The sequence below is a fragment of the Nelumbo lutea genome, chromosome 4 (genome assembly GCF_056320005.1).
Source record: "Nelumbo lutea isolate HS-2025 chromosome 4, American lotus-T2T, whole genome shotgun sequence".
Taxonomy (NCBI): Eukaryota; Viridiplantae; Streptophyta; class Magnoliopsida; order Proteales; family Nelumbonaceae; genus Nelumbo; species Nelumbo lutea.
Window position 1 is genome coordinate 90266695 of NC_142687.1, and position 72089 is coordinate 90338783.

Below are 72089 nucleotides of genomic sequence, written 5' to 3' on the forward strand. Positions count from 1 at the left end.
CCACTTAGCAAAATCAATAGACGAGATAAGTTATGCATAAGTATTAGGTTCTATAGCATCAATAGTATCTACAACTGGCAATGCATAAGCAACTAGATCGGCATAACCATATCTCTTAGGTGGTCTAACCTCTATCATTGTTTTGTCTCAAGCAATAGAATATTTCTCCTCCTCCTATTCCTCTTGTACATGTTTTTCCATCTTAGTAGAAATGGGCACCTAGACTACTATAAACTAAGGTGAGGAAGAACTTCTAACTCCACATTATCTCCTAAAACTTGTGTTTTATCTATATTATAAGAAATAGAAGATTCCTTTTTCGGGTAAAGCATAATAGGCACATCAAAAGTAGCATCTCTATTGACTATGAGTTTTGGTGGTTTAGGATTAGGACACCACAATCAATATCCCTTCACATTTGAAACATAACCAAGAAATATACACTTCTTGGCCCTAGGCTCAAATTTGCATTCATTAACATGTGCATGTGTTAGACAACCAAATATTTTCATATTTGAATAATCAGGAGGGTTGCCAGACTATACTTCTCATGGAATCTTACATTCAGTGGCAATAGATGGAGATTGATTACCAAGTGACAAGCCATATTAATTGCTTTTGCCCAAAAATCCTTGGAGAGACCAACATTTGACAACATGCACATTGTTCTCTCTAGTAGAGTTCTGTTCATACGTTCTACAATTCCATTCTGCTATGGTGTTTTGACAACAATACGATGCCTTACAATGCATTTATTTTTGTAAAACTCATTAAATTCATTTTCACAAAACTCTAAACCATTATCTATTCTCAATTGTTTGACCTACTTTCCTGTTTACTTTTCAAACAATGTTTTCCATTATTTAAAAGTCATAAATACATCATTTTTATACTTCAGAAAATAAACCCATACCTTCGGAGTAGTCACCAATGCTTGTTCTTTTTCCTATGAATGACTATACTCAAACATGTTCTATTCTACTTCTCAAAAACACAATGTTCATAGAAGTCAAGCTTTCTTATACTTTTGCCACAAAGAAAACCTCTCATGCTTAATATAGTTATTGCCTTTCACTCATATGTCTTAGCCTCATGTTCCATAACTTGGTAATGTCAAACTCAGATAGGGATGATGTAGAAATTGCATCTGAACCTGTGATAGTAATACCCTGTAGTACATATAGACTTCCTATCCTCATGCCTTTCATCACAATAAGAGCACCTTTATTGACTTTCAAAACTCCACCTTTAGTTGAATACTTACACCCATTAGCATCTAGAGTGCCAAGAAAAATGAGATTTTTCTTTAAGTCTGGTACATGTCATGCATTTGTCAATGTTCTCACAACACCATCATGCATTCAGATTCAAATTATTCATTTGCCCTTAGGCCTCATTTTTATAGGAAGCATTATTACCCATCAATACAACTCCACCATTAATAGATTCGTAGGTGGAGAACCAGTCCCTATTGAGATATATGTGGTAGGAATAGCCCAAATCTAAAATCCATGCATCCTTAGATCTAGTTCTATCATCTATTACTAAGAGAACATCAACAGTCTCATCCTTAGCCACATTAGCCTCCATAGAGTTATTCTTTTTCTTTTCTTCTTTTTTGTTTTTGTTTTCGACTTATAACATTTTGACTTAATGTGTGCTTTCTTGTGACAATAGTTACATGTCAAGTTCTTATGACTAGATTTTGATCTAGACTTCAATTTACTATTTGAGCCCTTATCCTTAGACCTCCCTCTTGCAAGCAACCCAGAGTCTTAACTATCACCCCTATTTATAGTTAAGTCCTTATCAATCACCTATTTAAAAAGTAATGCTTTTTTAACATCCTTTGTACTAATGGTGTCTCTTCCATAGATGAGAGACTCTCTAAAAGACTTATATGAGGGTGGTAAGGAACATAGTAGCAAAAGGGCTTGGTCTTCATCTTCAACCTTAACATCAATATTTTGTAGATCCATGATAATAGAATTAAATTCATCAATATGAGATTTGATATGTGTACCTTCAGCCATACGAAATAGGAATAGTTGTTGCTTTGATTAGAGCTTACTAGCAAGAGACTTTGACATGTATAGAGACTCCAACTTTAGCAACAAATCCACATTATCTTCTCATGAACAACTTCCCGTAGAACTTCATTTGATAAAAACAATTGAATCGTGATTAGGGCTTTAAAACCTAACCCTCCCATTCTTCATCACTCATAGTTATAAGTTTATTCTCCTTCTCGTATAGAGCTTTGTGTAGTCTGTCTTGTCCCAAAATGGCACGCATCTTGACTTGCCAAATACTAAAACTAATGCTACCACCAAACTTCTTAATATTAAATCTCATTGATGACATTGCAAGTGTCAAATGAAAAGTAGGGCTATGATACCAGTTTGTTGCGAAAAAACCCAAGAAAATCATATTTGAATGGAAAACAAAGGTAAAGAGAAACAAGCACAAAAAGCACAGATTTGCGTGGTTCAGCTTATAGCCTACGTCTGTGGGCGAAGGAGGAGTAGAAATCCACTATGTAGTCAACAATGGAGAAGAAATACAGATTTGTGCAATCACAACACCATTTGAAGGAAACCCCAAACCCCAAATACATCTAATGTCTCACTCTTCTCTCACAAGACAAAGACTAAGTATACAAGAGAGTAAACCCCAAAATACATAACTCTTTGTATTCGGTTTGGACCTATAAGCTGAATAAGGATTAGGTCCATGCTGCCACGCCCACACTCCCAATTGTGATTTGTGGTGGACTATGGGCTATGGAGTAGAATCATGAAGCAGATCGCCACAAAGAATTCAAGGCACAAACATAACACATTTGTATTCTTGGATCATGGTAAAGTAATTTGTTTTCCAGATTCTAACTCAGTCTTGGAGACAATGTAACTTCGATTGAATTTTTCTTGGACAGACTGCCATATTGAGGGGGTATACATGGATAGGATTTCAAGTGGCTCAAGGAATGAATTTCCTTTTTGTGCATCAATCTTTTGGTTAATCAGTGTCAGCACTCAATTTTTGCTCGGTTCTTTCACCCTACCTCTTTATACACTCTTTTCAAACCCAAAAAAAACATAGAATCACACCAAATCAAATTGAGACTCTACAAAGCCAAAAAGCCCTCTTTTGACACAATCCACAGGACAAAATGAAAACCTCAAGATCAACATCAACGTCTAATCGAATATGACCTACAAACTTAGGAAACTATAAATTAGTCATACACACTCACAAGTCAACACACCAACTTCCTTTCTCATGGCCCTGATCCAATATATCCATTGCCCTAAGATCACTAAGATACAATCAACAAGAGAATCTCATCGCAAGTTTACAATGATCAACTTTGAAAATGCCAAAATTCCATTCCAACGACCCTGATTCAGAAAACCAAGATTAACTATTTCTCTTTTAGACCAGAACCATCCACTTGACTCCTCACCTTAATCTATACCTAACCGCCAAATTTCATTCTAAAACACCTTCATTTGACCCACCATCAAGTGCAACTTAGATCATATTTCAATAATTCTCATCAATTAGAGCTTATCATTCTCCATCCCAACTTCATTTGATTGATCATACCTCACCACTATGTTTAGAGACCCAATAAACCCCAGTACATCAAATTTCATGACCAAATTCCTTTATTTGACCGTTAAAAAGTGAGATTCCATTTCAAGCATTCTCGTTAATTGATAAACCATTGGATAAAACCTAGACCCAAACCAAATCTATAAATCTATACTTCAGATCAAAGATCCACCACCTCTATTAGGTTTAGGATGTTCAAAAATGCCTATCCACCAAATTTCATCCCAAAACTCCCTCTTTAGATCCTTCATCAAGCAAAGATTCTATTTCAGCAAATCCCGTTGATCCGAATTTGTTAGCCATAGATCTTCATCATCCCGACTCTATTAAGCCAATCAGATCTCACCATTGTGCTCATAGACTAGGGGTGGCAATGAGTCGAGCTCTTCATGAGCTACTCAAGCTTGGCTCAGCTCAGTTTCAACTTAGCTTCGAATCGAGCTTAAACCCTTCACAGGCTCGATTAAGAAACAAGTCAAGCTCAAGCCTAATAGAGCTCAGCTCATGAACAAGCTCAAGCCTAATAATTTTTTATTTTTATAAAACATTTTTTTCTCAAAATCGAGCTCAAGCTTACGAGTATTTGACTCGAGTTGAGCTAACCGAGCTCGAGCTTATGAGTTTTTTACTCGAGCCAAGCTAGTCGAGCCTAAGTTCAAGGTTCTAGCTCGAACCGAGCTCGAGCTTGAGCTTGAGCCTTGTACTATTCGACTTAGCTTGGCTCGAATCCACCCCTATCAGAGAACAAAAAACCCTAGCACATCAAATTTCACGTCCTAATTCACCCGTTTTATCGTTAAACTAGGAATATGCCATTTCAATGCACCAGATTGAATTGTCACCTCATTTGTCCCAACTTGAAACCTCAAAAGGGAGATGACTGATTTCAGACCCATTATTGACCAGTTCAAACACTTGGACTAATGAAACTGAGCCTAATAAACCCAAAAAGTCCAAAAGCCCAAAGATACCCCTACTTAAAACTGAGAAAAAACAAAACCACATTTAAAAGTTCATTAAATTTACATTTTTTGCCATTGATAGCTCAAATACGAGATTGCCATGACAGGTACGCCCCAAGCTCCCATTGGACACACAAAACCCATGAAAACCACCCCCAAATCGAAGACAATCTTTCACCAAAGAGGAAAAGTTGACTGATCACCATTTTCTTTGAAAAATCCTTGCTTATTCTCTTGTAAAAGCTTTCTTGAAGCTCAAGCCTTGTGATTGGATGAATTTCAGAACTCTCATCTTCTTTTCTCTATAAATATTGATCCAAACTTGAGCTCAAGGGGGAGGGGAGAAAACTAGAAAGAGAGAGATCTAAAAGAGAAGAAGATGAGAAAAAGAGCATTTCCCCAACCTCTATAATGTATCCATTTTACCTGAAACCCCAAAGTCTTTGAAGGTCAAACTTCAAATCCACCCATCTATTTTCAATTGCAAGATTTGAAACCAAAATGCATACCGTCCATCCTAAGGTCTCATTCCAGCTTCTTTGAACTTGTTCCCAATATTGAAAAACTCCTGTCAAGGTTATACACGAGAGGTAAGTTTCTCATTCCATCGCTTTTTTTCCAAGTTTGAATTCATAAGCCTCTAATTTCAGCTTAGTTTTAGGTTTCTTGAGGTCCAGAAACCATGGGAAATTTGCATTCCTAGTTTCATCCAAATTGAGAAAATGAGGAAGAGAGTTGAGGGTCATAGGGAAATCAGTATCTAAGACCCGATAGTATCACCTCAAATCAATTATGGGTAAGGTTGGGAGCGTTTTTACCTGATTTTTGGAGCTCTAAGCAACCCTTTTTATTGGTGTTTTGTTAAATATATAATCTAACCAACTCCCATATTGGGCTGCTCCAATAACTTAGAGAGAGGGGTGTCTAACACCTTCCCTCTTCTAATTCTTGGGATCCAAAATCTCTCGGTTAGGTACCTTTCCTAGCAAAAAACAAAGTCACTATCCAAGTATGTCAATTTCTGAATCTAAAAATGAGGTCCTATTTCTTTTAAAAAATGGGTGGCGATTCCATTTCTTTGAGCTGACCATAAGCTTCTCGGAGCTCACAATCAGGAATCAGGTATGTTGATATACTAATGTTTGGACATATAATTTGCTTTTATATTCCTAATATTGGTAACTTATGTATTTCTCTTTTACCATGATCAATACAATTCTTTGATGAACTGAGAGGTTTTACAATGGGGGGACACCATTATCTTTTTGTTTTACCTTCCTGTAATTAACATTCCTTTATATTATTCTTCTATTTAAAATTGTTTGAAGTGGTTTTACAAACTCTTTTTCCATTGTATTCACAATGGGTAACACAGTTCCGGAACCCTTACAATACAAAATTTGGCATTCTCGAGGCAGAGCATTGCTTCTCCTTGATGAGATGGTGTTAAGTCTTCATGTAATAAAAAAACATGTTTATCTATGAAGAAGCTACTTCCTAGAGCAGGATAAGTCCATTAGGAACAACCCAACCGTTGCATCAAGGCCCACATGTGATAATCATAAATTAGAGTAATTGATCATTGGTGTTCAGGCCAGGTCCAACCAGAAAAGCAAATAGAAACAGATTTTAAAAAGATGGAATTGGCTTTGGAAACCACTCAGCTGGACTTGCACATAAGGGTGCTCACAAAAAACTGAAAAACCAAACCAAAATCAAGAAATCAAACTGAAAATTCCAGTTCACCGAATTGGTTGACTCAGTATTTTTAAAAACCAAAGATACTGATTCGATTTTCAATCAACCTATAAAAGAACCAACCATTAACCAAACTGATGGGTATATTTATATTATATATTTATAATATTTATAATATAATATAAAAATTTGTTAAGTGGGTTTCAGTGAAATTTTCCTGCCAAGTTCGTGTTGGTAATTGAAGTCCAGTGAACCGGGATAAAACTGCTGCAAAAGACCAAAGTGGGAAGGTTTATCATTCTGGATTAATCTAATGGATTTCGTTTGATTACCAAACAAAAGAAAATGTAAAGAAAAAAGAAAACAGAGATCATGAACAGCAAAGGAACCAAACCAGGATGTCAAGTAAAAAAATGTTGGGATGGGAGGGATTTTCTGCAACAGCATAGATGAACAATAACAGTAGCATGGATGAGGTAAACTGTCGTGCATGGATTTTTTAGCTGAGCAAGAAAGATGAGCGTCCTATAAGAAATAAAGATGGCCAATCCAAGGAATGGAGCGGTGTGGTGAATGTAAGGCTCTGTTTGGTTTGTAGGAATAGGGTTTGGAATCAAAATCAGAATTGGCTATTCCGATTCCAACTGTTTAGTTGGGTGGAATAGGAATTTCATTCCCACCTCTGCTGGAATGGCATTTCCCCATTTGAGGGAACAGCCATTCCCTGCCCCTCTCTTGGGAATGAAATGTCATTTCCGCCGATTTCAATTCACATTCTCATTCCTGTCTGAACCAAACAGACTATGAGAATAGACCATTCTGATTCCAATTCCAAAGGGTTTTGATTCCAATTCCAACTGCAAACCAAATGGACCCTAAGATGTAAGCAGGATGAGGTCCTATAAGAAAGCCTTTTCAATTCAGTCAGGTTGATTATTAGGTGGGAAAGACCTTTATCGTGCTCTGTATCAATCCCCCTCGTGCATAAACAAAACCCCAAAAAAATTATTCTTGAATACACTAAAACAACAAAATAACACAAAATTTTGGGTTTGCTAAGGCTGCATTTGGCATTCGGAATGGTCCATTCCCATAGTCTATTTGGTTCAGATAGGAATGGAAATGGAAATTAGAATAAATAGGAATAGGATTTCATTCCCAAGGGAGGGGTAGGGAATGGCCATTCCCTGAAATGGGGAAATGTCGTTCTAGTAGGAATGGAAATGAGATTCCCATTCTGCCCAACCAAACGGTTAGAATCAAAATAGCTCATTCCTATTCCAATTCCAGACCCCTATTGCCGTAAACCAAAAGGGGCCTCAAAATGTTACATGAAGATCTAAGTGTGTTGTTATGATAGTGTGCTCAACATTGCCTATGAGAAACTTCTCAGAAATAGGACCGCAAATGAAAATGGATAGGATATACGTAGATCCAAATTTGATCTATTAACATTCAGATTTGAATCAAATATTGTCCATAGGACTCAGACTGAAGTTGGAATCAGATTTGGATATCATATTGTATGCCACTAATAGGGGGTAGATTCAAGTTGAGCCGAGCCGAATAGTACGAGGCTCGAGCTCAAGCTCGAGCTCGGCGTGAGCCAAAACCTTGAGCTCGAGCTTGGCTTGAGTCAAAAATTCATAAGCTCAAGCTCGGTTCGGCTTAAGCTCGATTTTGAGAAAAAATATTTTATAAAAATAAAAAATTATATATAAAAATATTTTTTATTTGATATTTAAAAAAATAAGAATTATAATAATTAATAATTATACTATTTTATTATATATATTATTTTTTATAATTTTATTTTATATATATATATATATATATATATTCGATCCGGCTCACGAGTCTCATGAGCCGAGCTCTAGTAGGTCGAGCTCGGTTGAAATCGAACCGAGCTTGAGCATCTCATGAAAAGCTTGGCTGGTTGCCACCACTAGCCACTAATATATTAAACTAAAATTGATGCGGACATTACATTTTCTAATCAAATGAACCATAAGTTAATATTGTCTACCATAAATAAAATGTCTAAAAATAACTTTTGTGAGATCTAAAATCCATGACTCTTTATGATACCGGAAAGAAATGGTACCAAAGAGCTTTGACCAATCAAATGAACACCACCTATTGGTCACCTCTTTTATGATACCCATCGATTGGATGTAAGTTTGTCGAGTATCATGTCTTTCTGTATCATAATCAAGCCCTTAAAAAATAAACAACTTTACTCATAAATGCACATAGACCCCATTTATGGGGAAGTGCCACCCCCAAACCAAGGTCAAAGTATTGTGTGCAATTGGAAGGTTATTAGCTTTCAAAAGCCACCATGCACTTATCCAAGTAAGTGTTTCCCAGGAAACATTTACTCAGGTTAAGTGTATTTATTCATGTTCTTTTATTTTCCAAGTGGATCCCGCAATGACTGTTTTAGCTATAAAAGTCCATTATTAAAAGGGACATTTTTATTCCATTCAAGTGTTGGCAACTTTCGTCCCACTTAGGAGATAGGTATTGCATACCCCCACATAAATCTGAAAAATGAACATGGGCTTTCTTGGTCAATGGGAATCAAAATCCCTGACCAACTTTCCCCCTCTCAAAATTGGAAAAAAGAATGCCCCCTTTTTACTAAAACAAAAACAAATCAATTATTTATACCTGTTAAATCTCTAAGAAATTAGTTCTTTTTCCAACAGAAAAGGGATCATAACATGAGATCGGAGGCTGCTATAAGGTTGTTATTTTTACATATTATGTCCCAGTGGCTCCCAAGGAGAACAATTTCCTGGATTCTCATATAAGATCTCAGGGTTGAATACAGAAGGTGATCTTAGCATCAATTGTAGTAATTACTCTAAAGAATTTCTAGTCCCATGTATGCAGATTGGACGTACTCGATATTACATGGTAAATCTTCTCGTTTGAGGAGCCTTTCGTTTCTATATACGTAGCCTTTCATTGTCTGCACTCTGCAATTCTGTTCCAGCTCTTGCATTGCTTTCAAACTACATCAAATTAACCAAAATGAGGTCAACCCCTCCAACCCAGTAATTCAATGAAACAGTATCTTAAGCAGAAATTCAGATGACAGCCGATTGGCACTGGATAGCTTCAAACTGACATTACAAAAAATAAATATAGAAGAGATACTGCGTACAACTCTGTGGGCTGGTACCATAAATCTAATTTTCACAATTAATGGCAGAGCTAGAGGCTAAGGCCCACAACGACTCAGAGAGTTGACATTGCCAAACAGATCTGTATTTATGGGTTGGGTTGGGTACTTGGGTTCAGGGAAAGATCTTCATTGGGTGATTAAAAATACAAAATGGGGCAGTTTCCAAAGAACCCTCTGTTTGATTGGTCTCCATTTCTCAATATGCAAAAAGATTAACTATCAAATTGTCAGTAAGATATCGATTTGATTCCTGAATGGACGGTGGCCCCTTTAATTAATTAATACAAACCACCTATGAGGCTATGACCATGTTCTCTTAAGATTAGAATGCGAAATATAGTAAAACTTCACCCATTCCAAATTCCGAAACATTGACCCAAACAAAATCGCTTTAAGATTTGCAGTGGTTAGACTAGATTTTAATTAATTTATTAAAGATCCCATATTTGCATCTGACAGGTACCGTAGTTGTTCTCACTGAATTTGTATCAGATGATCTCAAACTCAAATGCATTCCACAAAGTGGGGTGGCCTCATGGAATCATTAATCACATCTCTGAATGAATATACACATATAAATGACAGATTTGGTTCCGTGAATTGATTGGACTCTGAACCTATAACCTTTCAATGAGCTAAGACAGAAGATAACATGCTTGGAAAATGGACCAATTGCCAACCGACCAGTCACTTAAAATCTATCACATCTACATCCACCAGACAAGGACCTTAGATTTTGTTCTTCATCCCTTGCTAATTGTTTGTTTGCTTTTTGGTAAGCTGGAAATTGAACCCAGAATGCTTGATTATGCCCCCAAGTTCCATCCATAACCGATGACACAGTGTGAATCAGGGCAGATCAACTAACTAGACCATTTTGAACAACAGAAAATTCAGTAAAGATTTTAACTTGGAAATGATGAGAGTAGTGGGCCGTGAGCCTGAATTCTGATGGCAAAAGAGACAGAATGTCTTATTCATATTCTCTCCTTGTTCATGAGTCACGACTCATGCTTAGCAGCCCCAACCATACAACCAACAGCTTAAAACAGCTAAAAAGGAGAACTTAAGTAACTGAAGTAGCTTGCATTCTCCAACTACCAAAAACACAAAAAAAAAACGTACAAAGCTTCTCACTACCATCCACCATCCATTGGCCTTGCCAGTTGCCATTACTCATTCCATCATCGTAACTGACCCACCAGCTGCCAAGACCTGTTGCTCAAGCTACAGTAAATGAGGAAAAGTAAGACTTCTGCAGATTGAGAAAGAGAGAGAGAGAGAGGGGGAGAGAGAGAGAGAGAGAAAGTCATATCCTAACTCACCCTGAATAGAGTTTCAAGCTTGTTCTTCACAAGAGCATATTCATGTTTCACTTGTTGCAGGCATCTCACACACCTAAACCAGATTCTTCCCTTTGATCAGAAGAAAGACGAAGAGGACTTCATAGTTCTAAAATCCAAAGAGTGACTTTTGGATTGATTAACAAGAGAAAGGAGTCTGTTGTTGGGAAGCAAAGACTCACCCTTCAATATTCTGTTCCTCACAAAAGTTTCGAAAGGCAATGCACACATTTTTGACTCTCTGTGCACCTATGCTGTTATTCAGAGAAACCAACTCTTCTCATTAAAAAAAAAAAAAAACTAATTACACAGAAGCAAACAAGATCCAAACTTTAATTTTGGTGTGCTGCATCCCAGATCTGGATTAACTTTCAAAAATGTTATCAAAACAGGGTTTGAGAATTTTCTCCAAAATCACAGAAACTTAAAATGGTTATTGTTATATGAGGACGAGGGATCCATGTATTTTGATTTAAGTGGTTATCAAACACAGAAAAAAGGAGAAAAAAGAAAAGGGGAAGTAAGCAAAGCAAAGAAAATACCAGGTTCTCTTAGACCCTATACAGCCAACAAGTAAACAAGAAGAAGAAGAAGAAGAAGAAGGAAAATCTCTGAACAATGAATACCTAGAGCTGCTACCCTTCAACTGGTGAACATGGGCATCGACCCTCTTGAGATCTACACCCGGCTGTTCTCTGTGAAAAAAAAAATACAACCCAAGAGTATAAGCTAGACTGTTAACCGTAGCCCCAAAGGTGAGAACCAGGAAAAAAATTGAAGAAAAACAAAAAGAGACAAGATGAGGAAGATAAAGAAGTTGGAATACTCACAGAGCTATGGTCAAATCATTGAGAAGCTTCTCAGAATCGTCAAAGAAGAGAGAGACGACTTCGAAAACGAAATCAGGGTTGCTCTCGTCTTGCAGTTGCTGAAGCTGGGTGAATTGATCATCAAGAAATCCCTTCTCACCAACAACAACCCATCATCAAAACCTCTCAACAAGCAAAAGTGAAACAAAAATTTAAACCCAAACAGACAAACCCATCTGCAAATCCGTTTCTTTTCTCGTTATTATTTATTATTTATTACACTCACCTCACGAAATAAGGACGCTGTGTAGTCAACCAACCTTCTCTGCAACTGACCCACATCCATTTTTGTTTGCTCTCTCTCTCTCTCTCTCTCTCTCTCTCTGGTCTTGCTTCTCTTATTTAACTTGAGCAGCAGATCTTAATTCTTACACACCACCCCTTTCACGCTTCCCCTTCAATTCAAGATATAAAAACTCAAAGCTGGAAAGGGATTCGATGAATTTAATGTTGTAACAGAAAACAGTAAACCAAGAACTTGCTGCTTTCTACCTACGAAACATCTCTATTTCTCTCTGGGTTCGAGCTCTATTCCCTCACAGATTCTCACCTCTTCTACCCCTCCCACTCCCACCTCGTCTTTCAGACATGAAATGCGTTATATATGAGATTTTGACACTATACAAGGACCCCCACACATATTGGTGCCAGTTGCCATATATCCTACTACTTCCGTCTTTTTGTTTTCGTCCATTATCTGCCATACACCCGTCGCCACCTCATCGCTTCACTTTTTTTTTCAATTCCAATCCTTTAATTCCTCTTTTGGTTTTACTTCTGTTTTTCTCTTTCGATTTTCCTACTCTGTTACTGATTTATGAAATATATCTGACTCTAGTCTTTGTTCGAGTGCTTGGTTCTTTTTATATAATTTTTCTTCTTTCGAAAATCCAAAGTGCCGTAACATCTGGGCTGGGGGGTATATCATCTTTCCTTCCAATATATTTCTTTTGAAGAATATATTCATCTCCTCTTAATCAAATCTCTCCTTTTCTTCCTTACCTTTTTCACATTTCATGTCTATGATTTATCCTTTGTGGCTTTATAATTTGGCAAAGAGAAACCATCTCTCCCTTCTTTTAATCTTTGTAAGAATCTTATCAAATCACGCGCCTACATACCTTATTTTTCTGTTTGGTTCGTTGCTCCTCTCTGGCATGAAGGCACAATTCAACGTATGAGCTAAGATGGGTCCTCTCACCCTCTCTCTCTCTCTATATATATATATCATTTGAGAAACAAGTACTGAACTACTTACTAATGTAATCTTCCTTCTTTCTTTGCCTTTAAGCTGGATGGAACTTTCATTTCTTTTTTCTCTTTTCCTCCTTATTGGATGATGGTATTGTATCCGCGACATAGTATGTATTTGATTTTGTTTATTTCATTCAACATTTATATTTTATTTGTTTATAAAATTAAAAAATAATAATAATTATAATCGTTTATGACAATTACAACATAACAATCAAAAAACGCCTAACCAAACACCCTCCTAAACACGTTACAATGTATCATTATCAATGGAATGCAGAGAGAGGTACAAAAGGTGGAAATTCGATATCTTGATCATGGGTAATTCTTTCACACCATACCCTGCACTGCTGGCTGCTGCAGAGGTGCAGCAAAAATTTGACACTACAGTGATTCTCATCACCCAAAAGCACGAGTGAGTGCTGAAATGACCTCCATCCAATCCGGGAGTGTAGATGCATTGGAACCTGTAACCTTATGGGGTTTTCACTTTTCAGTGGCTTAGACTAGACGTTATGGCCTGGCCCCAAATGATGGCCTCGAAGATGTGCTTAGCACCTTTTCATCAATGGAATGAAACCATTAGATCGAGATGCATTCCCATGTACTTTGGGGCTATAAAATTCTAATATTGGCTGATTGGTTATTTTCCCTATGTTTTATCTAATGGCTGGCTTCTTGTTGGTTTTACATCATTTTTAGACTCTCAATTTTGGTAGAATAGACCTTATTTGAAACCCCATCTCTTAGCTGCACTGTTAAACTCGACAAATTTATTCTTGTATCCTTTCCTTGGTGGGTCTGATGTCGATGCAAAACCCCAGGTGAGATTTGCTGTCTTCATTGGCCATTAGAGAGAGAGAAGAAAGATAGTTAGCAGAGCTCCACTGTCTAGGGTGGGTTGAATCTTGTTACCAAGCCCACCTTGGTATCGGAGTCTCACTAATTTTAATGATGGGGATTATAAAGTTTCATATGCTATATACAGGAGTTCATATTAAGGATGGGGGTTATTATTCTGCTAATTATCATAAACAGGAGTTCATCCATAAGAGTAAGCAAATTTGTGAGAGGACATTTTTTCTATCCCGCATGTTTTGAGTTGATCAATGCAATGTTTGGTACCATTAATGTTGCTTTTTCATGAAACATTAAATTTGTCGTTTCTACCATAAATGCCTATTGATCGATGGATTTATTCATATATATATTTTTTTGAAAAGTAAGACAGATTCAATGCAGATTTCTAAATTCCACTGCAGAATTATAAACATTTAAAATGTCAAAAACTCATCATTTTATACATCAATATTCACCCTTCAATTGACATCAATTCTGAGATGGCACCCACCCCAACTGTACTTTGGGCCTAAAAATTTTGACCTGGGCTGAACCGTCATTCTCTCTATTTTTATTAGTAGTGGAAGTGACTTTCTTATGTGATGTAAGAAGACAATTTCTCAAAAATTTGCATTAATAAACCCCAAACATACTAAACATATATAGCTATATGTGTTTGGTATTGATAGAAAACAAGAGAGAAGTAAAAAGTTGAGATAAGGTTTTCCGTCAAACCAAACATAGCTTTAAAGGTAATAAAACAATTTGCCATAAATGGATGCAAATGCCATTTAATATACTCTCTAAGGATCCACGCACACAGATTAGACATATATATATATATATATATAGCACTTCCCTAATTCTCCTCTATACAACACTATATACTTGGAGAAAGAGAGAGAGAGAGAGAGGCCTAATTTCCCCAAATATTTGACTTGATCAGAATATTCATAAACAACCATATTACATACTATACTAGCAAAACAATCACATGCATTATACATCATCATCTTCATCCTCTAAGCCTTGTTCCAACTATAAGGGGTTGGCAAAATGAATCCTGTTTTGCTATTAGATTCTGTTCAATGTCATATTCATTGTTAAATAATTTCTTATTACTTTCACCCAAGTTCTTTTCAGTGTGACCATAGCTTTTTTAGCCCTTTCAACTTATAATAGATCACTTTTTATAAGAGGTGTTGCGGATAGTCTTCTATGCACATGACCAAAATATCTAAACAATCTCAATCTGTTCTCTCATTTTATCACCTATTGGATTTATTCATAGGTTCCTTCCTATAACTTCATTTCCAACCCTGCCTTTCTTAGTTTTACCTTCATCCATTTGAGCATTTGCATTTTGTTATATTCATTCTTTGAACATGCTATTTCTTATTTGTCCTATACTCCACTCTAAATATCATAGCTATCTTTACAACTGTTTCCTAGAATTTCCTTTTCAGAAGTGGTATCCACCGATCACAATTCACATAAGTCCGGATGCACTTACTTTGCTTATAAAAAAAAAAAATGATATCCTCTTCAACATATCACATACATTATACATGAATTAAAAAACTTTTCACATGTGATATTGGCCATAAAAGTTGTCTACCATTAGAAATTATATATTAGGTTTTTGAAGGTGAATCCCCAAAATCTCCACTTGGGATGGTGCACATAAATCATAAATATATGTGTTAATTATGGGGTTGTAATGGCATTCTTCTTAAGACGCACATGTCCCATTATATATATTGAAACACATCATATCTACAAGTCAGCTTATTAGAGATTGAAAGAATCATGTTGGATTTAATATAGCAATTTTCTTAAGTTGGACCTATCAAGTAGTTTATCCTAAAGAGCTTATCTGAATTTGTAATACGTGGCAAGTTATGTGGGCCCTCTGCTTTTAACCATGAGTATTATGGGCCTGGCTCTAAACCACCTTGTAAATGTACACTTATTTAGATTTGTGGGGGAATTATGTAAGGCAGTTAGTAGACATCATGGTTTTAAATGTCGGTTGTTTTAAATACAGTCACCAACATGAAAATCTGAAAAATATCGGTTGCATTTATTTCCTCTGAAATTTTCATATTTCATGTCTGAGTTTTGGATATAACACTAAAATAATAGGAATAAATAACATTAATATAAAAATAAAATAAAATATTAATAAATTGATTAAATATATATATGTCCAAAATTCCAAAATCTCAAAAAAAAAAAAAAAAAGAAAATTCACATGATCAAGTGTCTGAACTGACAAAAAATTTAAAGATGGGCAGAAATATAAAAGAGAGATGCAAAATTTGGGCCCCCAGTCCCCCTTATTGCTGCCAAATAGCATTTTATTTATGTCAGAAGTTCACCAACTTTCCCTCACGTAGATTCAAGTCACAATAATGATGGTCAACTCCGGATTGACTGTAAGTAGTAACTGCAACTCTAGTTCATTAATATGTCTAATGAGTTTTTTTGTAAATAACTCAGGGTTCGTTTGCTTTGTAGTCCAAATTGGAATTGGAATTTGAATTGAAGTCTTCCAGAATCGAAATAGGAATAATTCATTCTTATAGTCTGTTTGATTCAGACAGGAATAGGAATGAAAATTAAAATCAGCATGAATGGGATTCTATTCCCAAGGGAGAGGTAGGGAATGGTCATTCCCTCAAATGGGGGAATGCTATTCCAACAGGATTGGGAATGGAATTTTGATTCTGCCCAACCAAACAGTTAGAACTGAAATAGCCCATTCTGATTCTGATTTCAGACCCTTATTCCTGCAAACCAAGCGGACCCTCAGTTTTGTAATCAAATGAAGGTGATTTACATCCTTATTTATATTAATTTTTCTCTTTTGATAATGGATAATTAATAAAATTATTAATTAATTAAAGGTGGTCGCTCCTTCCTAAATAAATTTTGGGGTCTTAAAAAAATAATCAAATGCTTGCGATCATAGGCTTGTCTAAGCTATAAACATCATTTTTTTGCATTACAATTCAATAAACAATGCCCGGCCAGTATGGCACTATCTGCAAAATAAAGCAAACAGACCATTTAAGTAGTGTTCATTTTGTTCCCTGCATGAAAGAATTGCATCCCTAAGGCTGTGTTAGGTTGCAATGCAAATAAATTTGCACTGATGCAAAACTGTGACAGTGCAAATAATTTGAGTGTAAATTTTAATTTATTTTTGTTTCAAATTTTAGGTTATTTTGTTTGAATGCATTATAAATGAAGTAAATTAAGACATGAAATAGAATTAAATAAAACCCAAAACAAAATTAAATAAGAATTTGTAGTTGTTTTCATTTGTACTTCTATGTATTTGTACTAATGCAAATAAAATTGCACTGCAACCAAACACAGCATAAAAAGAATAGAAAAAGATAATCAAAACATAAGAAACTCTAGTGAAATATGGTAAAATTACCATCAATGTCAAAAATAAGTTGGAATGCATAGGTTAACGGAGAGATTACTATCAAATGAGAGGGAGAGACTCAATTTAGAAAGAATATAAATACAAATATGTATAATATAAATACATACAAAATAATATAAAATACAAGGATTTTCACTCTATACTCCTTTCAAAACTGAGCTAACGGTTTTCAATTAGGGAAGCATTTACATGTAAAAATCAGATACTTTAGAAAGCGTTTACTTTCGCATTTTCTTTGAGCTGTCAGCCTCAATGGCTGGATTTATTCAATCCGTGATCCGCCAGCATTAGCGCGCATAAATTTCAAATCTGGTCTGGCTTATCTAGAATACCTAAATATTTATATCATATGGGAGTATGATATGGCTAATTTAAGCCATTATTGGACAAGGGTTTTCTCTAAGTAGTGGTAAATACAAATCGAGATCTTCATAAACCATTCCAACCTATCAATTCATGAAAAGCTCGATTTATTTTAATTTAAACAAAGCTTTGAGTCAAATTCGAGTCTAATATATAGATTCATTTGATAATCAAGTCAAGCTTGAACTCAATAAAATTGCAAGCTCCGCTGGTGAAGCTCACAAGTCTGAACTTATATTATATAACATTTTTTAATTTTTTATATGAAACTTAGCTCAGCATTGAACTTGAACCAAACTGAACTCAAACATATAATATTTTGAGTTAATTTGAATTCAAGCTTCTGTTTCTGGTTCTAATCCATCTTGAACCTCATATTTTTCTACTTAGTCAAAGCTTAAATAGCCAGATATATCAATGTAACTATGACCGAATGCATACCTATTCTTACAATTAGCCACATTTTAACTTTTTCCTAATTTGCCTCCACCTTGAGCTCCACCTTTTCGTGTCTATCAACAGTCCAAACTTACGAAATTCTAATTTAGCAAAATACCAGCTAAAGTCTAAACTGAACTTAAATCTGTACCATGAACAAAGATGGCAAGAGGAGAAAGTGGATCCCATTTGAAAGCAAACCATGTTGCCTCATGGCAGATGCTCCTCTAAACAACCTAATTAGTGAAAGATCCGTTCCCATTTCTACAAATGGCACGTGGGCATTTTTATTTTAAACAATTTCCCCATATTCTTAATCCTTTATCTTTCTTATCTCTCTCTCTCTTTAGAGACACTGAAGGAGGGAAAAACTTTGGTTGTTAGGGGCCAATAGCCTATGCTTTTGAGAGCATTTTTGGGAATGTCACGTTATCATGAGAGCGGATAAATTAGTAATTGCCCATATTTTATTTTAACAAAAAAGAAAGGCTTGGGCATAAATAGGTAGAGTTAACTTTGGCTATCGGGGACCAACAACCTTTGCTGTTGAGAGCGTTTTTAGACCAGACACGATCATCAATTCACACCCATGTCTATGTTTATGGTTAAAAAGAAATAGGGAGCAATTACTATTTTACCCCACTCTATTGTAATGTGGCATTCCCAAAAATGTTCTCAATAGTAGAGGTTATTGACCCCCAACAGCCAAAGTTTTTCCTAAATAGGTAAACGTGCCCAGCCCAAAAACACTCTCAATAGCATACACTATTGGCCCCCAACAGCCAAATTTATCCCCAGGAGGAGAGTGGTTCTTCAACTGTCAAAACTTCCCCATTTTCTCATTTACACGCAAAAAAAAAAAAAAATTGCAATCCTGGGCGTTGATGTTGCTACATTTCTGGTTTCATGGTTTTGAAAATTGGACCTGATCAGATGGTGAGACCAGTTCATCCGAGAATTAGTCATGATTCTAGATATGGTTTTGGGGCCCAAAATTGTCCGATCAGGGTTTGGATCGGATGATGGAATCGTTTGACCCAAGAACTGATGGCCAAAACGGTTTTATTTCCAAATCAATTTTTAAAACCATGGTCAGATGAGTGTATATACATTGAAAGGGTGCTAGTATATATACATCAGTGATCAGTCTATTGTGCAGCAACCAGCTGATGTTGATGTTGTATACTTACCGCCACTATGGCCTCTAATTACATATAGACCTCATATTGCAAAGGGTTTTGAAATCGTAAACATTTGGCTGTCATCGCTACAAATAAATACACAAATTATGAGTAGGGGTGTTCATGAAAAACCGAAAAACCAAAAATTCGAATTGCACTGAGAAAACCGAATCACAAAATGCGGTTAATCAAATCAGTTGGTTTGGTTTCGGTTTGGAATTTTTGAAAAATTGAAGGACCGGTTCAGTTTTTTATTAACCTATAAAAAAACCAACAGTTAACCGAACCGACCGGTATATATATTTATATGTATATTTTATAAATATTTTTAATATATGTTACATATTTTCTATGTATTTTATATAAATATATACTTATATTATATTTATAATGATTTATTTATATATTTTTAAAATATTTATAATATATTATATATCATTTGTTATTTATAATATAATATCATACATATATTTATATAATATATATTATAAATATAGAAAACCGAAGAATTGAAGAATTGAATCGGTCAAAAACCGAAACTGGTAGACTAGTTAACCGGTGGTACCGGTTCAGTTTCGGTTTGGAAAAATGAAAAAACTGGTACCACCGATTCAATTTACAAAAAAGGGCCATGGTTCGGTTAACCGAACCGTGGACACCCCTCTTTATGAGAGGTATATTATATAGCATACATGCATGGGGCCTTCACAAGGGCCAAGCTCAAGGCATTCAAGTCCCTGTTAGATCATCCCAACTCTATCTGTACTCTACTGTAGTTATCTTATAGTTATTCCTTTGGCCCCGTTTGCTTTTTGGTAAGTTATTTATCCGGGTAAATATACTTACCCTGGTAAATATTTCTCAGGAAAAACTTATCCAGATAAATGCATTTGCCCATGTTCTTTTATTTCCCATGTAAATAAGGCAATGACCATTTTATTTCCCCACTTGTGGGGAAAGTTGCCAAATGGGTATCACTTACTGGGATAAGTGATACGAAGGAAAATAAACTTTCCCTAATCCCCACAAAAATCTGAAAAAATAATATGTATTTTTTGATTAAAATCCCATTAACCAACTTTCTCCCTTTTCAAAATCCAAAAAAAAAAATGCCCCCTTTATCTCTATCCCTCTCTCATCCTCATCCACATGTATTTCACTTGCATACTTATCTCCACTGTACATATGTATAAATATTCTCAAATACAGAAATAATAAACACAGACCCTTCCATATCTTTAATCCCAGGCAAAACTTTACATTGTAGTCCAGTCATGGCATTGTCGCCATTGCCCAAGTCCAAGTAATTCAGGCGGCCCTCTGCTCCTCTCTCTCTAAGATACAACGTAACAGTTTGGTAATTGGTAGATGAGAAGAGATATAACAAAATTATTACTTCTGAATGTCCGTGAGTTAATCAGCTTGGTGCCTGGTCCATTAATTCTTACACAGCACACCTAGCTAGCTTCATCTACTGACTAGCGGTGGGATCCTCTTCATGGCAAATTGACAATATTTTTTTCTTTCCATTTAGGGATGTTAGGATGAAATGAAAACATACAAAAGACGAAACGAGAGATTATTATAATTAATACAAACAAGTTAATCGGTATACGTCCATAGCCCAACCAAACCAATAAACCCATAAATAAATAAATGGGGAGTGGAGAGAGAAAAAATAATAGTGAAAAATAAAACGATCAGTGTCAGTACTCAGTAGTGATATATACCATCTCTTCTTTCAAAGAATAAAGAACAATTGTGATGCCATTGGCCATTTGGCCCCCTTACCCCTTAGAATACGATTCAACAGTTTGAAATGCTCTCTGCTTTTTCAACACCAGAGAGCATAAAGCACCATTATAATTATAAATATATATATAATGCTGAGATCAGAGTCAGAGAGAAGAAGGAGCAATGAAATGATTGATTGACGGCAATTTGGCCAACCCCAAAGGTTTGAGACAAAACGACGAACGCTGATCAAGGGCTGTTTTTTGTTGGTTAGTGCAAATGCATGGAGGAGATTGAGATCATGATATGAGGTGATAGAGGTCTTCTACTCTTCTTAATATATAATTGAATTAGTAAAATAAACTCTTATTTCTCTTGTGCTTCAGACTCCATGGCTGCATGATATAGAATAGTGTGCCTTCATTGGCGAAAAGAGAAGCAGAGCTCATTCATTCTCAGATAATCATTCAACTTAAAAGCTTAAACTTTTAAGTGAGGTCTTTGAATATATTTTATTCTCTAACATGCCCCCTCAAAGGCGAACATTAAACCACTTGGTCAAAGTGGCTCTGATATCATCTCAGAAAACCACCATTCAACCTAAAAGCTTAAACTGTTAAGTGAAGTTCTTGAATAGGTTTTATTTTCTACCACTCACATATACTGCCACCATGGTCTCGGTATTCCCTTTTAAACCCCTCAATTAAACACAAATTTGCTGGAAGAATTTAAAGGTGATGTTTGGTATGGTGATTGCTTTTTATTTGAAACGCCATCGCATCATGCCACCAACGTGTTTTGAGTTTAAATGTTAATTTTCTGTTTGGTTGAGATTGTTTGAAGTTAAAACAGCCTGTCATAAAACATTTCCGGTAAAAACATAAACCAAGGAGTTTTGGGGAAAGGTCAAATTGATGGTGTGTCCTCAGTCAACTGTTTGTTTGAAGAAACTATCCATTATTGACCTGGCTTTTAGATGGCACCTTATGTGCAAGTGCAGTATATTCAGGTGCATTGAAGAAACTATCTATTATTGACATGGCTTTTAGATGGCACCTTATGTGCAAGTGCAGTATATCCCGGTGCATTGCATATTGGCAATGATGGATATCAAATATAGTAGGGTGGTGTCTAAGGGTGTTCATGGATCAGTTCGGTTTGGTTACAGGGTGTTTGACCAATTAAATCAACCTGATCAGGTTGGGGTTGGGGAGTTGGTCACCCGAAACCAACTAAACATTAGTGAAAACCAGCTAATTCGGGTTGCATCGGTGTGGGCTAATTTTCGGTTTGGTTGGTCAGTTCAAAAGATTTAAAATTAAAAGAAATAAATTTTAACTTTTAAAATTTACAAAAATATTATTAAAAAATAAATTAAAATTTATAAAATATGAAAATTTTTTTACTTAATCATATTAAAAACTTATATTCAAAATATAAAATAATAATATATATCCATTGTCAGATCGATTTGGTTTTGATCGGTTTAGAAATGGTCAAACCAAACTGAAAATATTAATGAACTAAAACCAACTGAAAAGATTAAAAATCCAACCAACTCAGGTCAAATTGTCACTTTGATGGGGTTTCATCAATTTGTTAAATAGCCTTGGTGGTGTCACATTGAATAAAACCATTTCATTTAAACGTTTTAGGTAACAATGCCAAATACCAAACACAACTCTTCTGAAAACACTTGTTCCACACCTAATCAGCATAATTACCAACCAAAAAAATTTCATGCCAAAATGCCTGTAATCTGTATTAGCATTTTGACATGAAATGCACCAAACATAACCATATTAAATTCAAAGTATCACTTGAATTAATTTTTTTTTTTTTTAATTTGAATTGCTGGTGCATCGATCATCGATGTTTTTTAGGGGGTTTGCAAATTACAAGGGAGTCCTACAAGCAGCAGATATGCTCTCAGAAACATAAGCGATGCAGGAGCTTTGTACAAATCCAGCAAAAAGGCAAAAAACGATTACTTGGGGGGGTTTGCCGATACACATGATTTTGTTTTTTAAAAGCTAAAGCTAGTGCTACATTATTCTCTCAGGAGGGTGTTTGCCAGTATTGTCTTATTAAGCACGATTACGTGATCAAATTGGTTCATCATCTGAGCCCTTCGGCTGCGTTTGGTTTGAAAGAGATGAGACAAAATTAAGGGAAATTTTTCTTAGAAAATTTACAAATTTTGTTAATGGCTTTCCTTCAACTACTTGTTTCTCTCCTATTTTCTATCAAACCATACTTAGCCTTAATGTGCAATTATAGTAACCAAATTAAAATTGGTCTTGGGTTACTGTAATTTTTCATTTTCTTTTGGTAAATGGGCAAATTATAACCTAATGTCTATCTCGTGCGGAGGGGTTCTGGCATTTGAACCTTGAACTTGCTAAAAATTCATTAAAATATGTCGACATTCTAAAGGTCCAGTTGATTTATGGTCAGAATCAAAATTGAAATCGGAATGGTCTCTACTCCCCTCACCTGTTTAGTTCAAACTGAAGTTGGAATGGGACTCAAAATTGGCTGGAATGAATTCTCATTCCCAGGGGAGGGAGGGGAATGAAATGGGCATTCCCTTATACAGGGAATGAAAATGGGATTCCAATTACCAAACAGACCCCAAATTTCTAATTGCTTAATCGAATGCTATTCATCATAGAACACAGTAATACTCTTGTACTTCAGTCTAAGAGTCTCCATCAATGAAGGTGGAGATCCTAATGGCCAGATCACTGAAGCTTATCTTCACTCTATGGGGCCCTGCCTAAAGCCTACTGAACCAAATAACAAATTAGCTGTCGCATCAACCAAAATTTGTTGACATTATAATTGCATTCCAACGCGACTCAAAACTTATCCAAATGACAATTTTTCTAATGGAAACATTTTGTATATCTTTCAATTAAAATACAGTAAGAGAAGTGAAGGTCTAATCAAAAAATAATTACCAGTCAAATATGTTCTTTTCAAGAGCGGTGAAACATTCTTACAGCAAAAAAAGGTTGTCTTAAGTCTTAACCCAGCACGTCCGGAGATAAGACAGAAACCCAGTGGGATACAGGAGATTCTCTATATGGGAACTATAATGGAATAAGATCCTAGCACACCTTACAACTCCTCCTACAGGCACCTGGAAGCTGTGGAGTTCCAACCATATACTCTGGATTATTTGTGCATTCTCCAAGCGAAGCCCACTTCTCACATCTTTCGTTCTCATTCGTACAGCCATCGCCAGCTACAATATTTTTGTCAAACGAGTTCACATGTATCCACTTGGTTGCAGACCATTTCTCACCTTCAATTACTGGGCATCCAGCATGGAGGCTGCTCTGGTCTGGAGTAGCATCGGGGTGGAGACTAAAGAAGAGAAGCGCATCTCCTCTACGTGGTTTAACTAGTATTTTATGGGGTAGAATAAAAGATACAACACCATTATCAATATCACTTTAGAAATGTAACAGTAAGTGATCTTACTAAAAACATTTAAAATCTACAGCAGAAACTGACCTGCTATTCCCTTCTTTGCGCACTCTGATAAATCATCACTTACAGTGGGTGATCTACGACGTGGAGACTCCTATTAAATCATGAAAAGGTCAGGATATTTTATTTTTTTCTTATCAAGACAAGACATGACACTAAACCACAATCATGGTAGTCTAGAAAGTAATATACTACATGATGCTGAAAAGAATCTTTAATTTGTAAACAATATAGAAGAGAAAAACCAGATGAAACCAAATTTTTCTTTATCTAAGTGACGAGTTCCCTAGGCACAAATGATGTTTAGATACCAATACACTGACACAGAATAGATACAAGAATCTCAATTCATATACTGATATTGTGCTTCTAAGTTATAATTTCCCAATATATCTTGCGAAGTTCAACTAAGTTTCTAATATGTACAATTTTCCCAATACTTAACCCTTTTGACCTACAAGCTCTCTGCCTTCTCCTTTTAGCTCATCTCACTATCATGACTAAAAGAACACTTCCCCATCTCCCCCCCCCCCAACCCCCACAAACCAAAAAAAGAAAAAAAAAAAAGAAATGTCACTGAAATTCTTTTCTTTAATTACAATGCTGCAGCGTATGCCTGGATGATGTGCTCATCAGTCTTAGTGGTGATCTAATAATGGTTTACCAGAATCTAATACTATTAGTGGTTAAGCCATAACCCTTACAACGGACAAACTTTCTGCTGTTTCTTTTTTAGCTTACCATCAAACCATTACAACATCCATGATAAATGCAACTGCAGTGCTATTTCAAGTTGAAGGAATAGCTTAAAATACTAGCATCCAAGCATGTAGGACAGATCAGTAAAATATTACATGGGGAAAGATCTAAGCATGTTATTATTTTGGCATCTGGAGTAGCAATAAATTCCATAAATAAAGATCGAAACAGTTATGGAATAAACAAGCTATGCTACTAAGCAATATTTTACTGACCTCTGCTGTAGGAAATACTGTTTCACCACCTTTTGTCACATCAGTCAGATACATAAGTACAGTGGCAATGCGATGTCCGCCTCTAGCAATATTAACCTTGTCGACAAAATAATCATAGTGCAGATCATACTTCTGTCCATGTTCATAGCGTAGTACTTGTATGTCTTCACCATTTTCTAAGAAACAAGGAACACATTCAAAAGGCAAAATGTGTAAAAAAGTTTTTGTTTCTGAAAGTCATATCTGATACTTCAAAATGAGGAAATTACTTTCTTGAACATTCCAACTCTAGGAATAAGGAAGCATTTTATCTAGGAGAAAGAAGGAAGAACAAAGACATATAAAGATAATAATAATAATAATAATAATAACACATTAAGACTTTAGTGATTACAGTAATCACGGAATGGACTGGAATGGATTACAAGGGTTAGGACCAAAGCTTTGTCACTGTTACTATGATATGGGTATCTAACATTCGAATTTTTCAGTTTTATGCTAGTCCACTCTTACCATGATATTCTACATTCATGAGAGGATTTCATATTTAATTCATAAGTGCTGCATGGCAACATACTTTTAAGTTATGATAGTTTTGGGAGGAAGATTGAAACTTCTGCAGGTAATTCCAGCCTTATTTGGTACATCTTGGTTCTTCCCTTGGAAAGCTAGGGCAGGATCATTTAAAAATGTTCAAGAGTGGCAGTTCTTTAGTCAAATTGGGAAGAGAGGAAAGAAGTAAACAGGCTCTGATTGAAAGTATAATGGTAAAGGTGACACATTGGGTCATTGGGTGAAGACAACTAAATTGTTTCTAAACTTCACATTTGATGATATTTTTAGACGATAGGGAACTATTGCTGCATCATTGCAGTGAATATGTGTAGCGACTTCAATAGTAAAATCAGTGAGAGAACAAGCTCAAATTGCCTATTGCAATGCATCTGGAGACCCCTCCCCTTTCATGGGTCCATCAAACTTAATTTTAGCAGCTTCCTTTGGGAAACTTGGACCCTCAGGTATTGGAGGCATAAGGAATAGAAAAACACTCCCAGATTTGTGACATGTACAGGCATGCAATAAATAAATGAGTGACCGGTTCCTCCTCTTGACTCAAACATAAATCAGCTATACAGGATTTGAAGACCAAACCACACCCATAGTCCACAAAATTTCATATTTTTCTTGATGTCTGCAGGGGTTTGGGGGGCTCCAACTATGCATACTCCAATTAGAAAAAAGAGGCATATAGACACACAAAAACTATATTTAACCGGTAGTCTATATAAGTTATAACTAAAAGAACTCTAATGCATAATTTAGAATATTGAGCACAAGTTTAGATAATAACACACCTTTGGGAAGAAAGGTCCAGGCTGCAATCTTGTCCTCTATACCAGTAACAATGGGATCCTAAACAAAAAATGATAATAATAACAATGAGTTTGTAATGCATGTTAGGAAAATGAAAATTTAGTTAGGAAGAAAGAAAAAGCATTATCAAGGTACCATAATTCTACAAACTAGTAGATTAGACCAATAAAATTTTCAGAAAATGTGAAATGAGTAAATAGTTTATTAAAACATATAAGAGAAAAGGGCAAAGTGTTCAAAAATCTTAAATTCCATTACTTCACATAATGCATATCAACAACTTCCACCACTGCAGTAAGCTAACTATGGAGAAAAGACAGCTATAAGCACAGAAAAAGTGCAGTGCCAACTGCCAAATGCAAGTTAATAAGATTTGATAAGAAACCAAATCTAAAAACTGGCATCCAAGTAGAATTTAGCCAACTTCCAAAAATTGAAGGGTGAAGAGGTGGTAAAAGTATCAGCAAAATTTTCCTAAACATGGGTTTGCTTCAGAAAAAAAATATTCTTGTCAATCTAATATTCCAACTTATGAAACTTCACAAATAAGAAGTGCTGCCTAGAACTACTAGTCCTGTATATAGTTTGGAAAAAAAAAAGAAGATAGCAAAACTAAAAATAGATGGCAACTAAGGGATTTGTAAAAAACCTAGCAACCACATGATAGTCTTTTTTGGGAGATTAAGAAATAAGAGAAGGGCCATACAAGATGGGGGTAGCACCCCCAAGAAAATAGAAATTAATATATTTAAGAACCTGGGCATATCCATTCCTTGAAAAATGTGAAGATTCATCAATACACCTAAGTTGGATAACCAGTCTGTAACTTGGTTAGCTTCTCTATATGCATGGTTGCATCTGTTGCAAACATCTTCTGAGCTTGCCATGCTGCAAGAACTTGACAACTAAAACACATACTATAACTCCACCACCTTACTTTTAGTGAAGTGATACAGTAGATATGTGGGAATAAAAGGAAAATACTTAACACTACACAAGAATAGAAGAACTGGTTAAAATAGAGGAACATGGTTTTCTAGTTCTAGCCACTGTAGTTAAAGCATTTTTCTTTTGGCGGGGAAGAAGAAAAAAAACGAATGGAATGTCACAAATATAACACAGAATAACAAACATTACTAGAAAGGCATTATTTGGCTTTTAAATACTAAAACCCTAAATGCCTAATCAGTTGAATAGCCCATAGTGTTCCTGAATAATAGTAAGGAGATGATTAACAGAACAAGTCAATTATACACAACTAATTAGAGGAGAAGCACCTGATAGGAATCAACAAGTAGAGGTCATCCATGTAGAAGTAGGAACTTTATATGAACCAGAAATGTATACCTAATGTGGCTAGTCAGTAATTGGTTCATAACTTACTATCACATGTCAAGAGTTGTGTCCAATCCCAAGGTGATACTTGCTATATGTAGAGCCATCCAAGGTTTAAAATTTCACAATGTGTCAGCCCATATTAGCCAATCAATACACAGAACGTATAATAATTACATAGTTTTACAATTTTTCGTTTGTATCAGACTGATACAAGCCCATATTGGCCTTGTATCGGATCATTTTGGTTTTTTATCAGCCGATACAATCTGAATTTGAATCTCCCTCTCTTTGTACTTTTTTAATTCAAATTCAAATTTAATTTTCCTCTCCTCTCTCTCTCATTTATATCACTTTTAATTAAGCCTTTGAATTTGACATGTCATTAAATGCTAATATCACTTAATTAAATGCTCATTAAACCAATATAAAAACCACTTTTCTAAGATTTTTCTCCATGTGTACCTTGATTTTTCATCCGTATCTATGCATATCCAAAGGTGTATTCCAATTCATCTCTTAAAATTGCCTTTCCAATACACCTTGTGTTTCCGATACTTTGAACCTTGGAGACACCCCATCATTATTTCAATCCATGTCCTTTTCAATCAGGCGTTGGCCTTCTAGACCATGTAACAACATTCACAAATGACACTTGTAAATTCCATCACTCTTCTTTCACAAAGAGCAAAATGTCTCAGCTGGTTCCCTTAATTTCATTATCCATTAAGCATCAGGGCAATACCTAAGTTCTGAGATTCACTTTAGCTTCCTATTTTTTGCACTTGTCCATCTAAACAGCCTTAGCTATACTCATTCTCTGGGTATACTGTCTTGATTATCGATCCAACATTCTCCTTTTCAATGGCATACTTCCACTGCACATGTTCATTCTTGATATTAGCAATAATGTACAAAATTTCCATTCAACTCAATTGGTATTGTAGGTCATGTTTTGGAGACATATATCTAATTTGCCATACCAATTGTAATTCCAAGACTAACATCTTTCCCAACTTCTCCTTTGTTATGGATAACTTATTGAGGATTATAGAAATGATTGTTTTATAATATCCTAAATGAAGTCCTATTTCTAGTCATGCTCTCATCTAGTTATTCTTATCCTAGTCATTGCTTTCCATGTTCTTATTTATTCTTTTTTCTTAGAGTCAGAAATATAGTCATTCGAGGAACCTAGAAGTAGCTCCAACAGATGATGAGAGAAAGTCCAATAAGATGGTTTGGTCATGTGCATAGAAGACCATCTAAAGCACCCATAAGAAGAAGTTATCTATTGCAAGTTGAAGGGAATTTGGATTAGCTGAATGCAATGGTTGTTCAGTGGGCTGTGGAACCAATGCTGAAGTTCCACGCCAGTAATAAATTCATGGACCCCACTGTAAAAGGTGTGGGTCCCATGTATTTTATTACTGGAATGGAACCTTATCATTGGCTCCACAGCCTCTGAACAGCCACAGCATTCAACTAACCCTTGCTCAGTTGAAGGGGTAGTGGCAGAGGAAAAGGGACTAGGTTATAAAAGGACTAGAACGGTCATAAAACTCATAATGACTAGGTTATGGTCAGGATAATACATGGTTTAGCACTGAGAAAAAGGTCTGGATGCACTCCAATTAGGTTCTGTTGATTATGTGGTCCTACCATGAGGATGAATCATAAAATGAATTACCTATTATCACATTCTTACACATTCACGGTTCAGCATTGCATAGAATAGCTGCCTCTCAATCTGGCTAACACATTAGGATCGTTTTCCCCCATATTGCCATTATTAAGGCAAAAAATGATCATTCGGAGTGCTGCTTAGGAAGACCATTCCTGAGGCTGTCCTAGTGTCAATCTGGGCCGAAAGAAACAGTCAAGTCTTTTATAACAAAGGAAAAAGTACAGAGGATTTAATCCAGAGTGCTGTGAGTAGGTTGATCTCTTGGGTTTCTGTAACCGATGAGTTTAAGCAGCAGAATGTATCCCAGCAGCTTAAATCTCAGTCCTTGTGGAATTTGTAAGCTGGTTTCTTTCCTGGTTAGAGCTTTCACTGCCAGGAAATTGTTGCACTCTATTCTTTTTCTCTTTTAATAAAATCTTTACCTTACTTTTCAAAAAAAAAAAAAAGAAAAGAAATGGTAATTCGTCTTTAAATAAAAGAGCTTGCATCCTGTTGCTTGTTCCCTTTGAGTTTGTGTACATGTAGTACCTTGGGGAACCTTGAAGCACAATACTTTCTTAGAGTGACCTAGACTTTAAGTTACCATAAAACATATGGTTTTAAGTTTCAGCATCTTCGTGGCTACAAAGTTGGAAAGCTTACATATGCTCGGAGAATACTTAACATTTTCCCATTCTAGATAATCTTCTGGTATTCAATTCATGTTGTTAATTAACCCTTAGCATTATTAGTCCAAGGACAGGGAAAAAAGGAGCATGCGAAAGAAGAGAGGAGGGGATCCAGAAAGATTAATGAAACTGAAATGCTAGAAGGCAAACTTCCGACTCGTCTATATTAATAAGTTAGCTGTAAGAGCATAAGGAAATACAAGAGACAACCTTTCCCTTACTGATAAACATTCCCGAGCTAGTTCGGACATCGCTGAGTTTGCTTTTCCCTGAGACATTATCTGCAACGGCAGATCTCTTCAGCTCCGATTCCGCCTTTGTCATCCCCACCGACAAAGCAAGGGAAAATCAAGTCAAAATACAATCAGAAGTAGAAGAAAAAAAATTAAATTCGGGAAAATTGCATAGTAGGTGTCTCTCCAAACCAAAGAAGAAAATTAATTCACCATAGCTCTTGTTATTGAATCGAATTGAAGACAGCACACTCACAAGAGATATCAAATGATCACATTCTTCGTCTGTAAGGAAGCCTTGGTAGACAAAAGCTCTGCAAATTATAGATTCAGCTAAAGAATAGAGGGAAAAAAGTAAATTAAATTCAGATGAAAAAGAAAATGACCTTGGTTTCCAGGAGACCTGCTTTACTTTTGCAGGAGAAATGGTCCAACCAGGCGAATCTGAGTAGGAAGCCGCGGATTCATAGAAGAAAAACGAAATGGAGAGAAAAGTGATGATTGTACGCAGAGAAACGCCGGATGGGATCATCATGTGGAAGTGATGAATTAATGCCTTTGGATGGCCGTGGCCGTCGTTGCTTTTATGAATGGATACAGAGAGAGTAGCTCTACGAGAGTCAAAGTACAACGAAGATGAGAAACAGGATGCCCCGGTCTCCGGTGGGGCGGTGACTCACCAAACCGCAAAGATCAAGATTTTTCTCGCTTGCGATTATGTCAAAGCCAAAGGTAAAATAGCGTGGAGCCGTGGAGGACTAATTCCAGTTGCAGCCTTTCCATCTGGAGGTGTAACAACCTAGGGTATGGCCCACCCTTTGAATATGATGCGGTAAAAAGCATCGTGAATCAGGTAGAGTACAAGTAGGCGTGGGACCCACCCAACACTGATACCTGGTGGTCCTGGGCTACCAAAATATATTACCATTCCCAACGAGCTCTACCCTCCAATTGAAACCTCAATTGCATCTATCTCCTTAGGTTAGTACTTAGTAGGGTGATAAATGGAGTAATGATACATTCTATCCCAGGTTGCCTGTAAGGAACTGATGTTTTACCAATTACCATTATGAGAAACAGTTATAACTGAGTTAACTTCAACCCATGAACTGCTGAACATTTTAATCTTACAAGAATCAAGACAAAAATAAAAGGAGCTGGTGAGTCTTTATACAGAAATATTCACCTCTACAAGAAGCTGGCCTATTCAAAGAACATAAAGAACCATTTTATCCTTTTTTTTCATTGAAGAATACAGTTTTGTTACACAAATTGGAGAAAGAACTTGTTCACCCTAAATCAACTGTACAAAGCAAATTTGATAGAAAGTTCAAGACGGGGAAACAAACCCAAATCTACCTGTACCAAGAGTTCAAACTTCCCCATGCCAAAAAGCTACGCCCCCCCCCCCCCCCACCCCCACACACACACACACCTGAATAACGAATTTTCATCTACAACATGTACATCACAGAGAGAGTCACTTTGTGTTGAATGCACTCTCTTCTCAGGATTCACAGAACCAGCTGCCCAACCAGTCAGGAGTTGAAAATTTGCATTCTCCTTCAATATGAGTTTTGGCAAAATCCTCATCTGAACGACTGAACCTCCATATTGAAAAGACATCCAGATCTTCCTACAAGATTTTTGAATGTTAATGATGGGTAGGTAGCATGACTGCAGCTGTTTCTTGGACTTGGGACAGACAGGTACATATCAACCTACATTGCAGAAATAGAAAGTCAAGTTAGTAACTACAATCAAGAATGTTAACATGTCAAAATACGGTAAACCTAAGCATTCGATTCCTGCAGATAGCAATACAATGTGCAAAGGACATACCCATATCCAGTAGATACATCCAGAAACAGGATTGAACAAAACCTCTGTTTCAGGGTCTATCACAACTGCCGTGTCCATGCACAATTAAACCATGTACAAGAAAGTCATATACATATATTTGAAATCATTACCTTCCTCACTGAGGGCAAAAACACACCCAAGCATGTCATCATTCTCCCCTTCCTCCTCAGGTTTCTCCCTCTCACAGTGGCTGCTGCTGCTCTCGGTATCAGTAACAATTTTAGTGCAATCACGGCATTCATCAAGCTCTTTTACTTTACAGTACCCCTCATGAAAGTACTGCTCAAATTCAAGTGGTTCTTGCAACTCCACATGCTCAGGCCCCTTCACAAGGGTGTTAATACCAGAAGCTGAACAATCAGAACTAGCATTCAAGAGTTCACTGGTCCCAGTTTCCATTGAGGGAGCACCATCAGTAACATGAGTATTATTGCCCATAGAATGTTCAGAAGGAAATATTTCATCAACTTGTTCAGAAACGTTTTGGCTTAGCAAGAGCAATGAATTCAATATACTCTTTGTCTCATGGTAAGTATCATTGGTACTTGGATTCTCATGTGAATAGGACTTCATGGTCGTCACTTGATCTAAATCAGGTAAAGATCCAGTTGTTCTCAATGACCCTAATGGAGAGAAAAAGACCAAATAAGAGATTGTACAATTTTTTTCTGTTGATTATAGACTAGATCAATGATTAAACACATTAATGCATCATCTTTCCAAAGCTTCACATAGAAAAATGGGAGTTAGTATAAATTATTTCAAAGAAATTATGAGACGTTAAAATTTGTCTCTAGTTACCTCCATCTGAGCTTCCCACAGATCCAAGAAAGGCTGGCTTAGTGTGGCAGGTAATAGTCTCTTCTATGATCTCTGTCCTATTTCCAAGAAGATCCGAAGAAGAAAAATTTGTACACCTCCCCCTACAAAAATTCATGCAAAGAATCTTATATGATCCACTTTCCAGACAATGGAGGTATAGTTTATCTTTTTCCTAATGCTACCCAGAATTTATATCGACTTCATCAATTATTGTTGTAAGGAAAAGGATAGAAAGCAGATCTTGCAAAGTTAAGTTATGAGAAAGGGAAAAAAACATAGTAGTGTGGTTCATCTATAGCTTTGAAGAATTCAATCAGATGGAAACTGGTATAAGGAAAAAGATAAGGTAAAGGATTTGGTTTAACATGTTTTTTTTTCAGGGCACAAAGTTTTGTACTGTGAATAGATAAATATGACCCTTACATAATGATATCCTTGCATTTTGTGAAAAAGAATAGTTGTATGTGCTGTATATGTGGGCATAGTCATAGTGAAAAGGCCATGAAGGTTTTTTTGTTAAAGAGGGGTTCCTTGCCCTTCCATGCTTATTTTATGCAATCACAATTTTACCTATTAAAAAGAAGTTTTTACGTATTAATATAAGCATGCATGTGATTTATAACAACGATATATTAAAAAAATATGCAGTATTCTTTGACCCACAGATGAAACACAACATGGGAGTGTCCCCATGGTACAACTGTATACCAAAACAAGCTAAAGATTTTTCCTAAGCAAAGTTGCTCTAGAAAGAAAAGGACAGACAGACAAATTTCGTAATTATAACACATATCGAGATTCTTGTATTTTTTGAGATGAAAGATAACAGATTTTATTAAACAAGAAAAGGGTACATGAGAAAATGTACAACAGGGAGCACACACACAGATTACAAAGGCATAACTCTCTCACTATGTAAAAGTTCCCTGTGGACTCCTGATTTAGCCAACCAATCTGCTACGGAGTTTAACTCTCTGGGAATCCAGAACAGATTAGCATTCAAAGAATCCCGGAGATCCCAAGCCTCATCCAGATAATGAGCTAGCCTCCATGGCCCTCCATTCTTCTCCCCAAGCCATCCAATGGCATTGCTCGAATCTCCTTTGATGACAAGGGAAGATAAGCCAAGGTTTCTTGCAATCCAGTGTCAAGTTAGCACTGCTAAAACTTCAACCTTTGTAGAGTCTGCCATCCCAATTGGATCATTGTAAGCCCACAACAAATTTCCATCCCTTCCCTTAAACACACCCCCGATCCCTGCTAAAACAGGGCTCCCAAGGGCACTTCCAAATGTTGCACAAGTGGAATATGTAAGATAACAATTCGCCCATAGATCTAGCTTTATTGTTGAAAACTCAGTTGTTTCTCTCCTCCCACACCCCCCACGTAACTGCTTGAACAACGATTCGCCAATACACTTTTCCCCTTTTCCCAAGGCCTCATCCTTGTCATTGCCAAAGGAGGCCCTTCAATGTGTTCAGGAAAGACCCAGCTGTACCCTACTAGATTTAGGAAGAAGCACCAAACTTTCCTTGTTTCTGAGAGCAATGTAAGAGAAGGTGCTCATCAGCAGTCTCACCATTGTTTAGGCGCAATATACAAGTATGGGTGGAGATACACAATCTGCCTTTGCTTTTCTGCTGTAACAAGTCACAAGTGTGTATTTTTTCAAGCAAGCCTCCCACACAAAGAAGGAAACTCAAGAAGGGATATGGGAGATTCTTGTATTTGACTCATAATATCAACTTTTTTAGGTTCTATGCAACTGGAGAAGAAGCTATTGTGGAAAGGTATATATTACCTAAGAATTTTGGATTACAGAAGAACATACTGCATAGTTAGAAGTTATCAACCAAGGAAGAAAACAGTATCTTCTGTCTTTTTTTTCCTGTTATGATAGTATTTTGTGTCAATTTTCACTAGCTTGTTTTTCCAAAGGGCGCCATTTTTAACTTTTTGATGCTTTTATTGTGGTCCATCATGATGCATTTGACTTGTTATTCATTAGAAAATATAGGGATGGGACAAATTCAATATCATGGTAAGAGTTGTAAAAGGGTACTAAGACCTGGATTCATGTCTCATGAGGTGCAGGAAAGGCATGGGAGGCGTACGCCTGGAGGCACAGTGGCCCAAAATGCCTGAGGTGCATGCCAGAGGTATTGATGTCTCTGAGGCGTATGCCTCAAGCACCTTTTGCATGAGCGTGCATGCCTCATATGGAAAAATAAAGAAAATAAATGAAAAGGAAAAAAGGGAAAGGAAAAGAAAGGAAAGAAAGAAAGAACAAAAAAGGAAAAGAAAGGCAAAGGAAAGGAGAGAAAAGGGAAACAAGAGAAAGAGAGAGATACCCTTCCTCTTCTTCTTCCTTCTCCTTCTCTTTACGAGGCTTACACCTCTTACATTCTGAACTACGTCTTTCACCTGCAGGTAGTGGAATGCCTTGCATCATGTCTCTGTGTTTTAAAACATTGGGTATCAGAACACCTTGAGGGGTTTGAAACTGTGGAAGTTGGTGATGAAGAAGTGATGGATGTTCTGGTGGAAATACTGTAGAAGCTTCCTGCTAAAAAGTTTACAAAAGGAAACAAAAATAAAGAGCTAAACCACTTATGGTGAGTGAAAAGAATGACATGGAAAACAATGATGATGCTGAGGACAAGGAATCAAATGAAGAAGATGTTCTTATAGATTAAACTCATGAAATTGAAAGATTGATTCATGTGGAGACAGTGGTGAATACTGAAGTGGAGGTGAGCATATCCTTGGGCCTATTTTTTCTTGGATAATGATCTTGCTGGTTCTATAAAACTTGACATGGATTGGGATGGATAGAGACACTTCTGACTGGGGATGTTGTAGAGGGTAGAGAAAAAGTAGCTGATCAGACATTTAAGAAGAATGCGGTCATGGAATTAGAGATAACTAATGCTAGTGATAAGGATCAGAAGGCATGTGAGAGTATTCCCAATGTTGTAAGGTGTTTCAGAAATTTGAAAAATCATCAACCCGCTCAAGTGTTGAAATTTTTTGCAAGGTTGAAAGGGGGCTTGTTTGGAGTTGGGCCTACAAGAAGGTAAAGAAAGTTAAGAAAAGAAATAGGGATCATGATAACCACTAAAGCTCAAGGTTTTTACATGGATGATGATTTTAGAGAAAGTGATTGCTGCAATGTACTGAAAAAAAAAAAGGAAAAAATAACCCTTCTCGCATATGCGCTGTTCACTAAAACATTTAACAAAGAGAAAGATGAACATATAAATAAATATTTATACACTACAAAATAGACAAGGAAATTTGCATTCATTTTCTACATTTAGGTGCTTTGGATTGTCTTGCATAATATAAGTACGCTTTGGCTTTATCTATAAAATCTCATTCAAAAGGATCAGAAGATCTGCCAAAACATTAGCAGATTCCCTACTAAAGAATGGATGCGGAAGGAAAAGATTTATTGGGGTACTTGGCTCAGGAAAAGGGTTTGTTGTACTGGAGATGGAAAAGTGAGAATGCTCTAGTCTGTTCTCCATATTTAGGGGTCTCTCTTCCTACATTTTATATTTTAACAAAAGATATTTGATTTTGTGGAGTAGAAACACAAATTTCGTGAAGATAAAAACTCTCAAGCTCAAAGTCAACAAGAAAAACAAAATCCATAGTTCACCTCATGTCTTTTGGTAATTTCCTTGCGAAGGTATTCTAACAACAGGTCAGACCATGCCACATCAAAACACCATATATCTAGGTACATACATACATATAGTTATACACACACACATATTTCATCAATAAATAATGTATAATTATATTAATATATGCATTATTTTATATTTAATTTAATTAATTCAATTCTTAATTTTGTTTTTTAAAAATGCTAAAAATTGTAATTTGAGGCCAAAAAAGGGTTTTTTATCAAAAATAGTGGGGGAAGGCGCCTTGGGATGCATAGATCTTGAATAGTTACCCAAAATAAAATTAAAAAAAAAAAAAAAGATCTCCCAATCAGACATCTGAACGCAAAATTATGGCCTCCAGAAGTTCGCATACACATTTAGTGTACAACCCTTAACCTAGTCACCGGCTCAAATGGGTCAACGGTCCAACCACCTGGGTCAGACAGTTTTTGACCAGGTCAACGGTTTTTTTACCAAAGTCCATGTTTTAGGAGAACTGGACATGGAATTATGGCCGGGTGACGGTTCAACCTGGGTTAACGGTGGGTTGAAAACATTGCTCCAAAGAATGTCATGAAACTGGTACTCTCTAAGGCTTGCAAAGTACCATTGGAAATGGATTTTGAGAAATACAGTTGGTAAGATCTCTGAAAGTGTGACATTCCACTGGGATTATCTCCTTGTGTTGTAGGAATTTGAGAGATGGTTTCTTGATAGAACATCTTGTCTCAGAATTGCTTGGCTCTGTCAAAGCATGTGGTGGAAACTATACCAAGTAGATGCTTGTAATGGTGGAACTGGCCCTCAGCTACCAACCATAACCTTTTTATTTTGGGTGTTAGTTAGATGAGTCTTTCTCTCTGGTAGACCCTCTTTTCAATTTCAAGGGGGAAAAAGGATATGTAGATTATATAAGGTGAGTAAAATATTTAGAAGCTGATAGCATCAAGGTAAATTTGTTTCAATTTAAACCTAGGGTCCAGTAAGTGGAACGTCACATTATCTGAAAGGCAAAGTGGGGGCATATAGGAAATCAGTGCAGTGCACTCTTCTCTTTACTGCTATTGGTGAAAAGAGGGAAAAGAAAGGCTCGAACCACCATGTAATGGAAATATCTCCACAAGTTCTTTGATATTGATGAAACATGGACTCTGTGATTTTTCTTAGTGGATACTCATCTCATATGTATTTCACTTGTTACTCCTTTGCATAAAATATAGAATTAGAACAAATTTGAAAGAAAGGTCATTATTTCAACCCAACAATTTAGAGGTAGAAGTCTAGAGAAACTAAAAATTTTAGTAAGATATAGATCTATATCACGTTAAAAGGAATACATAATCAAATCTTAAGCGATAACTATACCTGAAAAGAAATGCAGTTAAAGCAATATCATTACCTGTCATTCCAATCCGATTTGATACTGTGGAAATGGTAAAAAACAGGCAATAAATCTTTACGCCTTAGCTCAACCTCATGAACAGGGATCTTTTCAATTTCAACCTCTCCACCAGCAGAATCTTTGGTATACCCCCTCTCTTTGGCCCTCATAGGAATCATCACATAGAAGGATATCTAGAAAAATGTGAAAGAATCATAACCAAAATGAAGCATGATGACATATTGGAGCATCTTACAACTCAAATTAAAATAGTACCTTAGATTTCTGCCATATGGGTATCCTCCCATTGCCAATCTGCACTTCTGCATTAGAGAGATACCAATTGGATCTTCCACAGGGTTTTAACAACTCTTTCCCTGCTACATTATCATCATGTTCCAACATATACTTCATATCATTATCTTCACAATTAGAATTCTCCGTGATCATCTCTACAGCTTCTTGTCTATTGAGGGTAACTTGAGAAATGCATTCCTCTCTTTCTGGCCAATCAGATCTTCGACAGACATCCCACCATTGAAGAGGTTCCACTTTTACCCTCAACTCATCATCTTGTATTTGCATTGTAGGACTTGATCCAATTCTTGAACTGCCATCACTTTGTTCTACCCTCAAGGATGGCACAAGTTCATGTTGAACCACATGGCCAGATGGAGTATAAACCAGTAGATGCTCCATGGCACTGGCTTTCAAGGGAATGGACTGAAGACTGCGAGATAAAGAATTGTGGAAAACAGCAGCAACAGCACCAGATGGAACAAATAGCTTTCCTGTTGCAGAAGCTGCAGCATTGCTAACAGTGTTAAACCAACCAGAACTACCATTCTTTATCCTGCTTACAACAGATAGCGTAATGGATGGTGGAGGTGGAAACAACTGCTGGTTTACCACATAGGATGAAGTAGACCACCAAGGTATAGAAAGACCTGGTGAGAGCATAGGCCCATCACTATCAGAAATTTGTGTTTGAAGACCAGCATCACCACCAAAAGGAGATAGAACAAACACATGGCAAGTTCCTCTGGAGGAAACAATGGCTATCCACTGACTATAATGACTAAAACAGATATCTTGTATGACCTGAATGACAAATACCCAGAGAAAAGAATGAGAGAAGAACGGAAATCCAGGGAGAGTAATAAACAGCAAAACAGCAAAGAATGGAATAGAATAACAAGTATCTATAAAGAAAAAGAAATCAAAATAAAAAACTATCTTAATGGCTTACAGCTGATGTTATTCCACGATATAGCTTGTAAAGATGCACATGAGAAGAGTTCCAATCATAACTAGGAGTGTTTGATCCAGTTTGAATGCGGGATGGAAAAATCCTGAATATATTTATATTGTTCCCATGTATAGAGGCTGTAACCAAAAGGGTCCCACTTGGGTCAAAACAGAGTGCAGATAATGGACTTGTATGAGCTCTAAATTGTGAGATAACCGCTCTAGAGACAATATCCTTAATAGCAACCTGTAACCAACCAATTTAACCACCTAACTCTTAGAATGACACAGGAGAATCAGTTCATAACATTACATGTCTGATAATTTGGTCAATCCAACAGTAATCATTTTATAGATCTATTATTTTCCGATTGGTGAAAAAAAAAACATATGTTGTAGAAAACAATCAATTCTGAAATCTTAGAATAATGAATCTGATAATGATGTTCAATGGCAACAATTTATGAATAATGAGTGACAAATCAGAAGTTCATGTTAATTTTTTTATTAAAACAATATAATTTCTAATAAAGTAATATAATTTCTAATGAAGTATATATAATATAATTAAGTTTTCAAGGTGCCAAGGCAAGGCTAGGCGACCATGGGGTGCCCAGGCGCCTAGCCCTCGCCTAGGCGATGGAATGTAAAACTAAGGTTTCCAATGGATTTCTACCCTTTTGAACTAGTTTGTTTTGGATTTATGTATTCTGCACTTACTTTTGTGCTTGGAACTTGAAAGAACTGAAGGGGCAGAGCCCCTATTTTAGATCAACAAGGAACAAATACTAAAATAAAAGAAGAAAATGAAAAAGAAAAGCAGGGGGCAGAGCCCCTGTTCTAGACCCAGAAAATCTGGTGAAAAAATATTAAAATAAAAGAAGAAAAGAAGGGATGGAGCCCCTGTTTCAGAAACCAATGTTGAGAACAAACAAAAGCTGAAAAAATGGAAGAAATTAAGAAAAAAAGAAGGGGGCGGAGCCCTGTTCCGCCCCTGTTTCAGACACCAATAATGAGAAAAAAAAAAAAAAGCTGAAAACATGCAGGAAATTTAAGAACAAAAGAAGGGGGTGGAGCCCCTGTTTTAGTCCAATAAAATGATTCAAAAAACTTGGAGAAAAGATACAAAAAGGAAGGGGAGAAAATGGGGCGTAACCACTGTTTTAAACCAGGAAACAGAGAACAAAACTAAGAAGAAGAAGAAGAAGAAGAAGAAGAAGAAGAAGAAGGATTAACTCACCTTGACTTTAGAGGACTGTGTGGGAAGGATGGAGGCTGTTGTTCTCTCATCTTCCTCAGTTCGATATTTCGATTCTATTGTCAATGTGAAACCCTCGAAGATTAACTTTGTTTTTACTTTCCTCAATACAAAAGCATGATAACACGCAATAGGCTCTATTATAATAACTATAACAACCAATAAAATATTATATATTATATATTTTTTATTTAATAAATATTTATATAAGCATGTGCCTAACATAGTTGGCATTTGGGTGAGGCGTTCTTTGAAAAGTGCCTAATCGCCTAGGCGTCGCCTTGACAACTATATAAATATATACATACATACACACACACATACTTCTTTTTTAATTTTTTCTGACAGTTATAAGACAAAAACTATCTCCTGAGAATTCCCTTTCTGAAGTCTAAACAACAAAAAATTGTGTAAAGGACTAACCATCCCTGCATTATCTGTTTCATTTGAATGTGTTGATGAGGCAAGTTTACCAACTTTCCAGCTTGAATTTGTTGATAATGGCAAATTAGAACCATCAGGTAAAAGCTCCTGGCAGTATTTAGACAACGTTCTGTATCCCATATCACTAAGATTCACCATGCCAGCAGCCAACTGTTTACTTGACTCCACTGCATAACGAGCCACCAAGCTCCCACCACTAGGTGAAGTTGATGGACTAACACCTGGAGAAGGGGTAAGATTTTGTGGACTAAGGCGACCTGTGTTTGACAATAAAGGATTGTTTGAAGCATAAGCTAGCCATCTGGGCCCCACAGCCATTGGACCATAACCAATGTTAACACCAACCACTCCTTGTCCTCCTACCTGAGGGACAGGATAGGTCAAAACACTGAATTTTGTCTCCAATGTGAGTGCATCAAAACAGTATATCTGCAAAAGTACAATAAAATAATTGGTCAGACAATGCAATTTAATCCATAGACTATAAAGCTAAAGGATGGAACAACCATCTGCGGATAGGATAACATGACAGGTAACCTATATGCATCAGATTTGATCCTCATATCCTGTGTGCACTGTCTAGGAAAATTCTTAGGTCAAGATTCAAGAGGTAGCAGCAGCTTATTGTGTTCTACCAAAACTGTTCTGGACTGTTAAAGGAACTCTAGCGAATAGTTTTGAAACACTCCAGGAGGTTTATACAGACCAACTGAATGGTGGATACCATGGATTCTAACCCTGGTGCAAGTGCATAACATGTACTAATATTCCCATTTCCTACTATTGATCAATACTTAAATTCATAATACTCAAAATATTGAGTAATCTAATAATAGTAACTTGTTTGGTATAATGCTTACTTGAGTTGCAAGACCAACAGCTACAGTCCTAGGGCTGCATCTGACCATATATATGGCTGACCGGAATCTCAACATATGAACATAATTATGTGACCTTAGTGAGTAAAATCGAACTGCAGTAGGAGAGATGCAGTTTCCAGGTTGAGGGTCAATATTACCATCTCTGATAAGCCCATTCAAATGCCCCCCTACATGAACAGGCCCTGAACAGTTGGTTTTATCCCCTGCAACAACCAATAGTAAAGGATGTGATGCTCTAAATCCTTCACAGCCTTCAGGTTTCTCAGGGATAGGCTGCATCTGTAAAAATGTAACTGGGCCATCACGCTTAGAGACCAATTCGCCAACATTAGCTGCACCTTCAACATCAAGGACTTGAAAGCCATTGGAGTAACCAAGTAAAAGCACATGCTTGAACGCAGATTGACCAATTTCTAGTTTGTCAAAGCCAGCCCATAATACCTGTTTGGCCAAGAACTTTAGCACATGCTGCAAAAGCCAGTCTACATGACTATCTACACTGCCACATATAAATGCTTTAGCAAATAAGTTGGACCTAAATTTATTATCCATCAGATTTCTCTACAACAACAAAAACATTAATCTAGAGTGTGTAGATAAGAATAAGTATTTTTTTCAACATAACAATGAAAATTCTAGGATAAGAATATCAAACCAATTCCAACAAATGAAAAGGCCAAGATGATTTGACCACCTGGACCATGACAGAAGCCCTAGCTGTATTTAACTCGAGTCTGGTAAGTAGTTGCCTTTCTCAAAAGTATATTTTACATATTAAACATCTGGAAACTATTTCTCAAGTGCAAAACTCAGTAAACTTCTCCAAACAACCAAGGAATCTTACACATAGCAAAGTATTGGAGGTCAAAAGGAATCCTCCAATTCCTCCTCTCGGTTCCTAGATTCATGGAAAATTTTTCAGCTCGTAAGACCTTATCATGTGCTTTAGATAGTGTTTTCAACCCATCGCTGATCCGGATGGTTGAACCATCTAAACCATCACCCGGACACGATTCTAGGTCCAGTTTGGCTAAAACCCAAGATTTGCTCAAAACCTGTTGACTTGGTCAAAAACCATATGACCCAAACAGTTGAACCGTTGACCCGTTTAGCCTAGTCACTAGATCACAAGTTGCACACTCAACGCATGTGCAAGCTTCGAAAGGCCATAACATTGCTCTCGAATGTCCGATTGGGATATTTTTTACTTTGGGCAACTTTTTGAGATCTGTGTTTCAAGGCGCTGAAGGTGCCTTGCCACACTCAATGCATGTGCAAATTTCAAGAGAACATAACTTTGCGCTCGGATGTCCGATTGGAGTGATTTTTTTATTTTGAGTAACTTTTTGAGATCTATGTGGGTGCCTTGCCTCGTTATTTTTTCCAAAAAAAACCCTTTTGGGACCTTAAATTGAATTTTTTTAACATTTTTAATAAATTAAAAATTAAAAACTAAATTACAAAATATAAATTAAATATAAAATAATGCATATATTACATGTATTTTTTTTTAGAAAAGGTTAACCAAATTATACCTATATTACACGTAGAATATAATTATGCATTATTTATTGATAAAATGTGTTTATACCTATATCCATACATACATATATGTGTATACATACGTATATACATAATTATAATCTAAAGTTGGATAAGACCTAATGCACTGCAGGATTCAAAACATTGCCAACCCAAAGGTTCCTCTATCTGATGAACAGTCTAGGTTGGCCATAAGATTCCTCCACATGGTTAAAATAGGGTAGATCATGTAGGGAAGCTTCCTACTTAAGTATATTACAGAAACTTTTTCCTTTCTATTTTTCTATTTTATTACTTCTTATTATTCCCTTGATTGTAATGCATCCTGGAAAACTGATCATGCTATCAAATCTATATTTTGAAACACAGATGCATCTTCTTGGCATGGTCATTCTTAGCACATGGTGCCCTACCATGATACAAGCATCCTAATGACAGGGTCCTATAGTACATACATGTTTAAAAAAAATAAAAACCTTATTTATCAAAATGTCTTATTGGACAGAGAGTTAAAGTAATACCCATCAACCTTATTCACAACAAGTTTCTTGGAGATACTGCCATGAGTTGTGCTCAAGTCGGATTTACTTTTGGAAGCTTCTTTGTTTCTATTTCGTTGGTATAAAGAGGGATGGCCTATCTTTGATAATGAATCCAGAATAAACTTCTATTTGGATTTTGATTTTCAACAGACCTCACTGGCAGATTTTTTGTTCTTCTTTTTTCTGTTTCTATAGGGGATGCACTGTAACTGGCAGCCTGGCAGGGAAAATAGGAATGATATCATGTTCAAGTAGTATTTTGTGAGGCATGTTGGAAGCACACAGGCATCCGCCACACCTGAACCTAGGCACAGCCCCTTTTAAAAAGCACACACCTGGTGCACCTTTGTAGAATCCTATATGTTTTACACCTTCGTAATGGTTTATCAACTATTAAATTACCTATTATTGCTGTTTGTGCACTAGTAATGGTCTATTAACAGAAAAAACACCTCTCAAATACTTAAAACCTTAGTTCTTGCTACAGAAAAAAGACCTCTCAAATACTTAAAACCATAGTTCTTGCAAATAGGATCTCAAATAGAAAATATTCCAAAAAAGAAGCAACAACAATACAACTAATATCCGATTCCAAATCCTAAAATAGAATAAATTGTGACAACAAAGACAAAACTAACCCCTCTATATATACAGGCCAAAATTTTAGGTCGACGACACTGCCCTAAACCCCAACATAAACTTGTTTGGGCTTGCCTCAAGGGGGCCTTTATGGAGGCAAATGTCATAAATTCAATTTTTGGGTCAAATGTGTTAACCTTTAATGTCATAAATAAATAATAAAAATTAATAAAATATAAAAAATACATAAATTATGCAAAAAAAAGCATTCAAGTACATGTATAATATCATATATTTATCATATTAAACAAAAAGTAAGTGCAACAAATCAGAATTATTTTTACACACAGGAATACAAAAAAAAAACATTATAGAAAAAATTGAACACATCTATAATTCTATATTTATGCTACTATTAAAAATATGAATAAGATTGTGAAACTTTCTTTTAACTAAAACACTCATTTTTGAATTTAGTCCCTATTTAATTGTGAGGTTTAAATTGTAAATTGAACTACTACTTTTCACCTCATTCAATTCCATCTACTTTTCACCTCTTTCATCCACCTAATTACTACTTGAAATTCAGCTTTAATCTCCAGTATGCCCTAGCCCATAAAGGCTGCAATCCTAAATCCATGTAGATTGTAGAGAGAGCAAATCAACCCAAATTGAATTCCTATTGCCAATAGGAGGTGAATATATAAGCAAGATATCACTTTCCTGGTTTCTAAAAGCCCCTTTCATGCCCAGTTTTCCTGGATGTCCTAAGCTGCAGCCATCAAAATTGAGCTTAATACAATTGGCTTTGTTTCTTTTGATAGTAGCTTGGTATAATTGACTTGAAGGAGAGACCAAGAACAACGAGACATCACTTTTGTGGTTGAGAAGCAAGTCATGCTTTGATTGTTTGTTACCGATAAAAAAGATACAGATCCCATGATCTTACTAAGACAAGCTTGTTTGCATAGCTATGGTTAAAATTCCTACATAATCCATCCAACATTTGATGAAATTCATGATTATGAAATTTTTAACTTAATTTATCATGTAGCCAGTGGTTAATGAAGATAAGGGGAATTCTAACCTTAACCCGAAGTATCTATAACTACTAAAAGCCCTAGATAGCTTATGCCACCCCATATTGGAAACCTATGGATGCAGGGACAACTATTAATTAATTGACCTGAAAAGATATAACCCCCTCCTAGTATGCTGAAACCTGAAAAGAGGAACAAAGGCAGCAAGGTGCTTTGCTCCAGACACCCCATAAAACTGCCCCAAGACCAATTACTCCGGCTCTACCAAAAAAAAATACATGACCCAGAGAAATACTCACAAAGAAGTCATGAAAACAGAAAGGCAGAAGTTTTCAATGTTTAGGGAGAAATAAGAAAGCAGAGTTATAAATTTTTGACCTTTATTCCACTACATGTATCGAACAATACAAACACCATTCCCAGCAACACAAGCAATCCTTTAGAAGTATAATTAAGGAATGGACAAACCAGAGAGAAACAACCATCCATTCTCACACCCACAATTAGAAATTCGAATTTGAAAATATAACTTTACAAAAACAAGAAACCAGATTATTGAAAGAAATAATCGAACAAGTTCTGCTTTTCTATTGTCCTTTTATCCATCTTGAACATCTAAAGAAGAACACAATATTAAGAATAAACTCAGAAATCAAGAGCCAAAGGAGCAAATTAGAAATTCAGAGCAGAAATAATGAATTAACACACGAAGAGAAGTAAAAGGCAAACAGAACTGAATAAGAGCGCCAAAAGAAAAACGAACCAAAGAAGAAAAGGAACCTGATCCTTTTGTTGCTCGGAAGCAACAGAAATCGAAGCGGCGACAGATGCTCCGGCAGAGCGAACAGTGGAAGCCACTGTAGTGGCATTCGTTGACACCGTCTTCAAACAAGACGAAATAATCCTGAGAGAATTGGGCAACAAGCCGTTACTTCTCCCGTTGGCCTTCCTCATCCCGGCTCGGACCGCTGGGCCACAAAGCGTCACCACCACTCCACCACTCAAAAGGAACCCCACCACCACCCTCCACCGGTGCCACCACCAGCACGACCACCGCCGCTGCCGCCGACCATATCGGACGACCTACGATGCTCAATACCATCCGATTGCCCGATCAACGGAATGTGACAGACACGATGATTTATGATCGCTGCTCCCGGTTTACTTCCTTGTTCTTTTCTCTTTCCTCCTTTTTTTCTCTCCCTTTTCCTTTCAATTATTGAGTAATTTGCCCTGTGTTTGCGCTGCAAGTAATTCAAGTAATACTTTCCGAAACTAATTACGTTGAGAAAAATAAAAAAGGAAAATTACAATTTTTTTGTTAATAATCGTAAAATGGAGATGACTTTGGTTGGGCGATTCCGCCAGTTCGCCGAGGTTTGAATTCCGACTGTAGACGAGGAGGAGACGATCAGATCAACGTTAATTCGTTAGAATTAGAAATCGGCTCACCAACACGCCAGTATTTCTCCTCTACGGTATCTTAGTATTTTTTTTTTTTTTTTTTTTTTTTTTTAAGGAAAAAGAGGCTACTAGTTTACTATTTACCAACCAGCAGAACTGTAGAACTATTTTGGGAGATTGATTGGGGCACATTCCATTTTTTATAAACCCACGCAATTTTCCAATAAAATACCAAAGATAGCCCTATTTATAACGATAAAATTTATTATATTTATTATTTACCTTTTAACATCTTGGGGTTAATTTCAAGGCAAACTTGGTTTAAAGGCTAGTTCTACTAAGGCCAACCAAGGCTGGTTCATCGGGTCTAAACCCTTAGACCCTGGAATCAATTTGGGTGAGGTCGGTTCCAACTTTCAAGAATTTGGAACCTGACCTTACCTTGTAACAAATCGAGTAGGGTCAGTTCAAGGCCGATTTGAAGTCGGTTTCATTCGATTCTAGGTAAAACCTACCCATTTGCTCACCCTTTATTTTGCAGGTCCCATTTTAGCGAAAGGTTGAGTTAGGTAGGTGGTGTTCGATTGAAAGGTTTTTAAAATCGGATCAAATAGAAAACCATTATGGGGACCGGTTTCTGGGTTAAACTGTCTGACTGTTTGGTTCGAAGGGACTGCCCACTTTGACTTAAATTATAAAGAAAGGCCAAAAATCATTGTTCAAGTCAACGATTTAACTGCTCAGGTTAACAAGTCACTGACCAAATCAACGATTTTTTGTCAAAAAATGATTTTAGTATAAAATGAAATCGATTACTTAACCGGTTCCTAGTTTTCCGATCTAACCGTCCATTCCAATCGGTTTTGAAAAACCATGCTCGGTTGTAAGTTAAAAATACCCATTGGGTTGCATTGTGTGGTGGCAACACTAGGCTCCATTTTTGTTAAAACACTAGTCTGTTAATCATATATCTATGTAATTTAATTTTTTTAAATGTCAAAATTACCTCTTTTTATTATTTTTTAGACCATTTTACCTTGGTTTATTTGCATAAATTTGATTGGGAGCCATGTAGCCTAGAACGAAATATTGCTTGTTTATGTAAACTATGGGTGTTAAAGTAATTTGCCAATTACCATGTAAACATTATCAAAGTTCAAAGTATCCATAATAAAATAAATGTGTACTAAGAATTTTATGAAACCAGAAGAATCTAGCATATTGATAACTCTAAGTAACGTATCGACGATATTGATAATCAATACGTACACGCACCGACGTATTGCAATATTAATGTTTCTTAATATATCATCCAGGAAGAGGATACAAATCCAATGTATGATGTATCATATACATTGCTTTAGTATGGTGCCATGCCGACAGGCAACAGCAGAGAATAAAACTCTTCCTCCGTTAACAACCATGGAAATCATGGAATTCATAGCATTCAGAAAATAAAAAAAAAAAAAAAGAGTTTTGTTACTTTGTACCTTTGGACCACAGCAAAATGCCAAAGAAGCTGTTTTGTGGTTCAAAACCATAAAGAGAAAAATACAAACCAAACCATGAAGGGAGGTACATCCCCCTAAAAAAATACAAGTCATATAAGTGCACCACATTTACTAATTAAGGAAATTTTTGCAATGCCTTTGTTTTGATTTGCTCATATGAAAATCTTAGGGCTCGTTTGTTTTGTGGGAGTATTAGGGCTCGTTTGTTTTGTGGAAGTAGGGGTTTGGAATTAGAATCGGAATAGGCCATTCTGACTCCAACTCTAGGTTGGGTGGAACTAGAATCCCATTCCCATTTTTGGTGGAATGGCATTTTCCCATTTAAGAGAATGGTCATTCCCTCCCCCTCCCTTCGAAATGAATTCCACATTCTAGTTGATCCTAATTTTCATTCATGATTCTGTCTAAACCAAAAAGGTTATAGGAATAGACCATTCTAATTCCCATTCCAAATGATTTTGATTCTAATTCTGGTTCCAATTTCAATTATGAACCAAATGGACCCTTAATTTGTATCTCTAGTATAGATGAATAAATCTAGTAAGAGATCCTCTAACCCTTAATTTGATTCTAATTCTGAACTTTCTAATACAGTTGCAAGTAGACACCCTATATTTAAAATCCTCTAACAACAGGCATGAAAATGTCTAGAATACCCATGCAATTACTATTGAGGTTGGTTTCTACAAAAAAGTTAACAACAAAAAATATAGACTTTTTTATACAATAAAAAATAGATTTTAAATTTGCAATTTTACCTTAATAATTGATATGGAGGGCAAATTTGGAAATAAATCAATTTTGGAAAAGTGATTGGAAGGGTTTGGGGTAGCGATTGATATGAAGAAGGGTTTTGGAAAATAAACATTTTGGTCAAAATTAACTATATGGGTATTTTGGACATTTTCGTGCCTCTTGTTAGAGGATTCTAAGAGAAGGGGTCCACTACTAATTAGCAAAGCTTATCAATAAATAGAGAGGGGTTCTATTTGCAACTGTGCCAAAAAGTTCAGGGGAGACAATATGACCAAAACCGACCACCAGCCAGAAAAGCGCCAAGTGGCAATAGGTTAGGGGGCAAAGTTGTTAATTGACCAAGCTTACCTAAGGCAGGCTAACATGACCTAACTTGGATGAGCTGGCCTGACCTAATTTGGCGAATCTAACCTAATCTTGCTGAGCCAACCTAATCTTGCTAAGCTAACCTGGTACCAGCTCATAACATGAATATATAAGGCCAAGCTAATCAAAACATCAATGCCACCATATTCCATGCAAGCCCATTACCTACCACGTATGCATAACATGTTAACCAAGGGTGTAACAAGCGAATTGAGCTCCGACCACGTATAAGTGATATGTTGATTCATGGATGAAGACCCACTCCTATAAATAGGTAAGCCCCTCATTTATTTGGGGGGAAGGCATCACACTACATTACACTCAAAATTACACACATCACCTCACCTCACCTCATCTCATAACATATCTCACTGAACTCTCTAGCTCATCTTCTCTTCCCTTGGTGTTACTAACTTTACTATTGGAGCCAAGGTTCAAAGTATCGATACAGGCTGATACGCTGGTAAGGTGTATCGGCCTGTATCAATGCTTTTTTTGTGTTTTATTTTTATTTTTTCCAAATCTGGTTCAAAGGGGTCAGTTTAAGGCCCAACTACCCTTTGAACCAGTGTTTGGCCTAAGACACCCCCTGGAGTGGCGTATTGGGAAGACCACAGTACGATACGTATCGACCAATACGGGTCGATACGTAACAATATTTTGAACCTTGGTTGGAGCCCACGCCCTCAGGATATCACCCCGAGGCCTCTGACAACTATTCTAGTTGCATGTCTCCCTTGCCTCCAAGGCAACACCCTACCAACTAAGGTCTCTAGAACTTTCCATATCCGCCCTCACAGCCAATTTTAACATAAAAAAAAATGGCATCACCTGTGAGAAATTGAGCAAAATTTCCATTTCACCACCTCAACTAGCAAACTCTCTAGCCAAGCCAAAGTGACAACAAAACTAACCTGGAGCAATGGCCAACCTATGGTAACTCAGCTAAACACGAGGCAAAGCTAACCTATCAACTTGGAGACACAAGTAACCAATTTGGTACTTCCTTTGGACGAACCAATCTGAATGCAATCTCATCCTCAAAAAATGGAGGGAATCTGATATGGCGAAAACTAACCACCAATTAGAAATCACTAAGTGGTAATAAGTTGGGGGCGAAGTTATTAATTGACTAAGTTTGCCTAAGGCAGGTTGACCTTACTTGGACGAGCTAACCTAATCTTATCAAGTCAACCTGATCTCGTTGAAGTGACTTGGTATCAATTCATAACATGCATAAGCAACATGTAGACATTCATATAAATATACATGGCCAAGCTAATCAGAACATCAATGCCAATGAATTCCATGCAAGCCCATTACCTACCACATGCATACAATGTGTTAAACCAAGGGCATGACAAGTTGATCGAGCTCTAACTATGTGTAAGTGACAAGTTGATTCTTGGATGAAGTCGTTCTCCTATAAATAGGTGAGCCCCTCATTTGTTTGGGAGGAAGGCATCACATTGCATGATACTCGATACTACACACACCAAACACCTTGACACACATCACCTCACCTCATCACATCTCATTGATCTCTCTAGCTCATCTTCTCTTTCCTTGGCGTTACTAACTTAACCATTAGAGTCAACACCCCTAGGATATCACCCTGGGGCCTTTAATGTTTCTTCTGGTTGTAGGACTCCCTTAGTCGCCGAGGTGACACACTACCAACCAAGGTCTCTAGAAAATTACCATCTCCACCCTCGTGGCCAATTTCAACATCAACACCTACCTAGTCGTTACTAGATCATTATACAATTATCATCATGCCACTATCATGTGGTTATTACAAAGTCAGCATAGTGGTTAACCATTTGGCAAAATTCTAAATTTTCCCTTTGATGTAGGCCACATGGTGCACTCGAAATGAGCATCATTATTAAGCCATATCAAGTGATAAACAACACCAATATTATGTCATTTGCTAGGAAATTTGTTTCTTCTATTTGAAGGAGCCAAAAAATGTAACATTAGTTATGAAATTTTAGGCAACCAATCCTAAAGGATTTATCCCACAACTGTTTTTTTTTTACTAATTTTTTGAGGAACCAAAAGCTGCCTAAATATTACTGTATCTACATCTCTCAAAGTTTGTAACTTGTAAAGAAAAACTCCTTTGTTGCATATGAAAGAATTAACAAAATGAAATCCTTGTCTAGGTTGATATATTTTGGAAGCTACATCAAATGGGATGCTAACGGAAAGGGAAAAGCACTAAGTATAGAAATTCAAGGGGGTCTTTATTGCAAAACAAAGTTACAAGGGGAAAAGTCAAAACTCAAAACATAGGAGTGGTAGCTAGAAATACCCTATTTTACCTTTCTATCGTTCCTACTTTTTCACTAGCCTAACGTACCTACTTATTTCTTAGTTTGCCTTGTGCATATACCTATTAAGTTACTTTTATTTTATTTTTTCAAATTTAATAAAAATGATCTATATTACAATATAGTTTTAGATTAAATGTATTTGGCCACTCTCTTTCTTTCTTGCATGTGCCACTCAACTAGTAGAAAAAAAAAAGCATACAATTGAGGAAAAGTTGTTAAGAACTTTTACAAACACAACTTTATGTTGAGTTTTAACAAGTAAAAGAATAAGACTTCTATACGATTCGATATTTAGGAGGCCCTTAAGGGCATTGGAATGCTTTCAAATTGATAATACAAGAATTTTATACTTGTTCTTTTAAGTTTTGACTAGAAGTGATGATGGGTGGGCCAAGCTTAACACCAATGATAAGGGCTATAGCTTGGGACCAGGTTTAGGACTTCTATTTACAAAGTATCTATACTACTATTAAAAGTGTGAATGATAGTGTGAAACTTTTGTTTGATTAAAATATCCCAATTTTTGAACTTGGTCATGTTCTAATTGTAAGGATAGAAATGTAATTTAAACAATCACTTTTCTCCTCATTCAAATCTCTCTCATTAAGTCTTATGTTTAAGGTATTAATACCCATTAACATTCTTGGCTAAAATACCCATATTTTTTAATTTGGTTACTCTCTAATTGTGAGGGCATAAAATGTAATTTGAACTACTATATTTTTTCCATTCAATTCTCTCTCATTAAGTCTTATATTTAGGGTATTAACTCCCATTCTTTCATTGAATTCTATATTAATTAAACATATTAAAGAAAAATAAGTGTGATAAAGAATAATTATTTTTTATTGATGATAGAAATAAAATACAAATTTAAAACCAACAAAAAAAATGGAGTTGTTTTCCTATTTGGTGGTGATCCACCAATTCAACCTTTTGGGTCAAATGTGTTAATCCTAGATGTTATGTTATAATTAAATAATAATAAAAAAAAGATAAAAACATACACAAATAAATGTGACAAATAAGAATAATTTTTATAGACATAGAAATATAAAAAAATGTAGAAAATTTTAGAAACATATTATTTACTATCATCTTCATCATAAAAAATTGCCACATTCAAAAGCACGTATACACTTACTAGTTTTTTTCTCCAATTTTTTGAAAAAGTTGGTGGGTAGATCAATGCATTAAATTGAATCTCAATACAAGCAACATGAAATTAGGAAGAACAGACTAAGTAATAAGTCTAGAGATAGTACATCTACGGGTGTTGATTGAACATGATTTGGTCCAATCTAATCTAGTTTAATATGAGACCATCCATTACAGATGGAAAAGGTCCAATCTAATTCAATGAAGACCCAAACCTTGTCCACTAACACATGTATTCTTATCTTCTATCAATGGATTGGATATTAGTTCAATCCGACCCAATCCAATATAAATCCATTACGGTTGGACTAGGTCAATCCAATCCAATAAATACTTTGGACCATTAATTCTGGATTAGTCCAAATCATTATGTCATATTAGTTCATCCAAGATTTTGATTTAGACTGGTCCAACCCAAAACCGGTCCATTAACACTCCTAATTACATTTATGTCTTGCCAAAAATGAGCTACTCTATCGCTTGCTCTAGAGGTGAAGAAGATAAAAACATGAGAGAAGCCAAGCAGAAGATCCCTGCTGTCAGCCACATGGAATGGAGCCACCAAAGAACCTCAGACAAAGAGTAGCAGGGTGTAAACAATCTTCTATGCATCTCCTTCAATGCAAATGTTATCAAGCTTTAGGTCTATGACCATGTAAAGACCTTCTCGAGCTTGTGTGATCTCTGGGTCCAAATCTTCTATTACTAAAGCTCACCCGAGAAGAAATTCACCAAGATGGTTCCTCAACATCATATCAATGCTAGAAGCCCAAGAGGTTTCCATCTAGTGTGCTTAAATGGGGCTAGGTGTGGTTGAGAAAAGGTGGATGAATTATTAAATTCTTCTACTGTTTCAATAAAGCCAATTGACTAATTTGAACATGAGTAGCCTTAATAGTTAAAGTGGGATCAATGTCTATGTCTTCTGATGTAGGCGCACATGGTAGGCCCAATGACATAGGCAACACGTGGCATAGGCTAGATCAAATCCTGGTCATCCACTCATAACAAACTCTAGGCAGGTTCAACTATAAATAAGTGGTGTCACTCCCTAGGTAAGCTATATTGGCTTCTATTGCTCTAAGCTTTCTAGCTCTCTAGTGACCTCGTCTGAGCTATCCCTACTCAGGCCTCGTTCGACCCTTCGCTGTGTCCTTGCTAACTTGACCGTTGGAGTATCCGCCCCTAGGATAACACCCAAGGCCTCTAACGTCTTTCTTTGCTCACAGGTCGAACCTTGAAGCCCTAAACTCTATTAGCCCTCGAACTAAGCCAGCCCTCATCTACGAAAGTGAAATTACATTGTTTTCCTTGACCCATCCTTGGCATCAACATCTTCCATTACTTACACTTGGCTTTCCAACACAACTAGAGCATGACAACATACTTAATAAACATGCTAATATCATCCATTGAGTTTATTGCATCTTGTTTGCTCCATCAGAAGGCTAGCCACTGCTCCAACAACTAGTCTAGGTGGTCATCTATATCTTGCCCAAGACTGCTGAGATTACATCAGCGCCCCACAAAGCATGCTCCACGGTTTCCCCATGGCACATCTAAACTATGTAATGGGAACATCTCCCAATGACAAGTATGGGAGATGTTTCCAATGCATGTTGAGATGTGCATGTGGGGCACTGATGTGATCTCTTGGCTACTTTCATCGGTAAAATACAATTTATACATCTCTAGATAAAGCAATGTATGTGGGGTTAAGTTCATCTAATTTTCAAAATTATTTACACACTAGTGATGATCTTGTGTCTCAAGAATCAATGTTAGATCTCATGGAGATTGAAGACCACCGCGAAGGATTGTTCTAGGCTGGTCGAGACTATGGAAATGTACATGGAGCACAAACATTCATTTAGGGAAGCTAATCAAGTTGTAGACTAGTTGGAACATGAAGTTTTGTCGGATAGATGGGATTCTTTCCCACTTAATCCTCTTACCCTTCCTATTGATTTATTTTTCATTTGTTTGTGTATGTTTGGAGTCAAGCTACCCTATCTTGTGTATTTTCTCCTATTTTTACCAAAAAAAAAATTTGTTCACACCTATTGCAATTTCAACAACCCGTTTTAGATGGCATAACTTTTCTTTGCTTCAATCGATCCTCTAAATCTTTGGACTTACTAGCAATGACATGAAGTCTCAGTTGAACAAATCTAACTGAGAAGGTGGTAGGCTGATAACAGTTTTGTAGTTGATAGAAGAGAAGAAGACAGGATAAATTCTCTAATTTTCTCACTAGATGGAAATCTAAGATGTAGTGTTTTTGACCTATCGTTGACCCAATCGATTGAACTGTTCGAACCATCATTTGACCTTAATTCCAAGTTTGGTTCTATTGAAACCACCCTTTAGTCAAAAGCATTGACTTAGTAAAAAACCATCCGACATGTCTGACTCAGTCATTGGATCACATGTTGTACACTCAATGTATGTGCAAACTTCCGGGGGCCATAACTTTGCACTTCAATGTTCAATTGGGGTAATCTTTTTTATCTTTTGACAACTTTTCAAGATCTATACATCCCAAGGAGCCGTAGGTGCCTTGCCTCATTATTTTCGCAAAAGAAATCCTTCTTTAGCCTCAAATTGCAAATTTTATTTTTTTTTAACTGGACTAAAAACATAACTTAGATATAAAATAATACATATATTATATGCATATATATGTTGACATTAAACAGTTTGACCCACAACTTGGAGGCAAAAGGACGTTGGCCTTTGGGTTGGTTTTTAAAACATTGTTAAGATGTGTTGAATGATTTGACAAAATGTCTAGGTCAAATTAGGGTTTTTTTTTTCTTTTATAAAAAGGGAAAACTTCATTCAAAAAAAAAAAGAGTCAAGAGCCTACAACACCAACAATGAAAAAGACCGAGAAAAGAACTACCCTGCCATAGAGACAAAAAATAGAAAAAACAATAGCAAAAAAGGAAAAAACTCTAGGATGGACAATCTGCTTCCAACAAGGATAACAATCACCTTGACAAAACTAGCTGACTAGAAACTTGAACAAGAAGCACCTTTCTTTGCCAAAGCATGAACAATCTCATTTGCTTTTCTTCCAATATGAGAGAATCTCATAGCAACATCCAAAGCCATCCTCAAATAGTCTAAGTTTATCAAGGTGATTTCAACCAAGAGCAGTATCTTTGTTTGACAACCATTTAACTACAAAAAGATTATCACTTTCTATGATAACATGACTATAGTTTAAAATCTTTGTCAAAATAAGTCCTTTAAAATGAGCTAGAGCCTCTTCTTGTAAAACAGAAATGGATCACATTTAGCTACTACATAGCAATTTGAAGAATATCAAACTACAACTCCAAAACTAGCCTTTCTGTGACCTTTAAGACCTGCATCCACACTAATTTTGAACCACCCTTGCTACAAGGAGTGCCATGAGTTTAAAACCACTTTTGGATTCCTAGAAGGGAGCAATACTAGTGATGATGAAGCTCCTTGTGCCTACTGAATTTGCCATTGTCTCCATGCCCTATCAATAATTATAACTGGATTTGGATTAATAGCATTGAAAACACATTAATTTCTCATTAACCATATATTCCACATTAAAAAATAGTAGAAAAACAGAGAAACTCCAGTTTTCTCTCCTTTTCAATAGCACATAATTTTATCCAATTTTTAAAGTATACTTTAAAATTCTACTCTCCTGTTTGGACTAGGTTTCTCATGCTAAGATGGTTTCCAAACCAGCATCTACTTGCATAATTGCACGAGTAGAGGCAGTGAAAGATAGTCTCAGCCAAAGAGTGGCATAGAGGATAGTTAGAATCTCTAGAATTTTTTTCCTCACCATCTTATCCTTAGTGGTTAGAGTATTCAAACATGCTTTTCAAATGAAGGTCTTGACTTTTGGAGGAAATTCGAGGCTCCAAACCATAACCCACAAGTTTTTTTTTTTCATTGATTTCCCTTTGCACCAAAGGGGAGCTCTGTTTGGCCAGAAAATAAGCTAATTTTACAATGAACAAACTTCTTTTATCTGGGACCCAGTAAGGTTATCTTCCCACTCAAAAAGGGGGAGATTGATTGCTAAGATCTTTTCTACAACCATAGGCAGAAACATATTGGTAGTCACTTCCACCTTCCAAGACCTAGTATCTAGATTAATTAAGTCACTCACATAAACTACTCTTTCATTGCTTGTTCTAGGTCCTTCGATCCTACAACCTAGGAGACCCGAAACCCAAGGATCCTCCCATACCATAATGTCCTTCCCCGATCCTACATTCCACCACACTCTCTTTAGCAGAAAGTTCTCTCCCTTGTATAATGCTTTGTTAACCCCAGACCCAGTAGAGGGTAGAACACCATTCAAAAATGACTTGTTTTTAAAATACTTTCCCCTAATGATTTTAACCAAAAGATTGTCTTCTTTCTTTGCTACTCTCCAAGCCAGCTTAGCCAGTAGAGCTTTGTCAAAAGCAGCTGGTTTTCTGAACCCCAGCCCACCATCAAGTTTGTTTTTATTTATTTGGTCCCACCCTAACCAGTTTGCCTTTTTTTCTCTCCTTCTAGGCCCCACCAAAAAGCTATCTGAATTTTTTAATCCTTTCACTAACTCCCAAAGGAAGTGAAAAGCAAGACATAGCATAAGTTGGGAAAGCACTTAGGATTGCCTTGATTAGTACATCTTCACTAACTTGGTTCAAGAGCTTGCTTCTCCAACCTGAGATCTTTTTTCTAACTTCTCAATGATGAAATAAAAAAAATTAATTTTAGACCTACTAAAAAAAGAGGGAAGTCCCACGTAGACTGAAGGTTTGAGAACTAATTTTAACTTTAAACTCCTAGCCAAAATTTTTTGGATTCTATGATAGGCCATCTTGTACACCTTAATGGCATTTAGAATCTTTTGCCCCTCCTCAAAGTCTGCTTTGGTGAAGATATAGCTATCATCTACAAAATATAAATGGGAAATAGTTGGACAAGTATGATTAAGTTTGACACTTGAAATATGCTTTGACTTTACTAGATTTATCAGCATCCTTGAAAGGACATATGATACTATAAGGAAAAGATAAGGAGATAGAGGATTCCCTTGCCTCAAACCCCTTGAAAGGACATATGCTCGGAAGTTCCATTAATCAAAACCTGACAAGTCATAGAAGTAACACACTCCATCACCCAACCAACCCATTTTTCCACAAAACCTAGCTTTTCCATTACCCTTTTTAAAAAGTCCCATTCTACTCTATCATAAGCCTTGCTCATATCCAGTTTCATTGCCATATAACCTTTTATGGCTTTTGACTTTTCAAGTGATGGAAAATCTCATGAGCTATAAGGATATTGTTAGTTATGTATCTTCCTGCCAAGAACACTCTAATTTGAAGAAACGATATTACCCAATTTTGCTTTTAGCTTATTTGCCAAAATTTTTGCAATTAACTTGTAAATTGTATTACATAAGATAATGGACTTGAATTTACTCGAGTCCTCCGGGTGATTTACTTTTGGAATCAAAGTTATGAAGGTAATGTTGAGGTCCCTAAGAATTTTTCCTTTATTAAAAAACAATTTAACTGCTTTCAGAACATCATCTCCCACTATTTCCTAGTATTTCTAAAAAAATAGATTAGGATACCTATCTGGTCCAAGTGCTTTCTTTGGATGCATTTGAAATAGAGCCTCTTTTATCTCCTCATCTATGATCTCTCCCTCTATCTCCTTGCCTCTTTTGGCTCTAAACTCTTCTCAATGTAGGTTGTGGCTTTCTCAATGTTCTGAGGATAAGAGGAGGTGAATAGATTATTGAAATACTCCTTAAAAAGCTCGATAATATTCTTCTGCTCTTCTTCCCACCCCTATCCGAATTTTTAATTCTCAAGACTTTATTCCTAGATCTTCTAGTTAGGGTCTTATGGTGGGAAAAACCGGTATTCCTATCACCCCAATTTAGCCAATAACATATGGATTTCTAAGCCCAAAAGATCTCCTTCCTCCTTAGCCACTGGTCCAACTTTTCTTCACACTCTTTAACCCTTCCCCACGAAGTAGAGGATCCTGCTTCTCTAAAAGCTTTATCTAGTTCCACTTGAGCTTCTTGGATTTTTGTTTCTAGCTTCCCAAAACTAAGTTTATTCCAAACTCCTAAGTCTTTCTGAAGTCATATGCATTTGCTTCTTATAACAACTTGATTGGACCCTGTGAAGTGTTTCCCTTAACTTTCTTTAAACGATCTCCTTCCCTTACCCATCTCAAGAGCTTGATCAAGAACAATAGGTACCAATTTCTTAGTCAAACTAGTTTACTGTAAAACTTAAAAGGATAATTCAACCTTTCTAATTCTCAAAACCACCCAAACAAGTGTTGGTTATAAGTGAGATCCACTAGAATCCAGCCCTAAACCAACTAAGATCATCTCCACCATGGCTGGACGGTATCCAACTTATGTGCAACTCACTAGGAATCGATTGAGCCACATAATAAGAATTCGGATAGGCTCCTCCACAAGACGCATCCCACATGCACATTCAACCGTGTATTGGGAATGTCTCCCGTGCTTGTCATGGGAAGATGTTCCCAATGCACAGCTGGATGTTCATGTGGGGCATGATCTGTGGGAATGCCCATACGAATTCCAAATCCAACCTAGCTGTATGGGCTTACATAAAGCCCACTAATAGATGTAATAATTATATGGGCTTTACTATCCTTCAAAGTCCTGATTGATTGGTCCATAACTAGGAACTGAATCTAAATGTATCCATACATAACTAGGCCTAAATAAATACTTGCAGTATATTCTCTTTATCCATAATATCCATCACTGTAACATGAAAGTACTTGTTATATAAACCCATCCATAAAATAAAGCTATATGATGGGCAATTATAGATGTCAATTATCAAGTATAATTAGGTCTAATCAGATCATACCCAATTATCTCAATTAAAAATAGGTTTGGGACTGATTCACACTATTTTGATTTAGACCTGACCCATTAACAATTCTAGTTGAATGACCTAGAGAATAGACCAGTGATTGTAGATTGGAATCTAAGATACAATCTTGGCAAAATGAAGGATATGTTTAGTTCCGTGGGTATTTATTGGAAAAATGCCACCACATCAACACTACATAGACATCGGTGTTGTGCATGAAACCGCTATTTGGTTTTACTATTTATCAAATAAATGCTAGAAAACAAAAATTCTTTGATTTTTGTGCACAAAGCATTGGGGGAATTTCAAATTCTTGTTTCCCCCCAACGCCTAGGCATTAACTTTATGAAATATTATTTGAAACGCCCAACCAAACAACAAAAATAATAAATGCTTAAAATAATATTTTATAAATAAACGTTTATGTAAAAAACACCCATCAATAAAAATCCACAAAACCAAACACACCGGCGATACAGTCTTATCCTTTGGCCTTTTTATACAAGCTCTTAGATTGGAATCAGTGTTTTCACACTTGTCAGTCCGGTCATGAAGTAACGTAATGAGCATTGGTTCAATTCAAAACTTGCAAATTCAACCACTCCGAAGGATGAAAATTTTGTGTTTGCAAATGCAATTGTGTTTCTCTCCCAAGGCTTAGGAGTACAAATACAAATTTGTAGAGTGCAAAATTTTGTATTTTGTATTATTTTGTTTGATATTTGTACAGTACATATCTGTATTTGTACTCCTTCCAAACTGAGCCTAAAGTGCTAACAAGGTGCTCAGCACGACTCAAAATATGAGACAACATTTGTCATTTGAGGTCGTAAATCTAGGGCTGACATGCTAGTACCCTTGACCAATAATTTTTTTTGGTAATCAAGAAACAATGCTTTTATTTAGATGGTCAAAAACATTAACAGAGCCTCCCAAAGCCTGGATCCGATGCACCATCTTGGCAAAGTTGTCCACCAGGGAATTACGTCCACCGGGAATGTGAGGAAACTCACAAGCCACAAGGGACCTAGTAAAACAACAGATGTCATACTGATTACACCAAGGGGACAGCAAGAACTGTCTTGGTTGGTGTATGTCCCTAAAGATAAAGAGAGAAGAGATCACGTCCTTAGTATCTGATTCAAAAATAAAACTACCCCTTTTCCAACTGGAGGCTTCAGAACAACCAAGATGTAAAGCCAGAGCTTCTGCTATGGAGGTAGAACTACATAAGATTTTTATAGCTTATCCCAAAATGATCGAACCAGAGCTATATCTAATGGTGTAGGAAATAGTGGTATCTCCTGTCTTGAAAGAAAAGCTCGCATCAACATTCGCTTCGAACCATCCTTGAGGGGGAACCCAGGATAAAATTTGGGAACTAGAAGAAGGACTGATATCTGTGTTCTGCAGATTAGCATTGACAACTAACAGTCTCAGCTTTGCTGAAAGTAATACACCTTTTTGCACAACCTGGGTTAGAGAGAAGTTACTCCCTTTAAATAAGAAAGCATTCTTAGCCTTCCAAAGCCTCCCAACAAAGGATCATGAAGTCTTATAACCAATCAATTTGATGCAGGGGAGACCCAGACAGTTCTTGCTAAAGAATATTGACGAATTTCATCTGATTTCGGATTCAATAGCGCTTAGGGGGATTTAACATTGATTTTTGAGACAAGGAATAATAAGGAGTACGTCACCTTCGATGTAAACTGGATAATTCCTAAAATTGAGAGCAATATTATAGACTTCCCAAGCGACGTAAGCTTCCGCAAGATCAATTGAGTTTACTCCAGTAAAATACGCTTTTGCATCAAGGATTCCTAAAATGATTTCTAACAATTGGAGGCGTAAATCAGGTCCCAGGGATAATTTGGGGGTTGGCCCGGCATGGTCCACAGCCCAAGCCTGTGTGGGCCCTATGCCATTCCATGGGCCGGGCTGGTCTGTGGGATAAGCCTTGGGCCAGGTCGGGCCGTGGACTAGGACAAAGTTATTTATTTAAAAAATTTGAAAAAAACTTAAAATTTTAATTTTATATGAATTTTGTTGTATACAATTGCTTATATATACAATAACTAAATAAATTAATATAATAAAATCGAAAAAATTGTTTATTCTATTAATATGTTATATACTATATATTATTATATAATTATAATTTATATATAAATATATTATATATTATATATAAATATTATATGTATAAATATATAAATAATATATATGGGTTGTGCTGGGCTGTGTTGGGCTGGGTCATGCCGGCCCATGGGCAGCACTGCCTGATTTACACCTCTACTATTAATACAAGCAGTCAAACAAGCCCTTATCATCATTTTGGGAAGCATCTAAGTTAATTTTGATATCCTCCTCTTTCTGTCATTTTCATCTTATGTCTTTCAGCGTTGAAGGATTTGAATGAGGACCAATAACATTATTAATCTTAGCAAATAAGGGGGTGTTCTACAACATCAATGTTTTTGTTTTCATTTGTTTTTGGAATTATCACAACAGCAAAAAAAAGAACAAAAACATGTTCTTTAACTTCGTTTTTGTTTTCAAAGTGAAAAAACAAGTTGGTTTTGTTTTGAAAAACAATACATGTTTTTGAAAACAAGAAAATATTGGTTTTTAAAATAAAACAAGTTGTTTAGTATAGAAATTATATGATTTATAAAACATGATGTTGAATAATCAGACGAACACATGTTTTTGAAACCAAATTCAAGAACATGTTTTTTTTTTTTTTTTTGTTTCAGTTTTGAAAACAAAAAACATGTACACAACCAAGAACATGTTTCTAATGTTTTTGTTTTAAGAAACAAGCTGTTTTTAAACAAGATTGTTTTAATTTATTTTTAGAACCGGCAACAAGAAAAACAATTCACATCGTAGAACACCCCCAAAATTTAAAGCACACTTAACCATAACCAGGGGACAAAGGCATTTGTTATTTAAGATTTTGCCATTTCTATTCTTCCAAATCACCCATAGAATAATAATATTATATTTTCAAGCAAATTTGGGCCCATTACTTTGTCCAAACTTTTCCACCACTCTAAAAAGCACTACTCTCTTGGACCACAAATCATAGGGCTGATGATTGACCACACATGTTTAGCAACTATACAATTTTTAAACACATGATCAACCTCCTCCAAATCACTACAAAAATCACAAGTTCTATCAACATTCTCTGAGGTTGAACTTCATTCTCCCCTAAGTTGCACTTTAAGATACATGTTAAGGCCTAGTTTGGCTTGGGGGAACTTCTAACTCTTAGTTAAATGTGGTTGAATTTACAAGATAGAGCAATGAAATGCTTCCTGTAATACCAACATAAACAGATCTATTGCAGCTCAAGTCCATATGGGAATTTGGATGAAAACTCAAAATGCTAAAATATTGGGTAAATTGCAAATAAGTACCTTGTACTTGGGGCTAGTCTTACTTTAGTACCTATACTATTTGAACTCTCAAAAACGGCCAGTTTGATTCAAAATTGTTAACCAACATTTGACGCACATGAAAGGGCATAAATACCCTTGTCTAGGTGAGAGAAGCATAATTTTGAAATGACCAAAAACGGCCATGTCCTTGTATTGGGCATCACTATTTACTTCATGCCCTATCCTTTATGCCTAAGAATTGGTGCTTCCTGTTGGAAGACAACATTGTTGCTAGAGAAGAGGGATTTAGACCAAAGAAGATGAATAATTCTTTTCATCACTAAGGAAGACAATCAAGATAAAATGTTCTGAAAAAGGGTTCAACTATGATATGGAAAAGATATCATATCTGAAAAGCTTCTTATCAGTCAACTGGAATCATTAACGTGGTAGCCAATCAGGTGTTCAAGTATTGCAGTAGCATGTTTTGAAGTTTGGGTATTAAAGTGAGACTAGCCCCAAAGTACTAATATGCAATTTACTCTAAACTCTTTTTTTATTTAGTAGGGCTTCCTCTGCGACATAACAAGTAATAAATCTTGCATCCAGTTGGAGGGTCATGGGTGTGTGCTTTCTTATAAATATAACTTTGCCATCAACTTAAAGATTTTTATATGCGCATTAAACATACAAATCTCACTTTAATTTTACAACTCATTTATGGAGGATTCTTATGATCTTCTCCTTAATTCCTCTCTTTTTCTAAAGGTCTAAGGTCCCCATATCAGGGGTCCTTCTGTGAGACATCAAAAGCCTAAAATTCCAGAAAACATACTCACATTTAAGTCATTATATTTGGATATGAACATACCTAAAAAACCACTAAATCCATGTTCTGGAAGCTTGTCCAGAAGAGACATGCTTCCAGCACTCTAAAGCAATCTCCTTATGTAGATGAAGGTCTTCAAGCTGCTACTTCGAATTTTATTCTTTTGCATCAACTACTTGCATTGAGTAGCTCCTTTGAAGGCATGGGTGTTGGCTTTGTTTTGCACACTCTAAGCTGCATTCTTCACCTTTAAGAATTTGTACTACCTGCACACACAGGAAAATTCAAATCAACTTACTTTTCATATTTGTGCACCTGCATTGTGGTTCAACAATTAACCATGTACATCAGATTCTAATACAACCTTCCACCAATATAAAAGATAATTTCAGGATTTCCTTTTCTTTTTCTATCTTAATTATAGTAGCATCACTTTTGACAGGGAAGAAAATGAATCACATTTAGCAAACCAACAACATATTAGGCATCAGATTCTAATATAACTCTCTCTCTCTCTCTCTCTCTCACACACACACACACACACACACAACAGTCCCACATGAAATCTCCTAGAATGAACATTTCTATTTTGAGATTTAAAAGTAAGACCACGTTCAGGCTTTACACATGGACCTCTGAGATATCCTAAATGATAAGAAAATTGACCCCCAAGAAAAATCCAAGAGATCACAAAGTTAAGGCCATTTATTTAGTTGGATTTTCACCACCTACGCCAGTCTGCAGTTGGTAGTCTAACTCTATGGTCTAATCTCACATTAATCTCCAGTTTTTTCATTCACTGTTAGATTGGAACTTAGATAAAAACATGCCTGACTCATTCGAGGACGTAGATATGAAGAGTCCTGTGTGCACGAAGCTGCCAACAAAACTAGATGGTTCATCTGTTCTGCGTCATATTCATCAAGAGAAGGATCAACAAGCTCCTCAACAGCATTTACGTCGAGAAAAGGCTTTGCCTACAAAAAGAAGTAATTGAAACAGTCTCAGACTTTATCCTCAACATGGTCAAATGATATGTCAGCGTACAACACAATAATCAAATTGGGGCAGAAGAAAACATACCCACATCACAAGGCTTTGGTTTGATTCGTTTGAATTGTCCAGAGCTTTGCGTCCAGTGATGAGCTCTAGCAGTAGTACCCCATAAGCATAGACATCAGTTTTCTCATCTACTATTCCATACATGAAGTACTCAGGAGCAATGTAACTGCAATGGTAAGAAATGGACAATATTAGAATATAAGCTCTCTAAATCGCTCACATAAAGATGGGAAGTCTTAGGTTCAGAGACCCAAATGTGCCTTCAATTGGTACGGTGTGATGAGTCCATTGCTCTGGTAGCCACTTTGCTAGCCCAAAATCACAAATCTGCATTGAAATGAACAAATTACTTTTTGCATTTCAAAACCCAGGAAACAAGAAATAGAAAATAACAAAACATCATTGTTCCCCTTTAATTTAAGCCACTTGTTCATCGAAGAATGCTTATTGGGGAAGGAGGTTTTCAAGTTTGAAAAGAAAATTAACATATCTACATGAATTGAAACCAAGAAATATCTGGATCTTATAGCCCATACCAATGGACACAAAACAGAGCAGAAAAATGACCAATTAATTTTGTTAATGGTGAAGAAGATAGGCACTAAATGAATCCAATATTGTTAAAGTTGGACCTACTTTATCAAACAGAAGGTATTAAAAATGTTCCCTAAATATTTCCCAGTGATTGTATTTTCCAAAAAATAACAATACACGTGTAAAAAGGATCTGCAAAACATGTGGTCATATAATTAGGTCATCCTCAGATTTGAGTGGTACCTGAGGCTCAAAATCCTCTGTAAGCAAAACATTAGCAGATTTGATATCCCTGTGGATGATTCTCCTTGGACAATTCTCATGAAGATACTGAAGACCCTCTGCTGTCCCTTTAGCAATTTTATACCTAGTGCTCCATTTTAATTTCTGTTTAGTATCTGGCAAACAATAAGCAAAGCAAGAAGAATTTGTTACACAATCATCCATATAAATTTGAGACACAAACAAAAAACATAATGAACAAACCATGAAGTATAGATGATAGGTTCCCATTTGGAGACAATTGTAGAACAAGGTGCATTCCTCCTTCAACACCATAACCAATCAACTTTGCAGTATTAGGGTGATCAACATGGACTATGATCCCAAGCTCAGATAAGAAATCCGCAATCTTCTCCTCTGGTGTTCCTCGTGCAAGCCTCTTAATTGCTACATGCTGCCCATCTGGCAACTGCCCTTTGTAAACTTCTCCATAGCCACCCTTCCCAAGAACATTTTCTGAAAACAGAGGAAAGAAGCAGTTTTATCAAGTAGGTAAGATTGTAATTGAAATCTTAATCTCATTTTCAACAAACAGAAAATCTATAACAAATCCTTTTTATCTCAAACTGGAAATTTTATGATTGAAACTCGAGTCACATTTCATATATATGCTTCAAGGAGAGAGAAATATTTGAATCCATTGGGAAAACAGATTATATACCAGAGCTGAAATTGTTGGTTGCACTTTCGATCTCAGAAAGTGTAAAGTTCTTCCAGGAAGACTTGAAAGGGCAGAGCTCGGTATCTTCGGCTGCATTTAGATTGGGAACCGAGGCCTCTCGTGTATGTTTGCCCTTCCATTTTGAAAACTTTGGGACACCGACAGGATGGAAGGTGTATATTTGTCTCATTTTTGGACATTTTAGTAGTCGGAAGAATCCGTTCCAATGAAAAGCCACCTTGGCAAGAGCTTGAGCATCAATGTCTGAGGTGCTTTCCTTGGGAGAACCCGTTTCTGACTCTGCACTCCTTGTGTTATCCTCAGGAACTCCTCTAGGAGAGGAGCCGTCCTGTCTTCCCTCCATGTCCAACAATCTCTGGTCTAGGAAGACAGAAAAGTATGAAATCAGCATAGTAGGAAGAGAAAATTAGAGTAAATGAGGTCTTAAGAGGTCACAAAGTTGGAGGAAAAGGAATAACGACCTCACCTTCAGTAGAAACAGAGTCGGGCAAAATATCTACCGGACTTTTATCTTCAGCCGGAGAAACCTCACGTTCTGGGGCTTCCCCGGTCGTTGCATTGATGCCATTGTCGTTCCCTTCTAAAGAACTAGCCACCAAAAGGACAAGCGAAAAGAGCAGATTAAGAACAAACAACCCATTGTTGGGGAAAATCTTAAAAAACAGGGGGAAAAAAGAAAAGCAATGTTAGAAATTAGAGGAACAAAAACAGAAACAAAAAAACCAAACACCAAATGGGCACCCGTAAAAAGAAAGAAAAAAAAAAAAAACAGACTGCGAGAGAAACACGAAAGAAGAGAGAGAAGAAAAGAGCTTGAAATGACAATGTATGTTCCATTTCCATACAATATAAGAGAAAGAAAGAGGGAAACGACAGACAGCGACGTTAATGAACTGGAGTCTGTAACTACACAAAAACACAGAATGCTCAACGAAGAGAAAAGAAAAACTGAGGTTAAAAATTTAAATTCAGAAATATAACCACAAAAGCATCAAACATCTAGATAACCCAGAAAAAAATGCTACAAAACAAAACTGAATATCTCATATTTTCGGCTTTATGAGAGAGAGAGAGAGAGAGAGAGAGAGAGAGAGATAATGAAACCAGAAAACACAAATAATAGAAGCAGGATCATACCATGAAGGAGAAAATGGAGGTTCTAGGACGGCTTCCATGAATTCCCAGGAGGGAAAGGACGGGAGCCAGACAACGGAGAAACCTGGGGAGCAAGAATTGTCAAAAACATTGTCTTAACAGATAACAAAATAGCTGTCGGTAGAGTTGTTCCAGGCCAATCCTGCACAATCCTTTTTTTTTCTTTAAATGGCCGGATTTCTCTGCAAAAAAATCGCTGTTTTTAGTTTTCACCTTATACCTGGCTAACTGGTTTTGGCAAGAAAACGAAAAGCTATTAATGGAAAAAACTTTCATAAATCCTGTAGTCTGGTAAAGATTTTTCGTCCTTAAACTCTTACAGAACAGAAGCCCGTTAGAATCGCCGCTCTTGCTTATAATAGACACGTGGTGGTGGGGGTGAACAAACTTAGTTCAGTTAGCTAACACAGCAAGGATTTGCTCTGCAAAGGGACCTTCAACCGGGAAAAATGGAGCTGCAAAAATACTGAAAGAGTTAGCGGGAGACACAGAGCCAAGACAGAGAGACCGGATTAGTTATAGACGTTGGTCCTCTCCTTCACCTTCCGTCTCCTGTAACTTTTCAATTTCAATATATTATATTTAGAGCTTTCCTTCCATGTGACATTCAAACTCATCAATTTAAAATTTTTAATTATTATTATATTAATGAAGGATTAGGATAATCTGATAGAGCATGATTTAGGGAATCGTGATAATCCCATGTGGGTTGTTCACTTGTTCAACCCTCTGGTCCATAATCCATATTAGCCTAGTGCCTCACCTTTTATTAGTATTTTTCTACCAAATAATTTTGATTATTGATTTTTTTTAATATTTGATTAAATTTGTTCAAGAATGATATTAATTGTAATTAAGTTGCAAGGGTTTTGGGATTCAGGTTTGGCCCATAATAAAGGATGGTGAAATGGAGCAATTTTTGGGCCCTAAACCAGATTAATTTCCACCTAAAAAGATTACTTGGTTGTTCAGTATTTTTCTATAAATAGTAAAGTTGCCCCTCAATAATTTCTCTACCATGAAACTCATTTAGCATATGGATTGATATAACAGAGGAATTTTTTTTTTTTTTTTTTTGTGTGTGTGTGTTTTCTTAGTTTGGAAGAGTCATCTATGGAGTTATTTTCCTTCTCCAATTGCCAATGGGTTAGGTTGCAAATCGGGTCGGGCTGCCTAGGGTTTGGGTCTATTGGACCCAATCTGTTTAGTTGTAAATATGGCAAATAATTTTAAGGGAAGTAAATTAAATCCTAGAATGGGATAAATGAACTTAAGTTAGGGTCCATTTGGTCTGCGCCCCACAAACTCCCCACAGCATATCCCAACCATGTATAGGGATTATGGGTCGCAACTGCGATGTCTTACTCAAGTCACTTATTTATTTTGGCCGACTGAAATGAGTTTCTCAATTCCAATTTTAGACCTTTATTCCTATAAACCAAACAGGCCCTTGATATATTCTATGCTCCAAAATCCACACAATTGGCCCAGAGGCAGAGTCGTAGTGTCATAGTGTGGATAATGTATTAACTATTCATTATTGACCACGTGTTGATATAAACCCTTCACCATCTCTAATTCATATTACGGCTATTTGGTCAAATATTTATCAATTTTTCCATTTGGAAAACATGGTTCCATCTCCAGTTTTGTTTCTAGTTTTTTTTTTTTTTTTTTTTTTTTATCTAGACTAGACTAAATCCAAAATTACAAGCCATCAAAGAGGAGAGTAATGAATTAAAACGCCAATTTTGGGACTTAGGGATTAATCTATTTTAAGGGAAATTTGAGTGATACTTAGAGATTCACATACAAAAACCCAATTAAAGAAACCATCTTTAGAAAGTAAGAAAGCTTTTTTTTTTTCTTTTTCTTATTTTCCTACCTCTTTTTCTGTTTTGTTTTTCTTTAATTTTTTCAGAGAGTGAAATGCATGGTTAATTTATTTGCACAGCTATAAAATAAAAATAATACTGCTTGCTTCTCAAAAAAAAAAAAAAAAAAGAAATTTCCAGTTACAGCCAAGAAAATGGACAAAATTAACATAATCATATGGAGCATGGCATCCGTCAAAGGATAGGATTTTGGGACCATCCAATGGAAATTTTCATTAATAAAATATCTCCATTTATGTATGCCGTTAAACATAATAAATCTTATGATCTAGCCATGCGGATCTGTCTCCTCCACATAGTGCTGCCATGGCTCCACCTAACTTGCCTTTTTTTTTTCTCGAAATTTACTCTTGGTTGATGGGTATCTACCATAAATTTTATTAAAATTCCATAAAATCATATAAACGAACAAAAATACCTTATTCCACTAAAGAATGCTGTATAACATGATCACAATTTGTCTAAAGACATAAAAAGAAAGAAATAAACAACATGAACATCATCTCTATCTTACAGATGCTAGATCCATCCATTCCAATGGCTTGAGATATCATATCTGATAGATCCTAGTTTAATACGAGTTTAGGTTTGTTTTTTCTTTCTTTCTTTCTCTTTTTTTTTTTTTTCTCCATGGAGTGTGGGTAGCCCATCCCATAACCCCCAGCCCCAATGCAGTAGGGATTTGATCCGAAGAATAAAATATACAACCAACAAGAGACCTTATCAATAGGGGTGGATTCGAGTTAAGTCGAACTGAATATTTGGCTACTTGAGCTCGGCTAGTTGAAATTTTGTTATGCTCAAGCTCGATTTGAGTTAAAAACTTGAGCTCGATTCGAGCTAGAAACTTGAGATCGAGTTTGGCTCAGTTCAAAGCTTACAAGTTTGAGCTTGCTAGCTGAAACTGTGTTAAGTTCAAGCTCGATTTGAGCTAGAAATTTGAGTTCGATTTAAGCTAGAACTTTGAGCTCTATTCGATCTAGAAACTTGAGATTGAGTTTGGCTCGGCTCAAAGCTTACAAGTTTGAGTTTGGCTTGACTCAACCTCGAGTAGAAGCCAAATTTTTTCTAAAAAATAAAAATATACATATAAAAATACTTTTTTTTTATTTTACATACAAAAAAATTAAGAATTATAAAAAATATTTATTGTTATACATATAAAAAATAAAAAAATATACATATAAAAATATTTTTATTTTACATACAAAAAAATAAGAATTATAAAAATGATTTAATATTATACATAAAAAAATAAAAATATTTATTATATATATTTTATATGTATATGTATGTATGTATTTATGTATATAATAAAAAATATTTATTTATTATATTAGGCTTGCAAGTCTCACTGGGCTTGACTTCGGCTCGACTAACAAACGAGCTTATATATTAGGCTCGAACTCGACTCAAAGCTCGGTTTAAACCAAGCCAAACCGAGCTCAGATATCGAATAGCTCATGAAAAACTCAGCTCATAGCCTCTCCTGTTTACCAACTAGTCGGTTGGCACATTGTCACTTCAATATAAGTTGTGGCTAGTCTCTTATAATTGCCAATGAGTCGGACAGTTGTGTAAAGATACACAAATCATGTTTGCATGGCAATACCACGGTTGTTATGGAGTAGATCGGTGGTTCTTTTCTTTCTTTCTTTCCTTTTATTTTAATTTGATGACATAGGTTGTCACGGGTTGAAAACCATGGTTGCCAATAGAGCCATATTGACGCCTAGATTTTGTGTCTAAAGAGGGTCTGGTCCTAATACCAACCAATGCAACTTGTTAAACAATCGGAATGT

At 36.2% G+C, this 72089-nt stretch overlaps 4 protein-coding genes across 6 annotated transcripts; all 4 read right to left on the reverse strand.

Moving 5' to 3' along the window:
* Positions 1 to 10420: 10420 nt before the first annotated feature.
* On the reverse strand, positions 10421 to 12519 carry LOC148861716 (histidine-containing phosphotransfer protein 1-like). Its single transcript, XM_088984444.1, has 6 exons — positions 11910 to 12519; positions 11645 to 11775; positions 11441 to 11509; positions 10997 to 11068; positions 10797 to 10869; positions 10421 to 10698 (listed from the first exon to the last, which is right to left on the reverse strand). Exons 1-6 carry the CDS (start codon positions 11967 to 11969, stop codon positions 10648 to 10650), a joined length of 456 nt encoding a protein of 151 aa, XP_088840570.1. The 5' UTR covers positions 11970 to 12519; the 3' UTR covers positions 10421 to 10647.
* Positions 12520 to 23836: 11317 nt separating this feature from the next.
* LOC148861717 (2-oxoglutarate (2OG) and Fe(II)-dependent oxygenase superfamily protein) lies at positions 23837 to 31528 on the reverse strand. The gene is made up of 7 exons (XM_088984448.1): positions 31109 to 31528; positions 30979 to 31036; positions 30700 to 30804; positions 26781 to 26838; positions 25426 to 25601; positions 24476 to 24545; positions 23837 to 24362 (listed from the first exon to the last, which is right to left on the reverse strand). Exons 1-7 carry the CDS (start codon positions 31255 to 31257, stop codon positions 24067 to 24069), a joined length of 912 nt encoding a protein of 303 aa, XP_088840574.1. The 5' UTR covers positions 31258 to 31528; the 3' UTR covers positions 23837 to 24066.
* A 411-nt stretch (positions 31529 to 31939) lies between these two features.
* Positions 31940 to 47405, reverse strand: LOC148861718 (autophagy-related protein 18g-like). 3 transcript variants are annotated; one of them, XM_088984445.1, is made up of 9 exons: positions 46777 to 47405; positions 42273 to 42734; positions 41392 to 41841; positions 39712 to 39957; positions 38739 to 39563; positions 38481 to 38656; positions 33387 to 33508; positions 32696 to 33208; positions 31940 to 32443 (listed from the first exon to the last, which is right to left on the reverse strand). In XM_088984445.1, exons 1-9 carry the CDS (start codon positions 46948 to 46950, stop codon positions 32439 to 32441), a joined length of 2973 nt encoding a protein of 990 aa, XP_088840571.1. In that variant the 5' UTR covers positions 46951 to 47405; the 3' UTR covers positions 31940 to 32438. The 3 variants fall into 3 exon arrangements, with proteins under 3 accessions (XP_088840571.1, XP_088840572.1, XP_088840573.1); XM_088984446.1 differs by having other exon boundaries at positions 42273 to 42792; positions 46777 to 47003; XM_088984447.1 differs by having other exon boundaries at positions 42273 to 42787; positions 46777 to 46903.
* Positions 47406 to 64496: 17091 nt separating this feature from the next.
* LOC148861719 (Protein kinase superfamily protein) lies at positions 64497 to 68990 on the reverse strand. Its single transcript, XM_088984449.1, has 10 exons — positions 68713 to 68990; positions 68375 to 68574; positions 67704 to 67825; positions 67217 to 67597; positions 66760 to 67011; positions 66517 to 66671; positions 65990 to 66066; positions 65761 to 65905; positions 65508 to 65654; positions 64497 to 64943 (listed from the first exon to the last, which is right to left on the reverse strand). Exons 2-10 carry the CDS (start codon positions 68410 to 68412, stop codon positions 64833 to 64835), a joined length of 1428 nt encoding a protein of 475 aa, XP_088840575.1. The 5' UTR covers positions 68413 to 68574; positions 68713 to 68990; the 3' UTR covers positions 64497 to 64832.
* Positions 68991 to 72089: the final 3099 nt, after the last annotated feature.

What these genes read in the sequence shown, in the direction of transcription:
- LOC148861716 (XM_088984444.1), bottom strand. Translation starts at nt 11,969, where the DNA reads ATGGATGTGGGTCAGTTGCAGAGAAGGTTGGTTGACTACACAGCGTCC. An exon ending in AATGATTTGACCATAGCTCT is followed by an intron (nt 11,510 to 11,644) that starts GTGAGTATTCCA and finishes TTTTTTTCACAG; the next exon opens with AGAACAGCCGGGTGTAGATC. An exon ending in GAGGAACAGAATATTGAAGG is followed by an intron (nt 10,870 to 10,996) that starts GTGAGTCTTTGC and finishes AATCTGGTTTAG; the next exon opens with GTGTGTGAGATGCCTGCAAC.
- LOC148861717 (XM_088984448.1), bottom strand. Translation starts at nt 31,257, where the DNA reads ATGATGATCCCATCCGGCGTTTCTCTGCGTACAATCATCACTTTTCTC. An exon ending in CTGGACCTTTCTTCCCAAAG is followed by an intron (nt 25,602 to 26,780) that starts GTGTGTTATTAT and finishes CTTGTTTCTTAG; the next exon opens with AAAATGGTGAAGACATACAA. An exon ending in CAGTATTTCCTACAGCAGAG is followed by an intron (nt 24,546 to 25,425) that starts GTCAGTAAAATA and finishes ATGATTTAATAG; the next exon opens with GAGTCTCCACGTCGTAGATC.
- LOC148861718 (XM_088984445.1), bottom strand. Translation starts at nt 46,950, where the DNA reads ATGAGGAAGGCCAACGGGAGAAGTAACGGCTTGTTGCCCAATTCTCTC. An exon ending in AAATCGGATTGGAATGACAG is followed by an intron (nt 33,509 to 38,480) that starts GTAATGATATTG and finishes GAATTTTTGTAG; the next exon opens with GGGGAGGTGTACAAATTTTT. An exon ending in TGTGGGAAGCTCAGATGGAG is followed by an intron (nt 33,209 to 33,386) that starts GTAACTAGAGAC and finishes TCTCTCCATTAG; the next exon opens with GGTCATTGAGAACAACTGGA.
- LOC148861719 (XM_088984449.1), bottom strand. Translation starts at nt 68,412, where the DNA reads ATGGAAGCCGTCCTAGAACCTCCATTTTCTCCTTCATG. An exon ending in CAGAGGATTTTGAGCCTCAG is followed by an intron (nt 66,067 to 66,516) that starts GTACCACTCAAA and finishes ATTTCAATGCAG; the next exon opens with ATTTGTGATTTTGGGCTAGC. An exon ending in TACGTCCTCGAATGAGTCAG is followed by an intron (nt 64,944 to 65,507) that starts GCATGTTTTTAT and finishes CTGTGTGTGCAG; the next exon opens with GTAGTACAAATTCTTAAAGG.